Here is a 72,089-nt window from a genome sequence, read left to right as displayed (position 1 = left end):
GATGAGGACTAGTAAGTTCAATATCTATCTAGACTTAAGAGTTACACTAGCTCACAACTACTTAATAGATTGTGCCTTTAATTGACAGTTTCGCGCAAGCTAGTTTCACTCAAGAATATGATTGATAGTTGGTGCCCTTCAGACTACCTCATCAGGTGAAGCTTATAAGTCATATTCCCATGTCTCTTTCATGAGCTTCTTAGAAAATTCTCACAACTCACAGACCACGATCAATGATCAACTCATATAGGTGTGTTCATACTAAAATACCCTATAGGACAGTATCTCGCTGTTAAGCCTCTAAATACATTACGATAAAAGTTATCATGCCTTACAGACCAGAGAGTACTACATCTTCTCCATAGTGGGTAACATAATATATACTCTCCTAGCTACCCTCATAGCTTGTTTTCCCAAACTCCTGATTCACGAGATCTCTGATCACAAAGGGTTGGGTTGCCAACGTTATAGTCCTTAAGGGACCATGGCATCTAAGAGCGGAACAAAAATTAGATAACTTAGAATCTACTTCTAAAACTAAAACTATAGATTCTAATTTTCATCTAGTCAAAATATATGTGATAAATAGTCTATCTCGATGTGCAACTAAGGTTTTGCTGGTGTGCCGCTATCTTTACCACAAGAGTTGTACAACATAGGTTCTAATCCTATCATTAGATTATCAACCTAGACTATTAATATTACAAACACAACCAAATACATAAAGTAATTGTGGAAGACAAGGGTGATAAATATGTAAGCTCACATTCAACAATGTCAGTATTTTTACCAAAGTATCGAGAAGCTCCTCGCTTGACTCATAGTCCTCATTGGATTTCCTCGCAAAAAAAACTCTTGTAGGGGCCAAGTTGCCGGTCAGGTACCCCTATGGATAGCCTCCTAGCCTTCCTCATACACAAGTGGGTCCTTGAAATGTCCTCTCCTAAAATGTTGCCCATTGCCTTCAGTACCAAACTTCCAGTCGAAATGTTGTAGTCCTTGTTCACACCATTATATGTGATGGTCACACCACAACACACAATTTGTATGGTCCCGTAAGACTACAAGCCCCTCCGATGTATATCAATAGTGTATGTAAGTACCTAATAGCGAGAAGTGTGCAAACCTTGCTAAACACTAGGTGTAAGCCTAGAGTAAGTGCATTTAACAGTGGGTTAACCATCCTAAACAGATCGCAAAGCACATACAGTAATCACCAAGGGTATCTCTAATCATTATACAAGTGGAGAGCTCTAAAATGGATAGTGACACCCTAGTATAGTTTCTCAACTTTGTCCACTCCCTTGGACTGGTTGGGGTTCTATATAGCCACACCCGTCATGAATATGGTCGCTGGATAGGGTTTCCACGCTCTGCTAGACCTAGTGATCTAACTGTCGATGTTGGCGATGCAACCATGAGGTTAGTCCAACGATCATCGACTCTCACTGAGACACTGACCCTAGGAGTCGACCTCTAGCCATTAGCGCCCTCCACCATCAGGCTCGCTAAGTGCCGATTCGGTTTGTGGACTACGACTACCCCACCTATTAGGCCTGATGTAAGGAAAATGGACCCCGAGCCATTTGGCTAATTGAGTTTTGGTGTTTGATGATCAACACAATCCGTGAACTAATAAGTTTTCTAGTGTTTGTGTTTATAGTTCACAGGATGCAAGATCTACTTGGACTAAGGAATTAGGGAAAACAACACCTCAAAAGAAGACATTAAAAAGATCCAAGAAAAGTCTAAGTGTGTTGCCTGCGGACTGTCTGTGCGTGGAGCACCGGACTGTCCGGTGCCCACACGCCGGACTGTCGGGTGCACCAGGGAACTGCAGCCCAACGGCTAGTTCCAGGTGGCACCCGGAGAGAAGACCACCGGACTGTCCGGTGTGAAAAGCCTGCGGCGCCAACGGTCACCTGCTCTGACAGGGCAACAACTAGGCGCACCAGACAGGCTACAGTGCGCTGTCCGGCGCACCACCGGACTGTCCGGTGTGCCGCAGAGAACAACTGAAAGTTCCCTTTGACCCGGGAACAGGATCTGGATGTCGCCTAGAGGGGGGGTGAATAGGCGAATAAAAACTTATCACTTTAAAACTTAAATTCTTACTCTACTCGAAGACTTAGTACGCAGTGGAGTGAGAAGACCCTTCAAGTAAGTTGCAGCGAAATCGGAGATCCTGTCTCAAAATGTCCTGCACTTAAAATAAAGCTTATACCACGGATAAGTGTTGAAGTGCAGATATAAAAGCGAGTAAGACAGAGAGTCAGGATACAATACAGAACAGAGCACACAGACGCAAGGATTTATTCCGAGGTTCGGCCAAGCCTGAAATGCTTGCCTAGTCCTCGTTGGAGTTAGCCACACCTGGGCTTGGAGTCTATTTCAACTCCTTCCTCCGTTTGCTCAGATCTGTCAGTATGACAGATAGAGCCTTTCACTATTGAGTTGGGTTACAACGAAACCGCGGCTGCTTACAAACTTCTTCACAGCACCTCGGCAGAGTAACGATACGCTCAAGACCTTGCTCAAGCTCTTAGCAGCTCTTCTCCACTCTCTAAAGGCTTATAGCTGTGCCTTCTACACAAACTAGAGAGATACACACAAGAGGGAGAGTGAGAATTGATCCGAGTGATGTCTACACTTGTTGGCTGCCCTTGTTCATTGCTTGAGGCGCCTAGGGGTCCCTTTTATAGGCACAAGGGGCCTAGGAGCCATTGAGAGCAATCTAGGAAGGCAATCCTTGCCTTCTGTCGGGTGGCGCACCGGACAGTCCGGTGCCCGATTTCCTTCCAAAATTGGTGCAGTCGACCGTTGAAGATCCAGAGCCGTTGGCGCACCGGACACAGTCCGGTGCACACCGGACAGTCCGGTGCACCCTTCTAGCCGTTGGCTCGGCCACGTGTCCCGCGCGGATCGCGCGGCCGACCGTTGGCCCGGCCAACCGTTGGCTCACCGGACAGTCCGGTGTACACCAGACAGTCTGGTGAATTATAGCCGTACGCCACCGACTTCTCCCGAGAGCGGCCTGTTCACTGGTGTTCAGCCTGGCGCACCGGACACTGTCCGGTGCACCACCGGACAGTCCGGTGTGCCAAGCCGAGCTGAGCCTTGGCTGTACACAGCCAAGCCTTTTGCACCTCTTCCCCTTTCTTCTTCCTTCTGTTTCTGACACTTAGACAAGTATATTAGTACACAAAACCAATGTACTAAGTCTAGAAACATACCTTCTCTTAATTGTTACATCTATAGCATTTGACATGCTTGAGCTTTGATGTTGGACTCATAAATCATCAAATCAGCTTGACTTGATCTAGATTGACATTACTTAGCTCCAACATCCTGCAAAGGTCACATAGAACATCTCCAAACACATGAACAACCCAAACTAAAGATCAAGGTGAACTTAGCTCTTTTGGGCTGCTTCCAGTTCTGGTTTTGACACTTGTTCTCCTTCTAGTGACTTTGTTCTCCTTCTTAGAGCTTGATCTTGAGCCTTATGACTTACACCACATAACTGTAGCTGTTACCTTATTGGTTGTAAGTCACGTCCTTATGTAGTGATCCTTGGTGTGTCATAGCTCTTCTTAACTCGATCACCCTTGACTTTGCAAGTCTTCTTCTTCACCCTTGGCTTTGGGTTCCTCAGCCTCCTTGACCTTCTCCCGTGCACTTGGTACCTCGAAGCTCTACTTGCCTCCATCCTTGGCTTGATCAGTTGTCTCCGAGCTACGCACCCGAGTCTCACTTTATGCATTGTCCATCGTACTTGTGATGTCCATTATGTATCCATAATCCAGTTCTTGGACCATCACATTTGTTCACTTGTGCTGAACCCTGTTAGCTTTACCTTAAGCACCTATTCAACACTTAGTACACTTGTTAGTCCTTTAATTGAGTTGTCATCCAAACACCAAAACTCACAAGAGAGCTTTCAATCTCCCCCTTTTTGGTGATTGATGGCAACACAATTAAAGCTTACATAAGAATAAGATTTGAAGCACAAATTTTGAATTCTAAGTTTATAGAATGCTCCCCCTAAATATGTGCTTACTTCAAAAAAATAATTTTGGCCTTAGACGCCAATTTGCACATACTTAGGTAATTCAAAACATTTCTACACCTTAGCACTTTTTGGGATGCATTGTGTCAAGAATCAAACCATGATGCTATAACACACAAATGCATATAATCAGAGTTAAACACCATTCAATTTAGTGGATATATCACAGGAATATCAACCTACCACTATTCACCATTAAGATACCAATTTAAACTAAGATACCAATTTAAAGCAATCTTAAAGCACCTTTAATCTTAAAGCACCATTAACCGTATGATTATCCACTAGTCCATATGATGCAACACATATAATACTGCAAGAAGAAGCATATGAATAACACACTAGCAAAGCTCAACCTAACACATCACCCCTTAGGATAAGCTTTCCTCTCAGGTTGAGATAAGCTTTAATGCACACATCACCCCTTAGGATAAGCTTTCCTCTCAGGTTGAGATAAGCTTTAATGCACAAATTCTCCCCCTTTGACATCAAACACCAAAACCATATTCAAGCAAGAACATAGAATGATGTCAAGGGTCAGCAGGATATTGAGTAGGTGAACACACACTAACAATACTCCCCCTTACTCATTCAACAAATGCACCACAAGTATTTGGAGGAAAGTTAAGGTACATATACGCAAAAGATCAATACTTTCTTTGTACCTTTGCCCGGATGTGGTGTACTTCCTCTCTTGAAAGTATTAGTCTCTTGGGAGCTTCCCCACACTTGTGCCTGATCCTTTATCCTAACCTTTTCTTGTTGCTAAGAAACCAAGCTTAGAGCAAGTTATAGTGTTGAGGCACAAGATGAAGCTTCTATTCTAGTGATTATCAAAAGATGTCAATTTAAGCAAACTATCACGGCTATCAATTGAAAGATACCAATTGCAAGATCATTTATTATCATAGCCTCATGATATTTAAGGATCTAGTATCACCAAATTTTATAGAGCATGAGCAATCTAAAAATATGCAAGTGCTCATGACTTAAGATACCAATTCCTTGACTTACAGAGGTACCCCAGTCCTGATTGCTCCATTTCTTGCTCATCTTCTCTTTTCCACCTTGAGACTATACAAGATCGCTCAAGATACAATTAGTCTCAAAAAACGCAAGTTATGTGTGCTCCCCCTCAAGTTGTGCATCAAGTATTTGAATGACTTGCACTTTGCACATTCTAGCTTCCTCAGAACTAGAGGGAATCACAACATATCTTGGTCAAGGCATACTCTATCACTTTCATCACACAAAGATACCAATTTGAATATCAAATGAAAGGTTGACTTAATACAACTATGCATGCCTCAAGAAGTATAACATTTTACGAGCAACCTAGACATGCTTCATACTTGACAATCATTGCACCATAAATACCAATTGAAAAACAACACGATCATGCATATAAAGTGCAATGTCTAAGCACATCATAATTAAGAAGGTTCCTTAGATACACCAAAAGAACCAACATTATAAAGTAAGGAGCACCTAAGCCAAGATACTACCAATTCAGAGGCAAGACCATAGCTGTGATCACAATTAATGGAACTTCAAGATATTCAATGAAATTGCATAGTTCCATTCTCCATACCTTTGCCTTCTCTTGAATTGCTTATGAGAGCACCAGTTGTCACTAATTGAGGGCTTCTTATACTTATGCACCTTACAGCTCCAGAGGTGCATTAGAGGCACAACATGGATTTGGTATTCACACAATACTAGACTAGAGTAATTATGTGAACATAGACAAAACAAAATGTCATACTTGCACATAGGTTAGTCATTAAACCATATAGCATAACTCATAAAGAGATACAGGTTTATTCACGAACACAAAAAGAATTAATCATGGTAAATATATCAAATGATAGGCTACCCAATGAGCGATTCAAAAGATATGACTTAGAGAGCACCTAGTCATGTTTAAGCTAACATGAATGTGATCTTTAAAAACATGAATCAATTATTAACAAGAATCCAACGCAAGCAGTTTTCAAAGCTTAACTACTCTAAGGACAGATAGCACGACATTCAACTTTAAGAGCAATATTGATAATGCACTTAAGAAACACAGGTACCGTCCTTTGGAGAGTCAGATGCACAATCAAGGTCCTTTGCTTGATTCACCAATGATAATTAAGGACCTCTACAACTTATTTCACTTGAGATGAACATGGAATTAGTGTCTCACAATAATTCAACCTTGGGTCAATGAATAAACACCAAAACAATTAACAGCTTAAGCATAGAGTTTGAGTTAACCGTATTAAGCTCTCTCATGGTCTCCAGTCCATCTCAAGGCACCTGCATGGTCTAGTTAGCACAGTTTGGTACCCACCTCGGGATGGGTCCATGACATTCAACTAAAAGTGCTTTTGGTACCCAAATAGCATTTGTGCTAGTGTTAGGTGATCTCATGATTGATCTAGCACAAGAGTATGATTTGGGTTTCCTAAGCGAATAAGATTGAGACAAATTTACTTGCTTAGGAACCTCACCTTTATTACATACCTTAGATAGATGACCCTGCTCACCACACTTGTAGCAGAAGCGTCGCTGAACCTGACATGACGCTTGCTGTTTGTCATTTTCCTTGGTGAGAGTCATCTTGGAGACTGCACATGCTTGATTCGTCAATAGAGGACAAGAAGTGATCGTGTGGTTCTTGTCATTGCATCCAAAGCATCTCCTTATCCCTTCACCCTTGTTGGTGTATGGACACGACGCAATGAGGTGTCCTGACTTGTTGCACTTAAAGCACCTCCTTTTCCCTTTTCTCTTTTTGTTCTTTGATGACATAGAGAAATGGTCAGTGCAAACAACATGATTAATTGAATCTTTACCTTTTTCCAAGCTCATGTTGATTTCTTCGTCTTTAGGAACATTCTTCTTATGGAGCTTAACACTTGCTACAGTTTTTCCTTTCTCAAGCTTCTTCACCACGCGCCCGTGGATATCTTGAGAGAGTTGAGCAATGCGTCTTCTCCTTAGTTGTCTTTGCTTCTTGTTCCTACACAATTTCTTTTGTGACCCTGCAACTTTTTGCTCATTTAAACACTCGCTTCCTTTTGAGTGACAGGGGTTAGCACATGGTGATAGATTATCCAAATGTGCACATTTACAAGAATGAGGTTCACTTGAGTTAAAACTAGTAATTACTATTTCATGAGCAATATCAAGCATGATATGGTCATCAATTAATTTATTATGAGAAAATGATAACATATCATATTCTTCACCTAGAGCAAGTTTTTCTAAGTTTATCATTTCGACTTGACTCCTAAGCATGGCATTTTCCATTTTAAGTTGAGCAACACAAGATAATGCATCATCATTATTTGTTTGCTCAAATAAAATTGAATCATACCGTTGGACCAAATCATCATGAGAGCACTTTAGCTCCTCATGTTCTTTGGTCATCTTCTCCAGGCTGTTGTTTATTTTGATGAGTGTCTCCTCTAGCCTGAGAAGTGTCTCGCCTTATTCCTTATTCCTTCTCAACAACTTAACCAAGAGCGCTTTGTCCTTTTTGTTGAGATGGATGTAGAAATGCCGAATCTCCTCTTCTTCCACATCATCGGTCTCATTTTCCCTATCATTAATGTTAGTGGAAGCAAAACAGGAAAATGTACCTTATGATGATGTAGATTCCTCATCCTCATATTCCTCCTCATCATCGCTCTTGTCTCCACCATCATTGTTAGCAATAAGACATTTATTACTAGTGGGAGACAAACCTATTGATGAGGTGGATTCATCGTTTGGTGGCCAATGCTTTTTCTTCTCCCTTTGAAAGGTTAGCATCACAAGCAATATAGGGAGTAGGAGCAGTACAATTTGCCACAAAATATTTTAATTTAATTCTATTCCATAGATCATGAGCATCAACAAATAGATCACTCACACTACTCATGATGGCAAAATAGGCACCTCTAGAAAGAGAATCAACTAAGATGTTGCAAGCATGGTGATTTAGAGATAGACATCTTAGTTCATCATTAGAAGGATTTTTACTAACATTAGAGGGAAAAAATACTTCTATTAAAGACTTGTCTCAGATTAGGATCAACACTCATGAAAGCATTATAAATGGAGACAGACCAAGATTTGTAATTAGAGCCATCGCCTAAAAGAAGTTCTACAATTACCTCTTGTGATGACATCGTCATCTCCGGACGGCTAAGCCCACACTGGAGAGGCCTAGCTCCGATACCAATTGAAAGTTCCCTTTGACCCGGGAATAGGATCTGGATGTCGCCTAGAGGGGGGTGAATAGGCGAATAAAAACTTATCACTTTAAAACTTAAATTCTTACTCTACTCGAAGACTTAGTACGCAGTGGAGTGAGAAGACCCTTCAAGTAAGTTGCAGCGAAATCGGAGATCCTGTCTCAAAATGTCCTGCACTTCAAATAAAGCTTATACCACGAATAAGTGTTGAAGTGCAGATATGAAAGCGAGTAAGACAGAGAGTCAGGATACAATACAGAACAGAGCACACAGACGCAAGGATTTATTCCGAGGTTCGGCCAAGCCTGAAATGCTTGCCTAGTCCTCATTGGAGTTAGCCACACCTGGGCTTGGAGTCTATTTCAACTCCTTCCTCTGTTTGCTCAGATCTATCAGTATGACAGATAGAGCCTTTCACTATTGAGTTGGGTTACAACGAAACCGCGGCTGCTTACAAACTTCTTCACAGCACCTCGGCAGAGTAACGATACGCTCAAGACCTTGCTCAAGCTCTTAGCAGCTCTTCTCCACTCTCTAAAGGCTTATAGCTGTGCCTTCTACACAAACTAGAGAGATACACACAAGAGGGAGAGTGAGAATTGATCCGAGTGATGTCTACACTTGTTGGCTGCCCTTGTTCATTGCTTGAGGCGCCTAGGGGTCCCTTTTATAGGCACATGGGGCCTAGGAGCCGTTGAGAGCAATCCAGGAAGGCAATCCTTGCCTTCTGTCGGGTGGCGCACCGGACAGTCCGGTGCACCACCGGACACTGTCCGGTGCCCGATTTCCTTCCAAAATTGGTGCAGTCGACTGTTGAAGATCCAGAGCCGTTGGCGCACCGGACACTGTCCGGTGCACAACGGACAGTCCGGTGCACCCTTCTAGCCATTGGCTTGGCCACGTGTCCCGCGCGGATCGCGCGGCCGACCGTTGGCTCACCGGACAGTCCGGTGAATTATAGCCGTACGCCGCCGACTTCTCCCGAGAGCGGCCTGTTCACCGGTGTTCAGCCTAGCGCACCAGACACTGTCTGGTGCTCCACCGGGCACTGTCCTGTGCACCACCGGACAGTCCGGTGTGCCAAGCCGAGCTGAGCCTTGGCTATACACAGCCAAGCCTTTTGCACCTCTTCCCCTTTCTTCTTCCTTCTGTTTCTGACACTTAGACAAGTATATTAGTATACAAAACCAATGTACTAAGTCTAGAAACATACCTTCTCTTAATTGTTACATCTATAGCATTTGACATGCTTGAGCTTTGATGTTGGACTCATAAATCATCAAATCAGCTTGACTTGATCTAGATTGACATTACTTAGCTCCAACATCCTGCAAAGGTCACATAGAACATCTCCAAACACATGAACAACCCAAACTAAATCGTACTTGTGATGTCCATTATGTATCCATAATCCAGTTCTTGGACCATCACATTTGTTCACTTGTGCTGAACCCTGTTAGCTTTACCTTAAGCACCTGTTCAACACTTAGTACACTTGTTAGTCCTTTAATTGAGTTGTCATCCAAACACCAAAACTCACAAGAGAGCTTTCAACAATAGCTTTTCTCCAACGGCTATTTTAGAGTTGGGGCCTATATATACTTCACCAACTAGCCATTTGAACATGTGGGAGCCCAAGCAACATACCAAGGCATATTGTAGACATTTCCAAGTGCTCAAACACCCAAGTACTTAATAGAATCACTCGGTGATTAGCGTAGGTGCTTTGCGAAGTGCTTAGGTTAGTTAGACCGCTTTAGCGCTTGCTCTAGGTGAATCCTAGTTAGTTGAGTGAGTTTAGACAAACCACACAACCCCTCGGCTCTTGCATGAGCCGTTGTAATTGTACCGAGTGGGGCGAGAGTCTTGCGAGACCGTGACAACCGCGTTTGTGTCACGGCCGCCACCGTGTACTGAAGGGAACGAGGCCTGCGGCGTTTCGGCCAGAAGCTCGATAGTGGAGACGGTGGGGAGCGTCCGAGAGGAGCCGGAAGCGGAGCACCACTTGCGCGTGGAGAAGGTCCGCGGCTCTCTACGGAGTTACTCGACCGTGGTGCTTGGCCCTCGTGTGGACTTCCCTTTGCGTAGGGGCACCAACGAGGATTAGTCGGGACCTTACGTGGTTTCGAATACCTCGGTAAAAATACTGGTGTCATCCACGAGAGTTTGCTTCTCTACTTTGTTCTTTAAGTTTTCGCATTTATATTAAGCATTTAAGTTTCAATCTTGTATACATACTTACTTAGTGTAGATTGAAACTTAGCCATTGCGATAGAGATAGCAACACTTAGACAAAACCTAGTTTGCACTTTCTAGTTTGATTATTTGCATAGGTTTTGCTCTAGGGATTTAATTGTGGCCTAGTTTAGTAAAATTTTTAGAAGTCCTAATTCACCCCCCTCTTAGGCGTCACCCGTTTCCTACAAGTGGTATCAAAGCCTGGTTTGGCTCATTTGAAACGCTTTAGCTTCATCGCTAAAAAGAGCTGACGCCTTTTAGAGGAAGGGATTGATACCCATAGGCCACCACACTTCGACGACACTAACTTCCCATACTATAGTGCTAGAATGGCTTGTTACCTAGAGGTCGTTGATTTAGGTGTTTGGAGAGTCACTCGTGACGGGATGAAACCCCCCAAGAATCCCGAGAAACTCACCACGAGTGAGGAAAAAGAAATTCATTTAAATGCTAGAGCCAAAAATTGCTTGTATGAATCTCTTAGCATGGATATTTTTAATCAAGTATGTATCTTGAAAACTGCTAATGAGATTTGGCTAAAATTGCATGAGCTCCATGACGGCACATCAAATGTCTGTGAGCAAAAGCATTGCGTAGTCTTAAATGAGTATAATTCTTTTGCTATGAGAGATGATGAGCTTGTTAGAGACATGTATTCTCGTTTAAATATAATCATCAATGAGCTCAACTCTATTGGCATAAATAAACTAGGTGATGCGGACATTGTAAGGAAGATTATCTCCCTGCTACCACAACGAAGATATGGGAGCATCATCACCATCCTTCACAACATGGAGGACTTAAGTACCATGACCCCGACCATTGTGATTGGGAAAATCGCGGCTTTTGAGATGTCGCGAAAAATGTGTCGGGGAGAGGAGCCAACTTCCTCAAGGCCATATGCTTTTGCATGTGATGAAAGGAAGGGCAAAAAGAAGGCTCCTACTCCAAGTTCCTCAAGTAAAGAAGAGGAAGAAGAAGAAAGTGATGATGATGAAGATAATCAACCATAGACATCATCCTCCGAGGACGAAGAAACAATCCAACACGTCGAAAAGGTAATGAGGATGATCCGCAAGATTAATCTAATGGGTGTACCTCTGCAGGTAGAGGATCTTCTCTTTAACATTGACAGGAAAAAGCAAAGAAAGAGAGGATGCTTCACATGCGGGGAAAAGGGCCACTTCAGGGATAGCTGTCCAACTATGGCCGAACCCAAAAAGGAGAGGAGCAAAGGCAAGGCGCTAACAAGTGTTAGAACTTGGGATGATTCTCCAAGTGAAGATGAACCTCCAAGGACGCGCGACCACTGGTCCTTATCGCGCTCATCACGGTCATCACACAAATGCCTTATGGCAAGAGGTAACAAAAGCATTCCATCCTCTAGTGATGAAAGTAGTAGTGATGATGAAGGTGAGGGAAAGCCCTCTGTAGATGAGCTTGCAGAAGCCGTAGAATTTTTCCAGGATATTTGCACTAAGCAAAAAGCTCAACTTAAAACTTTGAAAAATAAGTTGATTAGCTCCCAAAATGATTATAAAGGTTTGCTAGAAAAATTTGAAACTTTTGCAAACTTAAATAGTGAGCTGTCAACTAAAATTGAGCTATTAGAATCTAGTGCTCCATCCACTGCTACCGATGATGGTCTCATTAAAAAGAATGAAAAACTTAAAGCTAAGTTAGCTAGCTCCTAAGAAGCTATTGAAAATTTGCTAGAGAAAATGGAGATTCTTAGCATACACAATAATGAGCTAACTACTAAGCTAGAAAACATTGGTAACACCCCAACGACATCTTTAATTGAAATTCCTGAAATTACTAAGAAAGATGCCTCTACTTCTTGCTTTGATTTAATTGATGATTCTAACCCCTGCAACCAAGTTCTTGTTGAGAATATTGTTGTAGAAACATGTTCGGATGAGGTTGCAAAGGAAAATGAACAATTAAAGCAAGAAGTGGCTCGCCTTGGCAAGGCTCTGTATGACAAGAAAGGCAAAGCCAAACAAATCCGACCTCCACAGGATAACACCACTGCGGGAGTGAACAAGCCTATGGAGGGAGAAACTGTGATTTGTAGGCTATGCCATATGGAAGGCCATAAGTCTTTCCAATGCAAGGCGATGACCGGGGATAAACAGAGGTAAAAGCTCAAGCAAAAGCCATCAAGCAAAATCTCCAACACCTACATCAAAAAGGTGGACAAAAGGCTGCTACACCATATTTGATCAAAAAGAAAAATAATGGAAAGGTGATAGCAATCAAGGCCAACAAGCAAGCCGACAAAGGAAAGGGGGCCAAACGCATCTGGGTGCCAAAGGAAATAATTTCAACCATGAAAAGCACCAAGAAGGTTTGGACCCCGAAAGGGAAGTGAGTGAACCGAAGGTCTTTGGGAAATTTGGAGACTTGGCAAAGTTGGGATGTATATCATGGGATACATCATATTGGATCAAAGTTAATTGCCAAGTGAGTTAGTGAAAATTTTGGACCCAAATTTCGCACCCATGACTAAGGTAACTAGATTTATTGTATTTCTTATTTTTAGATATGCGTATCTATTTACCTTGTATCTAGTTTACCTTTCTTGCCTAGTATTATATTTGGTATTTACTTTTGTTTAAAATTATGCATACTAGGTAAATCACAGGGTAGGATTGCTTGCTTTCAATTCATATACTTAAGCAAACCTACATGGCTTAAAACGTTTATTTAAGCACGACACATAGCTTTTCTATCACTCCATAGTAAATGATACATTAATTGAAAACTTTGAATTCTACAAGTTGTATCATTTAACTTATATGTGCCAAAGTTCAGATTATAGATAATTTACCCCTCTTGATATCAAATCAAAGTGCATGTCTCCTACAAGTATTCAAAACTTGTATGTACACCTTCAGGGGGAGGTTACTCTATAATCTAATACTTTGAGACTAACACCTTTTCAAGTCTATTTCATGTGATAGTCTCATTGTAAGGAAAATGAGGTCCCCGAAGAAAGACAACAATCTTCCACTGCAAAATCTCCAAGATCTCACATGTCTCTCAAGCTCGCCATTGAATTTCAATCGGTATCTTTTGAGACTACATCTAGTATCATTTACATGTCTTCTCCAATATTTGATTAGACTATATTTCATATCATATACTTCCTTATTGCCAAAAAATGCATAAGTGGCTAACTCATATTCTGTTACCTATGCATAAGGGAAGTTAGTCTATTCAAATCATGTTTTGCACCTCTAATTTTCACATGATTTTTCCTAAAAGTAGAAGATCTCTGTCAGGGGGAGTATTTCTTCGCCTCTAAAAAGGGGAGAAATTTTCTTTCTAAAAGAGAACACTCTTTTAGGGGGAGTAATCTTTTGAGGACTAGCTTTTATTTACTTCCTATATGCTTTTAATGTCTTCCTTTTCGGTGGTTGATGCCAAAGGGGGAGAAGTTTAGGGACCAAAGCAATGAAAACTATATCAAACACCAAACACCACCAATTTAAAATTTTAAATCTACAAATGGTTTTTCAAGTGGTTTTGGTTATTTGGTCCAAATATAGGAAGTAAGTGAATTATGAAGTTAGGGGGAGGCTTAAGTCTATAATATCACATTGTGGGGACAAACATGCATCCTAGCAAGTAGATTGCATATTTTCATTCAAATACTTGTATTATTTGCTTGCTTTGGTTATGTTGTCATCAATCACCAAAAAGGGGGAGATTGTAAGGAAAATGGACCTCGGGCCATTTGGCTAATTGAGTTTTGGTGTTTGATGATCAACACAATCCGTGAACTAATAAGTTTTCTAGTGTTTGTGTTTGTAGTTCACAGGATGCAAGATCTACTTGGACTAAGGAATTAGGGAAAGCAACACCTCAAAAGAAGACATTAAAAAGATCTAAGAAAAGTCCAAGTGTGCTGCCTGCGGACTATCTGTGTGTGGAGCACCGGACTGTCCGGTGCACCAGGGAACTGCAGCCCAACGGCTAGTTCCAGGTGGCACCCGGAGAGAAGACCACCGGACTGTCCGGTGTGAAAAGCCTGCGGCGCCAACGGTCACCTGCTCTGACAGGGCAATGGCTAAGCGCACCGGACAGGCTACAGTGCGCTGTCCGGTGCACCACCGGACTGTCCGGTGTGCCGCAAAGAACAACATCTTTTCTCCAACGGCTATTTTGGAGTTGGGGCCTATATATACTTCACCCAACCGGCCATTTGAACGTGTGGGAGCCCAAGCAACATACCAAGGCATATTATAGACATATCCAAGTGCTCAAACACCCAAGTGCTTAATAGAATCACTCGGTGATTAGCGTAGGTGCTTTGCGAAGTGCTTAGGTTAGTTAGACCGCTTTAGCGCTTGCTCTAAGTGAATCCTAGTTAGTTGAGTGAGTTTAGACAAACCACACAACCCCTCGACTCTTGCGTGAGCCGTTGTAATTGTACCGAGTGGGGCGAGAGTCTTGCGAGACCGTGACAACCGCGTTTGTGTCACGGCCGCCACCGTGTACTGAAGGGAACGAGGCCTGCGGCGTTTCGGCCAGAAGCTCGATAGTGGAGACGGTGGGGAGCGTCCGAGAGGAGCCGGAAGCGGAGCACCACTTGCGCGTGGAGAAGGCCCGCGGCTCTCTACGGAGTTACTCGACCGTGGTGCTTGGCCCTCGTGTGGGCTTCCCTTTGCGTAGGGGCACCAACGAGGATTAGTCGGGACCTTGCGTGGTTTCGGATACCTCGGTAAAAATACCGGCGTCATCCACGAGAGTTTGCTTCTCTACTTTGCTCTTTAAGTTTCCGCATTTATATTAAGCATTTAAGTTTCAATCTTGTATACATACTTACTTAGTGTAGATTGAAACTTAGCCATGCGGTAGAGATAGCAACACTTAGACAAAACCTAGTTTGCACTTTCTAGTTTGATTATTTGCAAAGGTTTTGCTCTAGGGATTTAATTGTGGCCTAGTTTAGTAAAAGTTTTAGAAGTCCTAATTCATCACCCCCTCTTAGGCGTCACCCGTTTCCTACACCTGACTTTTGGCGGTTCGACCGACGAACCTCACAATCTCATTGTGAGACACTGCAAACAATGTGAGTGTGTAGTTGATCCAATGATGTATAATCGTCAAACCCTTGAACATATTAGGTCCCTCTGGTAATCCCACCACCACCCATAAGGGTGGTCCCATTGTGAGGTAGGACAATGGCTGCCCAAGCTTCTCCCTCGTGTTGCTTTCTTCATTGGTTGCTTTGGGCTTTTCCTTTTTGTGTGTCTCACACTCCTGTGGGCTTTTGCTCTTTTGGGTCTTAGACTTCTAGCTTCATTGTTGTATTTAAATATGCTTCTAAAGTCTTCTTTTTAGTTGTTGATCATCCACTTATTTCTTCAGTTGGAGTCCACTTTGTGCATTATATTGAACTATATCAAATATACCAGTAAGCAATAGTAGTCCAAATATCAAATATTCATTGTCAAATACCAAAATTCAAACAAAATAGATCATAAGATCCTTACAAGTCTAAATCCCATTTGAAGAATTTACACTAGATATGCCAAAAATTCAAACTAAATAGATCATAAGATCCATTTTACCTTCAAGTCTCAATCCCATTTGAAGAACCAGAAGATACGTAGTACTAAATCCCATCTAGGCCAAAGATAGTGTGCTGAAACTTAACTACCACTATATCAAGCCAATAGCGTGTTAAAACTTAAGGACCACTATTTTTGTTATCGGATCGCTATTTGATATGTGCATGGTTCAAATGATACTGTAGATATTCCAGTAATAATAAAAGTGTTAAGATAGATGGACCATGATTAAAAGAACGGAGTGATTATGGTATCCTTTTTCACTGGAAGCCTATGTTAACTTACCTCTCTTCTTTAGATCTTATCTATTTGTAGGCTTCGTTATGAGATGTAATAATTAACTTAAAACTTCCAAATATTTTCAAGGAAACATGATATTGTGTTATGTGCTCTAGATTTTTATCTATTTTTAATATTCTGCTATTAAAACCCAATGTCCGCTATAGCGCTCACTTTCCATTACAAAGCCGCTATCAGCTATTTAGCGGTAACCATATTAGAACAAGGAAAACCTAGCCTCTGTTTCTTTCTTTCATAAATATACAGAACGTACGGGTTGGACGTGAAATCGTCGCCTGCTCCACGGCAAACATCAAAATGACACGCACCACAGGGCGCAGGCCATCCGCTGCAGACCATGCACACCACAAGCAACCACTCTTTGCACACTACAAATACCCGCAGGAAAGGAAAAGGAAACAAAGAAAAGAAGAGCCAGAGCTTCTTTGCATGGGATATCACGGCAAACTCTTGTGGTATGCCGCCAAGGCGCCAATCCGTGACAGATTGCGTTCTGCACTAAGAGCATCCCAAACATTTACTTAGTGGGCCTAAGAAGAATTCAAGAAAGCCTGACGGTTGCGGTGGGCTCGGTTCCTCGGTTTTCGAAGGCAGGTGTCTGAGGAATGCCCTGACGGCACCTGTCACCCCGTCTTCAGATTCCATGGCTTTCGCCACCTCTACAGCCTTGTCTTTCACCTGAAATTACAAACCAAATCATTTGTTTGGGGGGGGGGGGGGGGTGGGGGGGGGGGATAGTGAAATTGAATAGAAGGGAGAACACAGTAACATCAAGAAAATAAATTATGCTCTCTGGCCACAAATTGCACAACTTACCACTGGTTTCGTCATGAACTTTATAGCATCCACCAACTTCTGCAAACCAAACTGATCAACTGGAATAGGCGGAGGCCCTAGCCCTCTTGCATGCACCCGGTCGCCCCAGAAAGGTTGGTCACCAAAGAAAGGTACAATAGTCGTAGGACACTGCAAATCGTAGACTACAACTAAATTGAGTACAAGAAACCTCCGAGAATAACAGCAAGGAAGGTATTTTAGACTTATGCCTGATCCCATCAAAATGCAAACGTGTCAAAAGTGCCATAAATAGGCTGAAAGGAAAATAAGCAAACAGTGGTTTAATTCTTTGGTGGGCATTGGATGGTAGAAGCATAGGAGCGGCTGTATATATGAGGGTGCTTCACCTAATTTCAGCATCATCATGCAGGACATTAGAGATGAGCAACGACGTGGTGTATGGCAGGGGCCAAAGGCCCATGATTCTTGTTTTCATTGCTGGTCGTAGGCTCATACCTAGCTGTTTTTTGGTAGGTCTTCATCCAGTCAACATCACCTTATTGGGACTGTGGTTTGTATGTCTTCTTAGACTCCCTTTCCTCTTGCAACTCTCCAGTGCCTTTGAGAAGAGTACAACTATTTTACATTGAAATAAGGCATGGAGAGAGCACTTACCGCTGCTTTGAGACCTGCGGCTGTTGTTCCAGCGCCACCATGATGCACCTATGGAGGCAGAAAAAATGAAAGTGTAAGCACAACTGTCTTAACAAGCAGCATAAATTCACCCATAAGTATTTCATGTAAACTTGTAGCCACTCTCTCTCCACGCAGGTGCGCACGCACGCACACATTGTAAAGGTCAGATAATATGCTAAAAGAGAGACGTTTCAAGGAATGGCTTACCACTGCTTTGCATTGCAGAAAAAGCCAGTCATGAGGGCAGTTGTCTAGTAGATATACAAAATCTTTTGGTTCTGCCACTGCCAAAAAATTCTGGAGTCGTCAGAACAGAATCAGAATATATGACCCAGAAACAAAAGGCAGAACAAACTAAGGAGAGGAACTTACAGGTTCCAAGGCCACCCCAGCCTTTGTTAATGATACCTCTCTGTCCAGTAATTTCCAGCGCTTTGACAATAATTTCAGTCATCTTTTGTGGGTCTTGAACTGGCTAGTAGATCATAAGAAAAAAACAAGTCAGTATCTCAAAATGTTGTTGAGGGGAAAACTGTGATGGCTTTGCCTTCATAGCACTGTACAATCTCATAAGACACTGGCAGAGGGCACATAACCCTATCACTATTTTGAATCATCTGAGTGCATAGTTAACTTTGTAGCATACACCATATGCACTGCTTATAGAAGACATAATCAAAAGACACATAATTATACACTAGTTAGTTGCACGTGCATCGCTACAATTTCTATATATCATATAGGTAGACATTGCCTAAATATGATAGTTATTCAAATATGATCCAAATCTATAGATTAGGTGAGTACGAATGGCGAGGTATGTGGTGTAGGGTTAGACAAGATGGAGTTTTTTCTCTCGCTTTTTTCCACGCTCGCGAGATCAGAGACAGTGAGGGAAGAGGTACTGGACTATAGATGGCCAAATGGGTTATCTAGCGGGCCGGCCCGAGACATGACCTATTTAATAGTGCCACGACCTGGCCCGATACGATTCAAAGTGGACCCGTGCTGTGCCTAGACCACCTTCTCGGCCTACAGTGCCGGCCTAACCCGACACAATTATATTTTTTTATTTTCAAATTATTAGTATATATATTTACAATATATATTTTTGTACAACACAAACCAACACGCTGCAGTGGTTAGAGGCGAGCATGTTCCTTGTGACCACGATTCAAATCCTTGCGGACGCGCTCCATTTTTTTATTATTTCACTGGGCCCGTCGGGAGACACGCGACGCTCGCTGGGTGCGTGGGGAGGGGCACGACGAAACTTCCACTTTAAAGGTGTAATGATAAAAACATTTATATACAGTGGCGGTTAATATGCAATTAAATTTTCCATAGTGATAGGATCAGAACACAGTTTGGAAAGAAACAAAGTACTACAATGATACAATATGAAGGTTTCATGCAACTTCAATTATTTGATGACGAACAAATTACATAATCATGGCATCCTAGCTAGGGGTGGTAATGTGCTCTAAATTTTACACTATAAAATTTAAGGATCAAATCAGATTAGGATCGGGGGTTCTATTCCTATTTATTTTGAACTAAAATTTATTAAGGGCCCTAACTTATTGTAAATAAATATTTGGATCATAATCCAATTTACCACACCTAATCATAGCTGGTGAAGGTGGCAGTAAGATAAACTAAAGCATTTGCAAGAATTGGTCTATTTGGTCGACATGAAACTGCCTCAGACTGCACGCTAGTCTAGTAGTTATCAAAAATGGCTGTGTTTGAACTCAGCAACTTTGGGACAATTCTTTTAGGACAATTGTTCTAGATAAATTGAGCATATTTTTCTCGAATACGTAGGAGAATTGAACTTAAACTTTGAAGTAAACACTTTCTGTTGCAAAAGGATTCAATGATCTTTGTAACAAAATCATATTGCTACATTTACATACGAATATGCCACACAAATTCTACAAGATACAACACTAATGATAAACTAGACTGTTTTCGGTTACCATAACTAGTGAACATAGCATTTAATAAGCTGCTTTATATGCAGTAAAACAGCTAAGAGTACTTAAGGTATAATGACTGTAAGTGGCATTAGGATAACTTATAAAAGATCTCATATGCAAGTAAGCTTATTTGTTAGACAGTGTGTGTGTGTGAGTGTGTGGGCCGGCACCACTGTTGGGCTGCCGGCCCATTAGGGTTAGGGTTTCATGTGTCTCTATATATTGTAGTCCACCTCTATGCAATATAATAGTTCACTATTCTACATGGTATCAGATTAGGGTTTCTCCTCTCAGCCGTTCTCTCCTGCAACCGAGGGCTGCTCTCTCCCATCACAGCCGCCTCCTGCAATAGCTGCCCCCGGGAGGCTCAACCTTCCCTCCCGGGGGCGGCCTCCCTCCCTCCACCGATCGCCGCCCTTCCCCAGCCCGTGAGCAGCTCAAGCGCGATGCAGCCCAGACGTCCGACGCCGACGTAGCCGCGCCGCCACGCGCGACCTCGGGGGCGCGCATGCCGCCGACGCCAGTGCCAGCAGCACGGCGTGTCCGGCCCTGCCCCAACCTCCTCTGCTCGGCGGCACCGTCGCCCCTTCCCTGCCCGGCCGCACCTCCAGGTCTTCGCGCCGCTGCGACCGTTCCCTGCCGACGGGCGCCGTCGGCCCCCACCTCTCCCTGCCGCGGCCTCATCTTCCCCGGCCGCCTACCTCCTGCGTCTCCATCCCCATCCCCTTCGGCTGGCGCGGCACGGCCCACCCGGGGTGGCGCACACCGCGGGCGCGGCCCCGGCGGCGCGCTTGGCCGCTGGGGGGCGGCCATGACAGCCCCACTGGCCCGACGCGGGCGGGCGCGGGCGCAGCGCACACGGCACGCGGCCTTGGCGAGCGTGGCTCCGGCGAGGCCCGCGGCCTCGGCCCCGCGGCGTGCGCGGCCCCCAGCCCCGGCACCGGTGGCTCCAGTCCCAGCGCGCCTTCCTGTGGCGCGGCGTCCTCCGACCCCGACGGTTCGGGCGCGGGCCCGGCTGTCCGGCCTCGGCGTGGCAGCCCCTGGCCCCAACAGCGTGAGGCATGGCCATGGCGGTTCGGATGTGCGGCCCTATGGGCGGGACTCCCCCGGTGCACGCAGGCGCGACACCGACAGGAGCGCCGGGTCAGGCCGCGACCGGCCGTCCCACGCTGAGACCAGTCGTGCCCGCTGCCTCCCCTGCTCGGCCGCTGCCTCCACTCCCCTGACGGCGGCCGGTCGCGCCCCTTCCTCCCTCTCCGGCTGCCGCTCCCACCGTCCTCCCTCGGCGGCCACTCCCGTCTACTCCCGGCCGCGCCCGATGGCCCCTCTCCGGCGTCTGCCGCCGCCCCTGTGCGCAGCGCCAGGGACCCAGGCCTTCCTGCGCGGCCTGCGCGCCGCCACGCCCTTCGAGGCCTTCCTGCGCGCCCTGCTCGCCATTGCCCTCCGCCGCGCTGGGCCTCTGCCCACCACCGTCAGCTCCCTCTCCGCTGCGTCCTCCGCCAGCACCCTCGCACGTGACGCCTCTCATCGCACGGCCTCCTCCTAACTGCTCGCGCTGGTGGCCAGCAGCGCCTCACCCTTCAAGCTTCTCCCGGCGCCAGCGCCGTCATCATCCCTTGCCAGGTCCGGCGCAGGCCCCTGCCTGGCTGGAACCGCCCCGTCGCCCTCTCCTTCCTCGCCTTCGTTGGATCCGTCGCTGCCGCGGCCTTCCCGGCCGGATCCATGTTGCCGCGTCCTTCTCGGCTCGATCCGCCGTCCCTTTGGCTGGATCGTGTCTCCCCGTCCGGATCCGTCGCTGCCGTGGCCTTCCCGGCCGGATCCGACATTCCCCTTCTTTTCTGCCGCGGGCGCGGACACCTTGACCAGCGCAGCCGCGTGCGCTGCTGTCGGCCTCCCTGGCGGGGCTCCTTGACGTCTGGTCGATCGAAGAAGCAGGAAGGTCGGCCTGCCGGTGCCCTTCTGCTGTGTCGCCCTGCCGATCGTTGACGCTCGAACGTCGACCCCTCCCGAAGATCAGGCTTTTGCTGCGCGTCTTCCGACCGCGACCACCTCGACTTCGGCTACCTCGGCATCTAGGGGCTATCGTCTTCTTGGCGCACACACCGGTCTCTACTCCAGCCGTAACATTCGCACCATCACGACGCTGCGACTGCGGGGGGATTTCAACCCGTCGGCTCCTACCTTCGGCCTCTACTCCAGTCTCATCGTGTGTGGTGCCCCCGTTGCGACTGCGGGGGGATGTTAGACAGTGTGTGTGTGAGTGTGTGGGCCGGCACCACTGTTGGGCTGCCGGCCCATTAGGGTTAGGGTTTCATGTGTCTCTATATATTGTAGTCCACCTCTATGCAATATAATAGTTCACTATTCTACATTATTTAGTCACAAAGTTTGAAGTACAAACTACATACACAAGTGAAAGTCAACAAAAATTGCCAGCATACCTAGAATACTTAAATATAACATATTAAAATACAAGTTTGAACTTTGAAGTACAAACTACATACACAAGTGAAAGTTACAAAAATTGCCAGCATAACTAGAATACTTTTTATTATCGAACGGCGAACGCGCAGGATAACTAGAATACTTTAATATAACATATTAAAATATACGGTCGATTAGATCAAATGACAAAAAGATTTATATGAAAACATAAAGCAAGGTCAAACTGATCTTACAAGGCTACCAAAACCAACATATATGGGCTTGTCACCAGCTTGAAGCCATTTCACAAGTGGTTCAGGAGGCACGTAATTGGAAGCAAGATCAAGGAAGCAAAATCCAACAACATCGATCTTTGGACCCCAATCTGCACTCGAATACATAAACATTATAATGAATCAATGGCCAATTGAAGACTAAAAAAACAATATACTTAAGAGGAGGAGGAGGGGGGGGGTCTGCACACCTCAGCCCTTGTTCGGTTTGAGGTGGATTCGAGGGGATTAAGATTTAATCCCCTCCAATCCCCACTTAACCAAACAAGCCCTCATGGTGCTTTGGCAGTAAGCTACTATTAGTCTATTACACTAGTGCTGTAGTGCATCATTTCTCCATCAAATTTAACTATGTACAAAAGGTCCTCATAAATACAAAAAAAGCAGTTTCCATATTATACTTCAAATGGTAATTCCAAGAAATTTTATATTCCTGCAAACTACAAGCAATTATGATGTTACTAGCCTACTAGTTAGGCAGTTGTAACTGATGTCAACTTTCATATAATAAGTCAGAATGCTCTAATAGCTAAGTTACTTAAAAGCTCAGATACATTCCCTATCTAGCAATATATACAGTATACGGTTAACTTTTTCACTTATATGCACAATTTGTCGATGCAAGTTTCTTTTGCTTTCGACCCACTAGCACATGTTTTTACTGTTTCCAGAAACCCTAACTCTCATATCACAATGTTCTTGATTCATTGTTGCTATGGTCTTTCAGGAGGGGACATAGGCCTAAAGAGTGGCAGAAAGATGAACGCTCACGAGCATACTAGCATTTGGAAGATGACAGCCTAAGCCAAGGAGTTGGTACTGTAACATGGAGGTGTGGGAGAAGGGACTTCTAATTCCTTTCTTAAACAACACTGCCATGTCTCTTGTAGTCTTATTAAATGAGCCAACAGCCAAGCCTAATATGCAAGCCTAACAATAGAAGTTTGGAAACAGCAAAAGATATCCTAATACAGAAACATACTTCCTGACTCGTTTAGTCTAAATCAAGATGGAAGTCTGTCAAGGACCTCCCGACCTAGGGTAGCTGGCCCCTGACTACGGAGTTTGTAGCCACAGTCCGTCGTCGCTGGTGAGGTTTTTCCCCTCAGCCGTCGGCTTGTTTAGAGAGAGAGAGAGAGAGAGAGATTAGGAAATAATAATGTTGCTTGCTTTATTCCCTGCTGCTATGTGGCTTATAAATAGCCCTATGGCTAACCAACTTCTTCTATAAACTACCAACTAACTCCTACTTTCTTGGACTTATATGTTGCCAACTAACTCTCCACAATTCTCTCATCTTAATCTTATTCTCTAACCTTATCTTTATTTCTAAATCTAGCCACTGGTTGTGGCCTCCTCCTGTGCGCGTTCAGCGCGCTCTGCAGCGCGGCGCGCGTCACGGCGGCGCCTATATGTGCGCCCGCACATGGCATCTCTCCCCCCCTCGAGACCCAGTTCGTCCTCGAGCTGAAAGTCTGGGTACTTGCCGCGGAATTCGTCGAGGTCTTCCCAGGAAGCAGACTCGACCGGTTCGCCCCTCCAGTGGACGAGAACTTGACGCACGCCTCGCGCCAAGCGTGCCTGAGTAACCTGCAGCGGCTCTGGGACCACGACGCCGTTGTGGATGATTGGCAAGGCAGGCGGGGACGCTGGTGGAACGCCGACAAACTTCTTGAGGACACCCACGTGGAACACATCATGGAGGCGCGCCCCCGGCGGCAAGGCCAGGCGAACAGCGACGTCGTTGATGAGCTCGACGACGCGGTAGGGCCCCACAAAGCGAGGCTTGAGCTTGCCCGCGGTGGTCCTGGCCATTGAAGAAGCTGCCCGCTGCCGAAGACGAAGGAGGGCCCAATCCCCCGGCTGGTAGGAGACTTGACGGTGATGCCGATCGTAGTAAAGCTTCTAGGTCTCCTGGGCCTGCTCTAGGCGGTACCGGATGACGGCTGCCACCCTCGTCTCCCCCGGCTCATAAGAGCGGATGGAAGGTGGCTCTCGGCCATACACCACCCGAAATGGTGTCCCAAAGCGAAGTCTGGTACGCGGTGTTGTAGGTGTACTCAGCCCATGGCAACCAGCGCAACCATTGGCGGGGGCGATCTCCAGTGAAGCAACGCAGGTACATCACTATGACTCGGTTGGCGGCTTCCGTCTGGCCGTCCGACTGGGGATGAAAAGCGGATGTCATGTGAAGCTTAGTACCCATAAGCCTCATGAGCTCCTGCCAGAACGTCGAAGTGAACACGGGGTCACGGTCGGAGACGATGGACTGCGGAACGCCGTGGAGGCGCACAATGTCGGTGAAGAATGCCTGGGCCACCGTCTCTGTCGTGTACGGGTGCGCGAGTGGAATGAAGTGGCAGTACTTGCTGAAGCGGTCAACCACGAACAGGATCACCGTCTTCCCGTTCACGCGGGGTAGCGCCTCCACAAAGTCCAGCGCGATGTCGGCCCAGACCGCCGAGGGCACGGGTAGAGGCAAGAGCAACCCTGCTGAATGGAGATGCTCGGACTTGTACCGCTGACAAGTGGAGCACGCCCGCACAAATTCCTGCACCAAACGCCGCATGTTGGGGAAATGGAAATCACGGCGGAGCCGGTGCAGCGTACGGTGGACGCCCTCATGCCCGTCGCCGTGGACGGCCTCCAAAATTTCTTGCAGTAGTGGAGAGGCAGGGGGAATGTAGAGGCGCCTCTCGTAGGCCACCATGTCGTCGACGACCGACTAGGGCGCGGTGCGGGTGCCTCAACGCACCTCGTCGTGGATGGCCACCAGTGCCGGATCGGTAGCCTGGGCGTGACGCAGGCGGCCGATGAAGTCAAAGCGCGGCGCAGAAATGGCCAACATGGCACCCTCCTCAGTGTCGCAGCGGGAGAGGGCGTCGGCCACCGTGTTCGTGGAGCCTGACCGGTACTCGACGGAGAAGTCGAACCCCAGCAACTTGCCGACCCAATGGTGCTGCGGAATCGTGGCGAGGTGCTGGTCGAGCAAGTACTTGAGACTATAGTGGTCCGTCTTGACGGTGAAACGCCGCCCCCAAAGGTATGGCCGCCAGTGGCGAACGGCCTGGACCAGGCCGATGAGCTCCCACTCATAAGCTGCGAGGGAGCGGAGACGTGGAGCCACCGACCGATTGAAGAAAGCGATGGGGTGGCCCTCCTGGACGAGCACCGCGCCAAAGCCGTACGTCGAAGCGTCGCACTCTACGACGAACTGCTTGGTGAAGTCAAGGAGAGCGATGAGGGGGCTGCGATGATGCCGTAGGTGTGGACGAATTTCCTATAGTAGCCTGCGAGCCCAAGGAAGCCACGCACCGCCCTGGCCAAGCGCGGTTGCGGCCAATCACGGATGGCCTGCACCTTGGTCGGATCCATGGCCATGCTCGACGCCGAGATGGTGTGGCCGAGGTAGGCGACGGTGTCCACGCCAAAAGCGCACTTGGAACGCTTAACGAAGAGACGGTGCTGTCGGAGCACCGAGAGGACGACGCGGAGGTGGCGCAGGTGGTCCGCCCAGGATGAGCTGTAGATCAGAATGTCGTCAAAGAAGAAAAGCACAAACCGGCGGAGGTAAGCGCGCAGCACGTCGTTCATGAGAGCTTGGAAGGTGCCCGACGCGTTGTAGAGTCCGAATGGCATGACCAAAAATTCGAAGAAGGCCTCATGCGTCCGGAACGCTGTCTTGTCGATGTCGGTCGGCCTCATGCGGACTTGGTGGTATCCGGATCGGAGGTCGAGCTTGGTGAAGAAGCTGGCGCCATGGAGCTCGTCGACGACCGGGATGGGGAACGCATCCTTGATGGTTATGGCGTTCAGCGCGCGGTAGTCGACGCATAATCGCCACGAGCCGTCCGGTTTCTTGACCAAGAGCACCGGGGACGAAAACGCGGAGCTGCTGCACCGAATGAGCCCCTGGTCCAGCATAGTTGTGCAATGACGCTCCAGTTCGTCCTTGTGCAGGGCGGGGTAGCGATACGGGCGTACTGCCACTGGCGGCGCCCCCGGCACCAGGGTGATGCTGTGGTCCCGACTGCGTGGGGGAGGTAGGCCGCGAGGCTCGCTGAAAACGTTGTCGAAGTCCGCCAAGAGCTCGTCGAGGAGCGTACTGGTGGCAGTGGTTGTGCTGACAGCAGCCGGTCGGCAGGCCGCGAGCCCCTGCCAGCAGAACGCCCTGCCCTGGAAGGTGAAGGAGATCGCGTGGTTGCTGAAATCCCACATGATCGGTCCCAGCGCTGCCAGCCACCGGGTGCCCAGGACCACGTCGTAGCCCGCCAAAGGCATGACGTATAGGTCAGCAGGGAAGCAGTGGCCGCCGATGTCCAGTGGTGCGTTGCGGATGACGCCCACACATGCGACGCGCTCCCCATTCGCGACCATGGCCGTGAGGCGTGGCCGGTGTTCGAGGGGCAGGCCCGTGCGTGCAGCCGCGGCTTCCGATATGAAGTTGTGGGTGCTGCCCGAATCCAGCATGGCGACGAGGGAGGTGGCGCCCAGCATGACCTGCAGCTGCATCGTGTCGGTGAGCGCCACGCCCGCAAGAGCTTGGAGGGAGAATACCGGGGTCTCCTCAGTCCCGGCATCCTCGACAGCCTCATCTTCCTCCTCCTCAAGGCCCTCTAGTAAGAACAGCCGCTTACAGATGCGATTGTGGCCCCTTGTGAATTTGTCGTCACAATTGTAGCAGAGGCCAAGGCGGCGGCGCTCTTCTTGTTCTGCCTGCGAGAGGCGCTTGATGGTGCGGCCTTCGACGGTAATGGTCCCCGGCGTGGCCGGTTTGGCTCCTGGCGGCGCGGGTAGGGCCAGCCGGGCGGCAGGGGCCGGCAGAAGAGGACGCCCAGGAGCGCGCGCGACCGGGGCGACGAATTGCTCGCGCAACTCGAATTGGCGCGCCAGACTCGTGGCGGCGGCCAGCGTCTGAGGATTCTGGATCCTGACGTCGATGCTGAGTGGCGGCTGGAGTCCACCGACGAAGAGTTGTACCCGCTGCGCCTCCTGGAGTGGTCCTGCACGAGGAAGCAGGGCCTAGAACCGGTCCTGGTACTCGGCAACCGTACCGGTGCGCCTGCACTCCGCCAGTTCGGCCAATGGCGCGGAACGCAGGTGCGGCCCGTACCGAAGGTGCAGCAGCTCCGTGAAGTGGCGCCAGGATGGCGTGCCCTCGTCCGCCTGGACCAGAAGGTACCACATCTGCGCGCCCTCCTCAAGGTTGTAGGAGGTCATCCATACCTTCTCCATGATGCGCTGCTGATGAAAATATGATTCGCACCGACTGGTGAAAATCAGTGGATCAGATTTCCCATCATAGCGGGGGAAATCCATCTTTTGAAAGTGCGGCGGTCGATCATTGTGGTGCTGCCCATCATTGGTTCCATGGCCGCCCGACGAGGAGGTCTTTCCCTTCTGGAGCTCGGCGACAGAGGATTGGAGGGCGGCGACCGTCGATGTCAGGGTCTCGATTATCTTGGCCAAATCAGAGGTGGTTGGCTCGGCCATGGTAGAGGTGGTGTCGGCGTAAGGCAACGAGGTTGGTGGGCTTGGCTGGGATTGCGGCTGGGTGGAAGAAGAAGTCGAGGAACGACTGGATCGCGATACCAGGTTGTCAAGGACCTCCCGACCTAGGGTAGCTGACCCCTGACTACGGAGTTCGTAGCCACGGTCTGTCGTCGCCGGTGAGGTTTTTCCCCTCAGTCGTCGGCTTGTTTAGAGAGAGAGAGAGATTAGGAAATAATAATCTTGCTTGCTTTATTCCCTGATGCCATGTGGCTTATAAATAGCCCTATGGCTAACCAACTTCTCCTATAAACTCTCAACTAACTCCTACTTTCTTGGACTTATCTGCTGCCAACTAACTCTCCACAATTCTCTCATCTCAATCTTATTCTCTAGCCTTATCTTTATTTCTAAATCTAGCCACTGGTTGTGGCCTCCTCCTGTGCGCGTTCAGCGCGCTCTGCAGCGCGGCGCGCGTCACGGCGGCGCCTATATGTGCGCCCGCACATGACAAAGTCCCTTGGTGATAGAACTACTATCAGTTTGAGTCACTACTAGACATAAAGATGCAGTCCCTTGGCATCTGGCTGTCACCAGTTTAAGGTGCCATGGGGTCCCGCCATTGAGCTTACCACCAACTACAACATCACCATGACACGAAATCTATTGTATTTAGAAAGTGCTGGTGATAGTTCAATCCAAGGAAAAATGTATTTGTAACAGTGGCTGACCCACATCACGGTGCATACATGGATAACTTGACGATTTGGACAAATGACAAATGGATCCTTGCAGGATATTCGAGATAGATGATCCCAGCCTATGGTGTATGGCAGTGCCGAAGGCCTTAGCGACATGTGATCAAAATAATCTTGTTGCTTGTGTTCAGTCACCATTCTCTTTTAGTTCCTAGTGTGCTTTATGTAAGTAGAGCAGCCTAGGTCGGTGCTGATCTAATAGATTAATAACTTTTACCAGAAAAAATGAATGGAAAGAGATCAAAGATCGAGATTCAGACCCACATGCTTTGGAATTAATATGGGAAAAGAATGACAAGGTAAATTGCCAACTTTCAGCTCTAGCCAATAGATACAGCAAACCTTTTGGTTTCGGGACTAGATGAGGACTCCAAATGTATCCATGAGGGATGTCATTGCCAGAACCCTGAGAACCACTTAGATATGTTACTGGACGCAGCTTCAACTTTTTCTTTCTGAACTCATTTATCATATCCCTTATTCCAAGCCAAATCATCGAGTCCACAATTTGATATGAAAGCTACAAAAGGACAAATAATTATAATGCAACACATATTGAATCAGATATTATCATCACGAACATCTGATCAAGTATGCACACTAACAGTTTGAAGACGAGAGGAGTAGGTGGGTGGCTGCTGGTGCCAAGGGATTATCCTACCTGGCAGCCCCCTCTCCTTGCTAATTGAGGGATGGAGGCATCTTTGTCTCTCCTGGTTGGTGGCTGTGTTCCTATGGACCAGTTTATGTATGCTCGTTTCTGGCCTCCATAAGGAGTCCTTAGTTTTTTCTTTTGTATTTCTTTTCTTTTGTATTTTTGGTCTTCTCATGACCATGTATCCTCTCTTCTTAAGTTATAAAATGGTGCAGTCCTCCTGCGCATTCGAGAAAAAAAGTATGCACACTAGCTGATAAAAGCTGACATTCCAACAACCCAAAATGATTTGCCAGTAGTGCAAACCTCCAGGTCGAAAACATCAACTAATTTCAACTTGATGTAGCATATATTTTCAAGAAAATGCCTTTGTCTAGTGAGGTTGGGCTTGCTTCTGGTTGCAGAAGATGAAGAGCAAAGCTAATAACTTTTTGCACTTCAACAACTCACGAGATGCACAAAGCATCTTGACATGACAACATGAAATTCAGGCAGTTGGTCCTGGCAGTCTCCAAACATCCACAATAATTCACATAAACAAGTTCTGCATATGTACAATGTACTTATGCATGAAAATCAAAAGAGCACATGGTGAGAACTGCAATGTTACTGTGACAACATCATGGATATAGAGAAACTAACTCATTCTGGATATCACTGTTAGACAGATGCTTTTTCTGGGCCCTTTTAGGTTCACGGGTATATTGGGCCCAGCCTTGAGCTCATGCACTCTTTGTAGCTTGGTTGCCTTTCTTGTTAGGCAAGGATATCTGATAGTGGTCGTACTTCTATAACCTCCGTAGGTCATCCTTGCCCATATGTGTTAGACTCCTGTTTAGGGTTAGGTTAGGGTTCTCTTGTATTTACCTGATTACCCCCGTTGTAATGGACTTGGCCCACCTAACTCCTCTATATAATATATACCAATCCTGGATTAGGGTTAGGGGTTTCACTCATTCCAACTTGGTACCCCAGCTAGGTTTAGGTCTCTCCAGTTTTCTCTCTCTTCCTCCCACGCCTCAGCCGCCGACTGATCCAGCCGCCAACAGCTCCCTGCTCCCTTGCGGCACCGACAACGCGACGCGCTCCCATACGCGCTCCCCGCGTCGGCCTGCGGCCTCTCAGGCCTCAACACCTCCCCGAGCTACGGCATCGTCTCCACGGTCACCGACTACGACGCACTCGTCCCGCCCAACTCACGCAGGGACATCAACGCCAGCTGCGACCACGGCCACTCCGGCGTCCCTGGCTGCACCGCCTGCTCCACTGCGCTCAGCAAGGCCACCACCGACCCTCCTCCCTGCGGCACTGAGTGCCTCCTTCCTCTCATGGACGCCGCTTTCTGGGCGGCCCTTGTCGACGCCCCCTCCCGTGTCTAGTCATGGCGGCCCTGTCTTTGTAAAACCCCGTCCACTCTCGGACTGGTGATACTTCTTGCAGCCCTCTAGGATCATAAACCATCCCCACAGACCAACACGAATCTTTTGTGCGTACTTTGTCCTCACTTATGCGCACCCGAGAAGACTTCCCGGTCGGTCACCTATCCCAAGATGCTCTAGGCCAAGCACGCTTAAACTAGATGTTCTTTCAAGATAGGCTTCCGAAAAAAAGATGCACCTTAATGGTATAAGTACTCTATTAATTCTATTAAGCCTTAGGCCAGAATATCACCATCCACCGGGACCAGGATATCACAATCCACCCCTCTTAGAAGATCGACGTCCTCATCGATCAACCCCAAGCCAGGAACCTCACCTCTTGGCCATGGTTGTGTCTAGTGTCGTCATATGTCATGTTATATGACCACTCTGGACCCACATGCGCCATGCGCCATATACCCGAACCACCCTCCCCACCCTCTTGCACGGCTGATGCTCTCCCCATGCGGGCGGTGCCCTCCCCTGCTGTGCATGCCACGCCCGCTGCCTCCGCGCCACCCAGCAGTGCTCTCCCAACGGCAGTCGATCCTTACTGCGCCCACCATCGTCGCAGCCCCACCTACCCTCGTGGCCGCGGAGATCCTCCCAGCGCCGCCGGTTCCTATCATGCGATCGACTTGGCTCCATCCTCCATAGGCGGCGCACCTCTCCCCTACGTGCGGTCTACCGACGTCACCTCGCCCGCAGTCCCCGTGACTCTCGGTTCCCCCTGCGTCGCCACCACGTCGGCTATCTGTCCTAGCCCATCCCTGGCCTAGGCTCTCCATAGTGTACATCCTCCCACCACTAAGGGCCCCGCTCTTGCCTTGGCCGTCGACGCCACCTCCGTAACGATCAAGACCTTGTTGTCTCCCCCACCTCCTAGTGGCTCTATAGGGGCACCTCCCCTGGCTCTCTTCTCGCACCACGTGCCTTCGCCACCCCCTCCCTCTTCCACTGATTGGATTGTCGACTCCGGAGCCTCCTTTCACACCACTCCTACTACCAACTCATTATCTCAATCCTATCTTCCCCACCCCTCCCATCCTTCCTCTATCATTGTGGGTAACAGTTCCATCCTCCCGCCCTCCCGGTCACCTCAACAGTTGATTCGGTTCTTCCAGGACCATTCTATGTAAACGACGTCCTTGTTGCCCCTCATATGATTTGGTCCCATCTATTGATTCGTCGTTTCACTATTGACAATCATTGTTCTATGGAATTCGATCCCTGGGGTTCGTCGTTTCACTACTGACAACCATTGTTCTATGGAATTCGATCCCTAGGGGCTCACCATACGACACCTTACGACTCGTGTTGTGCTCGCTCAGTGCGACAACTCTGGGCCTCTGTACTCTATTCACTTTCCTGTCCCACCTTCCTCTGGTGTTGCCCCACCCTATGCCCTAGCCGTCCCTCCTTCATCGAATGTATTCAATGAGTTTCAATCCACTCTCAACATCTGTACAGGATAGAATTGAGACAGGTGTTAGACTCATGCTTAGGGTTAGGTTAGGGTTCTCTTGTATTTACCTAATTACCCCATTGTAATGGGCTTGGCCCACCTAACTCCTCTATATAATATACACCCAACCCTGGATTAGGGTTAGGGGTTTCACTTGTCCAACTATGTGTCTGTAATCTACAACCCACAATATATCTACTAATCTCAGATATTACATGCCAAGACATTTCAGTTATCCATTCATTCCTCTACATTTCCTAAAGTGGTCAATGTCAATGGGATTTGCACGATGATAAACCATTGAAGCGATTGTTGTTATGTTTATTCTCCCCACAAACTCTCCAATAATATAGGAAGGGCCAGACCATTTGGGAGCTGAGAGAATGTCAAGTAATAATTCTCTCTTTTTCATAAAGCATACAAGTAAAACAATGCAGACTTACTCTATATCCAGCAGGCTGCTTCACACGAGAAAAGGGATGAGGAAATTTACTAGTTGGCCTGAATAAATAGTACCATGTTATATCCCCAGATGATAGTATCCCATAGCAAACTTGTGATCTTTAAAGAAAAAGCAGGATGATAGTGACTCACGTCCATGGCATGGTAAACAGTATATGAATTGGTACTTTTAGCGCTTCTGCCACATGTGTATGTCCTGAAGAACATTTGAGATTGGAAAGATAAACATGATTATAATTCAAACCAGTGAGCAAATATAGGTCTTTTTCACAAGAAAAATATGCAGTAAGGCTTGTGGCGAAAAATGCAACATTGATCATATTGGAATCTGTTTGGACTATCCAGATATACGTCAAGTTCAAAAAAATTTGCTTGGAGTACTTTGGAGCAACTTATTGCCTCAAAGACACATAGGATTTCCCGAACAATGCAGGAGAGCTGCGTGTTATTTCATTAAGAAGAAACGAAAGTACAAACAAACCTGAGAGGCAAAAGAAGCCCCTCAGGAAACAACCTGACACAAAGATTACATTTTAAACACACAAAAACACAACCTCCTGTCTAACAGGACAAAAATTAGGACTCAACAGGGGCCTGTTGGAGGAGGCCCTGAAGTCCACAATGTTAGACTACCCGTCTAGGATTCTAGGGTTTGGGGTGTTCCCCATGTAATTACCGTCTTACCCCTCACCGTAATGGGCCTGGCCCAGTTACTAAATCTATTAATACTACTCCCCATCCCTGGTTAGGGACATGGGTTCAGTTTCCAACATGGTATCAGCCTAGGTTTAGGGTTTTTCCTTTTTTTCCTCCTGCAGCCGCCACAGCCGTTGGGAGAGCTCTCCTCCCCTGCAGCCGCCACCCCTACAGCCGCCGGCCCCCAGCCAGCCGCCGGCCCCCAGCCCCCAGCCGCCGACCTCCCTCCAGCCGCCGGCCCATCTCCCTCCCCACCGCGCCCTCCCATCCTCTGGCGGCGGCGGCCAGGCTTGCGACCCTCCCTGGCGGCGCGGAATCCGGCCCTGTCGCGGCCACCCGGCTCACGGCGCGGACCCGCCCCTCCCTCCCGGCTCCAGCCGCCAGGATACGGCTCCCGGCCGAGCGCTCGTCCTCGCCAGTGCGCTCGCCGTGCGCTCGTCCTCGCCAGGAGCTGCCCGACGCCCATCGCGCAGCGCACTGCCCGCTACCCTGCGCCAGCAGCCGCGCACGGACCGACCGTGAGCGGTCCCCGACCCGACTCCGGCCATCACCGCCCCCTGAAGGCCCGCAGCTCTGCCCCCCGCCCCGGCTGCAGCTCCTTCCTGCCGCCACTGCCATGGACGACGCCACCCCTGCCGCCACTGGCCCCATCGTCTCCGCTGCGATCAGCAGCGAGCTCCTTCATGGCGGGCCCCCCTACATCGCCGGCCTCGGGCCGCTCCCCGTCGTTTCACCGCTGACCCTGCGCCGCGGCTCCCCGCCGGGCTTTCCTGCCCTCGCTTCACCCACCTGGAGCCACGCCGTTGCGCCCTCCGCACTCCCCACCACCGACTCCCCGCTCGTCGATACCCTCGCTACGATCCAGGCCGCTGTGACGGCCTCGCGGGAGCGCGAGCGCGCCGCCTCCCTCGCCCTGGAGAGAGAGCGTGCCCTAGGCGCCGCTCTGACCACCCAGATGGCCACCACGCAGCGCCTTCTCGGTCGCCCGCCGGCCGCCCCTGCGGAACCCCCGGAGGATCACCTCGCCTCTGACCTCGACGCCGACCTCATCGCTGCTCTCCACGCTCAAGCCGCTGGACTGCACAACATCCGGGCCCTCGTGTCCGTGGTGTTGGATCCGGCGTCTTCCCACTACCCCCGTTGGCGAGGACAGGTTCTTCTCACGCTGCGGCGGTTCGTCCTCGACGATCACATCCTCCTCGACCACGACGCTCCCCCGCCTCGCTCCTGGTGCCTCATGGACAGCGTTGTCCTCTCGTGGCTCCACGGCACCATCACCGTTGAGCTCCAGGACATCATCCGCGACCAGGCGGACACTGCGCGCCAGGCGTGGCTCGCTCTCGAGGACCAGTTCCTCGGGAATCGGGATGCGCGGGCGCTCCACCTCGACGCCCAGTTCCACCTGTTCTCTCAGGGGGACCTCTCCGTGGGAGAATACTGCCGCCAGATGAAGGGTCTGGCTGACTCTCTCCGCGATCTCGGCGAGCCAGTTGCCGATCGTACCCTGGTGCTGAACCTCCTGCGTGGCCTCAGCCCCCGCTACAGCCACCTGAAGGCTCTCATCAAGAGGAGCGTGCCCTTCCCCACCTTCCACGCCGTGCGGAACGAGCTTCTCCTCGAGGAGCTCATCATGGCGAATGAGGCGCCCACTCCTGCCTCGGCTCTCTACAGCGCTCCCACCAGCGGTCAGCCGCCCTCAGGGGGCCAGGCCACCCGTCCTCCGTCGACCGGGGCTCCTACCCGCCCTCCACCCGCCGTCCCGGCGGCCCCTCGTCCGACTTCCACGACCGACGGGGGTCGTCGCTCCCGCAAGGGCGGCCGTGGGGGTGGCGGATCCTCTCGTGGTGGTCCCTCCGGCCGGGGTGGCGGCCACGCGTGGCCGTCCTTCTACAACCCCTGGACCGGGACCATCGCCATGTGGCCGGGCCAGGCACCGAGTGCCTCCCGTCCCCCGGCGCCGGCCCTCCTGACTGCACCTCACTACGGCATGCCCCCGACGCCTCCTTACGGTGTGCCCGTCGTGCCCCAGGCTCCGCCCGCACTCCTGCCCCCGGGAACCCACACCTCGACGCCTTGGTCCCCACCGGCTGGCGGTTGGGAGAACGCCTCCCTCGCTGCTGCCTTCAGCACCATGGCGATGACACCACCCCCCTCCGACTGGGTGATCGACTCCGGTGCCTCGTACCATACCACTCCCACGACAGGCATGCTCTCTCGCTCTCATCCCCCCCTCCCCTCTCACCCATCCTCGATCGTCGTTGGAAACGGTTCCACTCTACCAGTCACCTCAGTAGGTGCCTCGGTTCTCCCTGGGCCGTTTTACCTCAACGATGTTCTCGTAGCTCCCCACATCAATCACAATCTCCTTTCTGTTCGTCGATTCACCACTGACAACTCCTGTTCCATTGAGTTTGACCCCTCTGGTTTTTCTGTGAAGGATCTGGCCACCAGGACCCTTCTCGCCCGCTGTGACAGCTCAGGGCCGCTCTACACGCTCCAGCCCTCCACCGCCGGCGTGTCTCCACCTCCTGTCCTGGTCTCCACCACCTCCTCCACCACTTGGCATCGTCGTCCCGGACACCCTGGACCCGACGTCATGACCAAGATTACCAGTAGTCTAGATCCTTCATGTAGTAGGGGACATTTTGCGGGTCTCTGTCATGCTTGTCAGTTAGGCCGACATACTCGTCTCCCATTTACTACTTCTTCTCGGGCTGAGCAGGCTTTTGACCTGGTTCACTGTGATCTTTGGACCTCCCCTGTACTCAGTCTTTCTGGTTATAAATACTATTTGGTGATTTTGGATGATTTTTCCCATTTTCTCAGGACCTTCCCGCTTCGGTTGAAGTCGGACACATTCGCCACCCTCACACACTTCTTCACCTGGGTATCCACTCAGTTTCGTCGCCCGGTCCGTGCTCTGCAGTGTGACAATGGCCGCGAGTTCGATAACAACGCCTCTCGCTCTTTCTTCCTCACTCATGGCGTCCAGTTGCGTCTCTCGTGCCCCTACACCTCTGCACAGAACGGTCGAGCCGAACGCATGATCCGCACCACCACTAATATGCTCCGCTGCCTCCTCTTCCAGGCGTCTCTCCCTGCCAGCTACTGGGCAGAGGCCCTGCACACTGCCACCCACCTCCTCAACCGTCTTCCCTCGAAGGCGGTGCGCCACCCTACCCCTCACTTCGCCCTATACGGCACAGCCCCTTCCTATGACCACCTTCGCGTGTTCGGCTGTGCCTGCTACCCTAACACTTCCGCTACCGCTCCTCATAAGCTTTCTCCTCGCTCCACCCGCTGCCTTTTCCTTGGCTACTCCCCTGACCACAAGGGGTACCGGTGTCTGGACCTCACCTCCCACCGCATCATCATCTCTCGTCATGTCATCTTCGACGAAGATGTGTTTCCCCTTGCTGGCTCCACCCCACCCGCCGATCTTGACTCCCTCCTCGAGTCCGATCCGATTCCTCCCCCACCTCCGGCTCCCCGTCTTGCGCCGTTACCTGCTCCTCGTGCGGCCACTACGACCTCTTCCGCGCCTCACGCGGCCCCGTCGACCCCGCCTGCGCCACGCGCGGCCCCGCCGATCCTGCCTGCGCCACGCGCGGCCCCGTCGACCCCGCCTGCGCCACGTGCGGCCCCGTCGACCCCGCCTGTGCCACGCGCGGCCCCGTCGACCCCGCCTGCGCCACGCGCGGCCCCGTCGACCCCGCCTGCGCCACGCGCGGCCCCGTCGACCCCGCCTGCGCCACGCGCGGCCCCGTCGACCCCGTATGCGCCACGCGCGGCCCCGTCGACTCCGGCTCGCTTCGCCAACCCCGCACTCGTCTACCATCGCCGCGGCCACGCCACTACCTCGGCGCCCCTCGACTCGGGCCCGTCGACGAGCGCGGCCCGGTTCCCCGACCCCACCGTCGTCTATCACCGCCGCGAGCCGGCCCCACCAGCCACTCCCGACGTTCCGGCGGTTCGCTCTAAGTCGTCCGTTTACCACCCGGTCGCCATCCACCGCGACCCCGGGCACGTCCACCCGATGGTGACTCGGCGCGCTGCTGGCGTTCTCCGCCCCGTCGACCGGCTAATCCTGGCAACTGCTACGTCTGGCACTCCACCCGACGCTTCCCCGGTGCCCTCCTCCGTTCGCACTGCCCTCGCCGACCCACATTGGCGTCGTGCTATGGAGGAGGAGTACGCGGCCCTCTTGGCCAACCACACCTGGGACCTGGTGCCGCGTCCACCAGGCACCAATGTGGTCACCGGCAAGTGGCTATTTCGCCACAAGCTGACCTCGGACGGCTCCCTCGACCGCTACAAGGCCCGTTGGGTCCTTCGGGGCTTCACCCAGCGCCCCGGAGTGGACTACGACGAGACCTTCAGCCCTGTCGTCAAGTTCGCCACTGTTCGCGCCGTCCTCTCCCTCGCCCTCTCCCGCGACTGGGCGATCCATCAGCTCGATGTGAAGAATGCCTTCCTCCATGGCACTCTGACGGAGACTGTCTACTGCAGCCAGCCCACCGGCTTCGTCGACGCTGACCATCCGGATTTGGTTTGCCGGCTGAATAGGTCCCTGTACGGCCTCAAGCAGGCGCCACGGGCTTGGTACAGTCGCTTCGCCTCCTACCTGGCCTCCATCGGCTTCGTCGAGGCCAAGTCGGACACGTCCCTGTTCATCTACCGGCGCGGCGACGACACCGTCTACCTCCTGCTCTACGTCGACGACATTGTGCTCACGGCATCCACCGCCGACCTTCTACACCGCACGATCGTCGCCCTTCAGCGGGAGTTCGCGATGAAGGACCTGGGGCCCCTACACCACTTCCTCGGCATCACCGCCGAACGTCGGCCTCAGGGTCTCTTCCTCCACCAGCGCCAGTACGCCATCGACATCCTGGAGCGGGCTGGCATGTCTGACTGCAAGCCCTGCTCCACGCCTGTCGACACTCAGGCGAAGCTCTCTGAGGACGACGGGCCTCCGGTCGCCGACGCGACGTCCTACCGGAGCCTCACCGGCGCGCTCCAGTACCTCACGTTCTCCAGGCCCGACATCGCTTACGCCGTCCAGCAGGTGTGCCTGCATATGCACACTCCGCGGGAGCCCCATCTCACTGCGCTCAAGCGGATTCTGCGCTACCTCCGCGGCTCCCTCGACTACGGCCTCCTACTCCGCCCATCCCCGACGTCGGAGCTCGTGGTCTACACCGACGCTGACTGGGCTGGCTGTCCCGACACGCGCCGGTCCACCTCCGGCTACGCCGTGTTCCTGGGCGCCAACCTCGTCTCTTGGGCCGCCAAGAGGCAGCCCGTCGTCTCTCGCTCCAGCGCTGAGGCCGAGTACCGTGCCGTGGCCAACGGTGTGGCAGAGGCCTCCTGGCTGCGCCAGCTCCTCCACGAGCTCCACAGTCCTCTTCAGCGCGCCACACTCGTCTACTGCGACAACGTCAGTGCGGTCTACCTCTCCACCAACCCCGTGCAGCATCAGCGCACGAAGCACGTAGAGATCGACCTACACTTCGTCCGCGAGCGTGTCGCTGCCGGCGACGTTCGGGTTCTCAGCGTCCCCACCACGCTGCAGTTCGCCGACATCTTCACCAAGGGACTACCGTCGAGTGTATTCTTAGACTTTCGATCCAGTCTCAACATCTGTACAGGATAGAGTTGTGACTGCGGGGGGGTGTTAGACTACCCGTCTAGGATTCTAGGGTTTGGGGTGTTCCCCATGTAATTACCGTCTTACCCCTCACTTTAATGGGCCTGGCCCAGTTACTAAATCTATTAATACTACTCCCCATCCCTGGTTAGGGACATGGGTTCAGTTTCCAACACACAAGCCCCAGCCAAACACCACATCTGCCCCTCTATACAAATAGATTGTGTTAGAATACCCGTTTAGGGTTTGGGATTGTTCCCTATGTAATTACTGTCTCGCCCCTCTGTAATGGGCCTGGCCCAGTACTCAAGTCTATTAATACACCACCCAACCCCTGTTAGGGTGAGGGTTTACTATTCCAATATGGTATCAGAGGAAAATTAGGTTTCTGCTCCCAGCCGCCAGCTCCTCCCCTGCTGGTCGCCGCCCCTTCCCCTCCACCTCAGGCGCCGCCGCCCCTGCAGCCGCCGCCCCTTGCAGGTCGCGCCCCAGCCGCCATCCCACCTTCATCTCTCTCTCCTGCTTCCCAAACCGAGCGCCGCCAGGAGCTCCCGCGACCCCGTCCCGTGCCTAGACCGCGAGGCCCGCCGCCACGCTGAAGCAGCGTGCCCAGGCGCCCGACCCAAGCAGCCAAGACCGCGCCCCTGCCCAGCCGCTCGCCGGGCCGGCCGCCGTGCACCCGCGAGCGGTGCCCTGCCCCGCGGCCGAGCCGCTCGCCCAAGCCGCGCCCAGCCCGGAATCTGCGCTCCTTCCGCCGCCGGCCGCGCTTCTTCCTCCAGCCGCCAGGGCGCGACCCGGCCAAGCCGACCGGCGCCAGGGCATCCTCAAAGCCCTGCCACGCCCAGTGCCCGCGACCTCGGCCGTGCTGCAGCCGCAGCCGCCCCTACCCCGCGGCCACCCCGCCGTCCCACGGTCGATTCCCTCGCCGCGCTGCGCCATCTCCCGGCCCGGCCCTCACCCCTCCTGCTGGCGTCCCCGCTGCTCGGCAGCCTTCTCCTCCTTGCTTCACCTGACCAGGAGCACCCGCCCGGAGGACCCGCGCCCCTGCTGTTCCGTGTCACGCAGCGCCCCTGCTGTCCCGTGTCGTGGACGCCCGACGCCGAGCACTCAGCCGCCCCTGCTGTTCCGCGCCCGGATGTCCAGTCCGCGCCTCCCTGCGCTGGCCTGCACCGGTCTCCATGAGCTTTACCTCGCCCGCCGCTCTCGTGACTGTGCGTGTCCTCCTCCACGACGGCCAGCTCATCCGGGGCATGTTTGTGTCCTTCGATCCAGTCTGGAACCCTATTCTTCGGGACTGCGTCGAGGTCCACCCTCAAGCGGGCCGTCACGTGCCTGGACCGCTTGTCTTCCCACGTGCTGCGATCGCCTCCCTAGCGGTTGAGCCCGTGTCATCTCCCTCCCTTCCTAGTGCCTCTGTCAGGGCACCTTCTTTGGCCCTCTCCGCTCACACCGTACCTTCGCCACTTCCACCTCCCCGAACTACCACCGATTGGGTGGTTGACTCCGGGGCCTCCTTCCACACTACCCCCACCACTACTTCGTTACTCCACTCCCATCCACCCCACCCCTCACATCCTACCTCCATCGTCGTCGGCAACGGTTCCACCCTCCCGGTCACCTCAGTAGGTACATCGGCTCTTCCAGGACCATTCTGCCTTAACGACGTCCTTGTTGCTCCCGGACTAACTCATCCCCTCCTCTCGGTTCGTCGCTTCACTAGTGACAACCAGTGCTCTATGGAGTTCGACCCCTGGGGCCTCACCATACGCCACCTTCCCACACATGTTGTGCTCGCTCGCTGTGACAGCTCCGGCCCCCTCTATTCTCTTCACTTGCCCTCCACTCCCCACACCAGAGTAGCCTCATCTCCTGTACTTACTACTACCACCACATCTCATGCTCTTGCTACTACCACCACCTCCTCCGCCATTTGGCACCGTCGCCTCGGGCACCCTGGACCTGACGTCGTGTCCCAGCTTTCCGGCCACTCCGACATATCATATACTCGGGGCTCTTCTGAGCACCTCTGTCATGCCTGTCAGCTCGGCCGTCACTCCTGTCTTCCTTTTTCTACTTCCACGTCCAAGGTTGTTCAGGCCTTTGATCTTGTCCACTGTGATCTCTGGACATCTCCTGTCCTTAGCCTCTCCGGCTACAAATACTACCTGGTCATTCTGGATGACTACTCCCATTTCCTTTGGACTTTCCCCCTTCGGCTGAAGTCCGACACGTTTCCCACCCTCACTCACTTTTTCGCCTGGGTATCCACCCAGTTCCGGCGCCCGGTCCGTGCCTTGCAGTGCGACAATGGCCGCGAGTTCGACAACAACGCCTCCCGCTCTTTCTTCCTCACTCACGGCGTCTAGTTGCGTCTCTCGTGTCCCTACACCTCTGCTCAGAACGGCCGGGCCGAGCGCATGATTCGCACCACCACCAACATGATCCGCTGCCTTCTCTTTCAGGCGTCTCTCCCTGCCACCTACTGGGCAGAGGCCCTTCATACCGCCACGCATCTCCTCAACCGTCTTCCCTCGAAGGCGGTGAGCCACCCTACACCTCACTTCGCCCTGTACGACACATCCCCTTCCTACGACCACCAGCGCGTGTTCGGCTGTGCCTGCTACCCTAACACTTCCGCTACCGCCCCCAACAAGCTTTCTCCTCGCTCCACTCGCTGCCTCTTCCTCGGCTACTCCCCTGACCACAAGGGGTATCGGTGCCTGGACCTCACCTCCCACCGCATCATCATCTCTCGTCACGTCGTCTTCGACGAAGATGTGTTTCCCCTTGCAGGCTCCACCCCACCCACCGATCTAGACTCACTCCTCGAGTTTGATCCGGTTCCCCCCACCCCCGGCGCCCCGCCTCGCGCCCATTCCCGCGCCACGCGCGGCCCCGTCGATCACGCCTGCGCCACGCGCGGCCCCGTCGACCCCTCCTGCGCCACACGCGGCCCCGTCGATCACGCCTGCGCCACGCGCGGCCCCGACGACCCCGCCTGCGCCATGCGCGGCCTCGACGACCCCGCCTGCGCCACGCGCGGCCCCGTCGACCCCGACTCGCTTCGCCGACCCCGCGCTCGTCTACCACCGTCGCAGCCACGCCACCACCTCGGCGCCTGCCGACTCGGGCCCCTCGACGAGCACGGCCCGCTTTGCCGACCCCGCCATCGTCTATCACCGCCGCGAGCCGGCCATACCCACTGCTCCCGACGTTCCGACGGCCCGCTCCGAGTCGTCAGTGTACCACCCGGTTGCCATCCACCGCGACCCCGGGCACGTCCACCCGATGGTGACTCGGCGCGCCGCTGGCGTTCTTCGCCCCGTCGACCGGCTGATCCTAGCAGCGGATACGACCTGCACTCCTCCGGACGCATCCCCTGTGCCCTCCTCCGTTCGCGCTGCCCTCGCCGACCCACATTGGCGTCGTGCTATGGAGGAGGAGTACGCGGCCCTCTTGGCCAACCACACCTGGGACCTGGTGCCGCGTCCACCAGGCACCAACGTGGTCACCGGCAAGTGGCTATTTCGCCACAAGCTGACCTCGGACGGCTCCCTCGACCGCTACAAGGCCCGTTGGGTCCTTCGGGGCTTCACCCAGCGCTCCGGAGTGGACTACGACAAGACCTTCAGCCCCGTCGTCAAGTTCGCCACTGTTCGCGCCGTCCTCTCCCTCGCCCTCTCCCGCGACTGGGCGATCCACCAGCTCGACGTCAAGAATGCCTTCCTCCATGGCACTCTGACGGAGACTGTCTACTGCAGCCAGCCCACCGGTTTCGTCGACGCTGATCATCCGGATTTGGTCTGCCGGCTGAACCGGTCCCTGTACGGCCTCAAGCAGGCGCCACAGGCTTGGTATAGTCGCTTCGCCTCCTACCTGGCCTCCATCGGCTTCGTCGAGGCCAAGTCGGACACGTCCTTGTTCATCTACTGGCACGGCGACGACACCGTCTACCTCCTGCTCTACGTCGACGACATTGTGCTCACGGCATCCACCGCCGACCTCCTTCACCGCACGATCGTCGCCCTTCAGCGGGAATTCACCATGAAGGACCTGGGGCCCCTTCACCACTTCCTCGGCATCACCGCCGAGCGCCGGCCTCAGGGTCTCTTCCTCCACCAGCGCCAATACGCCATCGACATCCTGGAGCGGGCTGGCATGTCTGACTGCAAGCCTTGCTCCAGGCCTGTCGACACCCAGGCGAAGCTCTCTGAGGACGACGGGCCTCCGGTCGCCGACGCGACGTCTTACCGGAGCCTGACCGACGCGCTCCAGTACCTCACCTTCTCCAGGCCCGACATCGCTTACGCCGTCCAGCAGATGTGTCTGCATATGCACACTCCGCGGGAGCCCCATCTCACCGCGCTCAAGCGGATTCTGCGCTACCTCCACGGCTCCCTCGACTACGGCCTCCTACTCCGACCATCCCCGACGTCGGAGCTTGTGGTCTACACCGATGCTGACTGGGCTGGCTGTCCCGACACGCGCCGGTCCACCTCTAGTTACGCCGTGTTCCTGGGCACCAACCTCGTCTCTTGGGCCGCCAAACGGCAGCCCGTCGTCTCTCGCTCCAGCGCTGAGGCCGAGTACCGCGCCGTGGCCAACGGCGTGGCAGAGGCCTCCTGGCTACGACAACTCCTCCATGAGCTCCACAGTCCCCTTCAGCGCGCCACCCTCGTCTACTGCGACAACGTCAGCGCGGTCTACCTCTCCACCAATCCCGTGCAGCATCAGCGCACGAAGCACGTGGAGATTGACCTGCACTTCGTCCGCGAGCATGTCGCTGCCGGTGACGTTCGGGTTCTCAGCGTCCCCACCACGCTGCAATTCGCTGACATCTTCACCAAAGGGTTACCGTCGAGTGTATTTTTAGACTTTCGCTCCAGTCTCAACATCTGTACAGGATAGAGTTGTGACTGCCGGGGGGGGGTGTTAGAATACCCGTTTAGGGTTTGGGATTGTTCCCTATGTAATTACTGTCTCACCCCTCTGTAATGGGCCTGGCCCAGTACTCAAGTCTATTAATACACCACCCAACCCCTGTTAGGGTGAGGGTTTACTATTCCAATAGATTGGATGACAGTTTGTTGCTAAATTATGTCTAGAGGAAAGACCAGTCATCAGTATGATAAAGATGAAAGAAAATAATCAATCTATGGTCAAATCATCTTAAGTCAAAATGTAAAACTGCCTGCCACATAAAGAATCTGTCACAGGAACATTTTCTTCCTTTGATTGGGGGTCATTGTTGTAAATAGCGGGCTATGACATTTAGCGACATCCTCCTCTAAAAGTTATAGGAGGCTATTTAATTTAGTGTTTTTTAAAGAAAACATGAAAATTCTTAACTAATTATGCACGATAACATTTACCTAAGGAAGATTTCATAAACACAAAAACTCAAATACATGTAAAGGCATATCTTCATGTAAATTACTCAACATTCATTAAATCAGTAACTTACAGCTACGGTCAACATTAATATTCATTCCACACTCAATATTCAATGGTTCAATTATTTTTAATTTTTTATTAAGCAAAGCATGATGGATATGCATAGATTATACTCCTCTAGAGTAAGGAGTGAATATTTGCCTCGGTCATGATTAGTGGTACTGACATATTTCACAACTAAGCCAAATAGATGGTGTTTAGCGGCGGAGCTAAAGTGTCATTAACAGTGTTCTTATGGCGTCGCCTAGGCGTCGCCTAGGCGTCGCCTAGGCGTCCAGGCGCCCGGGCAAAACTGGTCGCCTTGCTCGCCATTCCCGCCTAGGCGTCGCCTAGGCGCCGCCTAGGCGCTAAGGCGCCTGTCTGATCCACTTGCTCGCCTAGGCGCCTTAAGAACACTGGTCATTAACGGCAATAGTGGAACAATTGATAATATTGTAGCGTAGACCCTTGGAAAAGTTACATGGGCTATTTACAGCAATGTTGTGGATTGTCTCTAGAGATACAATTACAATGGGAAAAGGACAATGCAAGCTGCAAAGAACCTTTTTTTCAAAATGAACAGGATATACTGACCATACGCAGGAGGGTTCGCAATAATTGCATCAACTTTAAAAGGAATGCCGGTGTCAGGATCAGGTTCCTTGCATGCAGGCAGCAAAGAAAAAATAATTTCTTTCATCTGTTTTCTTTGAATAGGAATTTCTGATGGTCCCGAAGGTAGGAATCCTTTATTCTTCACCATGACTGCTCAAATTATGAACATATCAAACACATTTATCTTCAGATAATGTAAAAAAACTTGAAAATACTTTTTTAAAAACATACATTCAGCAAGAATTTTGGGATCTCCACCAAGCGGGAAAAACTCTAGGCCAGCTGTTAGTACAAACTCCTTAAAGTTGGCATGAGTAGCCAATCTCACACGGTGCCCATAGTCCTACAAAAAGGATCAGAAATGACAAATATGCTGGCATTTCAGCTACAAGAAGCACAACCTAACCTGAATTTACAAGAGAACTGGATTGATAGGCTAGGACTAACCTGTAAGCGTTTCCCTATAGCAACAAATGGCTGCACATCTCCTCGTGTACCCACAATAAGTATAACTATTTGCATAGGGGGCCTGTATGGTATCTCTGTTCCATCTAATGTGTCTTCAACAGCAACTTCAGTATAAATATCCTCAGTTCCACTTCCACCAACTATAGTTGGTTCCAGACTTGGCACATCAACAACCACGGTTCCATCATCTTTTACTGTAGCAATCCGATCTAGCATTTTGAGCTGTGCAATAAAGTGGAACAATGGTAAAGTAGCAAAAAGATGAAGAACAAATAGTCAAGCTATCATACTGGCCCCAATTAGGAAACCTTGTAACCTTTTTCAGAGTATATTGCAATATAGTGTAACATTTTGCTCATCAATTCCAAATCGGCAATGCATGACTTTAAAATATACTGGTAATTCAAAGAAAGTCATACTTTGAACACTATTATACATTAGTTAGTGCAATTTTCAATGATTCAATTCCCAGTTCATAAACAGATGTGTATTTCAGATGCCTGCATGGCAAAACAAAAGGAACTAAGCTACTGAAAAGAAATAGGTACATGAAGAGTGTAAGATATATGCACCTTCTTTTTTATTGGAATCCTTTCATCAAGTAACTGTTTAGCAGGATCATCAGCTGGATTATTTTGCCGACGACGCTCAGTTCTGGACCTTTCCGAACTTGATGGTCCAGCAGTTTCATTGGCAATTTCATCATTCTTAATCACCACCGGCAACGGCATGGTGCTTGATCTATGGAAGCCTCTGTCATCTACTTAGAAACGAAAAGATGGTGTCATGTCAAAAAATGGATAGCAACTTTTATCACTAACAAAAAAAAGGAAATCTAGACTGAACTGTACCAACAAAAACTACAATCAGTACAATAGCACCAGTTAGTTAGATGCCAACCTTAAAATAAGTTTGCCTGTCATTTAAAGTTTTCTGCAGCAAGCGATCCTTTATTGTTGACATTAATTAAACTATATTTACACTAGATTCACAAAGGCTGAGTGCAAGGCTGATGTTCAATGTTATTAGACTATTTGTAGGTGTTCGCTGTTGTTCAACCCTAATGCGGGTTAGGGTTTCCAACATGGTATCTGTTGGAGTGGATGCATTAACCAATTCAACCAAAAGCTTAACTTGTTGGGAGAAAGTAGGCAATCCATTTATACACTTCAACACTGTTGTGACTGAGAATAGCGGGCCCAAGCACTCGTGAACAAAGGTGACAGATGGCACGACAAAACGGATGGCTGGAAGCTCAAATGTCTTGTCAAGTGTGTCATATCCAGCTACAGGACAGGGTATTTATAGGGCGTCCAGGGGCCGACGTCATAAATATGTTCGTGCCCCTAGATACCTGCTACATTTCTGGAATATGTTGTACAACGGGGTAATTACAGAACGGTGACCCGTTATTCTAATCACACCCAGCTTTGTACCCTCAGTAGGGGCCGACAGGTGGGGCCGCCACTGCCTAGTTGAGAGTGGGCCCTCCTCTCGGTTGGGTCGAGGACTTTGTCTTTGCAACCGCGTTCCTGCGGCAGAAATATCGAAGACGCATGACCCCTTGTCAGGAATCGAAGTGGGGCCTTCGCTCGCTGGCCCTGTCCCGCCTGCAGGTGTCTTCACCGAGGGTCTTCGTCGACCGGCACGACCCGTAGGGACCGGGCAACCCCCTTGTTGGGTCTAAGCCTCCGACCTCAGGCGCCAACATCTCTACCGTGTAAGCGTGGGGGCAGACTTCGCTCCTTAGAAGTTGAGCCCCCCACGCTGCCTTCGCTCACCCTGGTTGTCTGTCCTGCATCGGAGACATCATATATCGGTAAGTATGAAGAGTGATCGAGGGTTGGTTCCGTCTTCGCCCCAACAAACACCCCCACTCACATGGGGCCAGAGAGAAAGGTGCAAATGTGGAAATAAACCCACTCACGTGCAGCCAGAGAGAAAGGCGCAAACATGGAAATAAAGGTACGGAGGCACAAATGAAGCCTCTGCCAAGATTAGAACTCGAGACCTCTGACTTTGATACCATGTTAGAGTGAACGCACTAACCAATTATATCCAAAGGTTTAAGATGTTGGGAGAAGGTATACCACCACCACCGACTCATAAGTGTAGCTCTATTGTCCCTCTTCATGTGGTGGAAGAATTATGGCAAGTTTTGGACTCAACCGGTTGTTCAAACACGAGGACAGACCAACAGAGGATTCTGGGGATGATCTCATGACTTTGTCTGTTCATGGCTTCATGTCATTCAAGGTACGGAAGCCTCCCAAACCATGAAATTGCTTGCGTATGTGCTTAACGAACAAGTGATTATGTTGGTTGATTCGGGTAGCTCATCCTCATTTATCAGTGAACAAATGGTAGCTGTCAGTCCTCGTTCTCATTCGATTCCCTTGGCATAGTCTGTTTCAGTAAGGGTTGCTAATGGTCAGGTCATTACCTGCACACATGAATTGCCTCACTGCAAAGTCACTCTCCAAGGCCACAGTTTCACTCTTAATCTGGAAAATTTACCCCTCCAATGCTATGATGTTATTATGGGCATTGATTGGTTGGCTTCTCACAGCACTATGGAGATCCATTGGCAAGATAAGTGGTTAGCTTTCAATGATAACAATAGGAAGATTGTGTTACAAGGACACCAGTCTCACACTTTGGCCTCTCAATTTTGGACTACATTTCAATTCCTCATTTATATCATCTGGCTTCCTTGGATGAATTGTGGTGCATCTTAGAACTTAAATAATGTGCACCTTCAAACTCTAACAGGGTAGTTCCGGAGGATATCAACTGATAATGGAATTTGCTTCTCTTTTTCATAAACCCACCAGTTTACCTCCACCTAGGTCTTATTGCCATTCTATCCCTTTACTTCTAGGTGCTACTCCATTCCGATTGCGACCATATCGTTATAACCCTGCTCAAAAAGATGAAATTGAGCGTCAAGTCACTGGACTCTTACAAAGTGGTATGATTCAACCCAGCAGCAGTCCATTTGCCTCCCCGATTATTCTTGCTCGTAAGAAAACTAGGTAATTGGTGATTGTGTATGGATTACCGAAGGTTAAATGCTCTCACAGTCAAGAACAAGTATCCGTTGCCAATTATTGATGAAATATTATATGAACTCCAAGGAGCAACATGGTTTACTAGTTTGGATCTACGTTCCGGTTATCACCAAATCCAAATGGAACCAAAGAACATCCCGAAAACGGCTTTTAAACTCATAATGGCCACTGTGAGCATAAAGTGATGCCCTATGGAGTAATCGGTGAACCGACCACATTTCAGCTCATAATGAACTCAGTCCTCGCTCCACTGCATTGTAAGTGCAGTAGTTTTCATCGATGACATACTCGTGTATAGCACCACTTGGGAAGATCACTTACAACACATCAGAGCAGTTTTCTCTCTTCTAGACTCTCATCAGTTCAAAGTCAAGCAATCAAAATGCTCTTTTGCTCAATCAAGTCTGCACTTCTTGGGGCATGTGATTAGCAAAGAGGTGTCCCTACTGACCCAACTAAAGTAATCGTCATCAGGTCTTGGCCGGCCCCTAAATCAGTGAAGAATGTTCGAAGTTTTTTGGGTCCTGCAGGGTACTACCGTAAGTTTGTGAAAAAAATGGCATCTTCAGCCTCCCACTTTGTCAGAGGGAAAATCCTCCGACCGGGTGGCGGAGTGCACCCGCCCTGATCCTAAGATGAGAAGGGGACCTAGGGATTGCCTGATTAGCTGGAAGAACACGAAAACACCAGGGTTAGAGTGGTTCAGGCCGCTGGAGCGTAATACCCTACATCCATTGTAAGTCGTATTGCTTGGGAGTCTCCGTGTGTTGTCCGCTCCTGTGAGAAGCCTCAACCGGAACTGTCCTCTACCGTGTGTGTGCCTTCCCTTTTACAGCCCAAGGGAGACACATACATGGTGATCGAGCCCCGACAAGTGGGCCCGATAATCTACTGCTAGATATGGAGCAAGTGGAGCGTCAGTCCATGGAAAACGGATATCTTCACTTGGTCACCATGTAGGTCTCCTGGTTTGTCGTGCCCTTGCCCCGTCTAGTCGGAGCAGAGCGCGGGAGTAGGTTGCGGCGTAGGCTGATACTCTATGCATGTAGGGGTGCTCAGGTGGTGGTGTCCTGTCTTCTCTGCCTGTCACCCTTCGCCTCGGTACCACACGGGCCATAGTGGGAGTCATGATGTCAGCAGCCCAAGCGGCGTAGAGAGTCAATGGTCTTGCCTCGGTAACGCGTGAGTTACTATGCAGCCTGCGTACTGCGGACGCACTACCTGCCACTGGGGCGGGCAGGTTTATGTCTTGTCCGCAGTTAATGCAGAGACGCACTACACTCAGAGACTGACGCCAGGCTTTCCTCAGTAGCTTACGCCACGCGTTGCAGGACACGTGGCAGCACCAGGCCTCACCTTGTGTGGGGAGTAGTGACTGGGACCGCCCTTCCTCGTGACAGCTCCGGACTGCCCTTAGCTGGGGATCCGGATGGTGCACGGGGAGGTCCTGTTTCCTTCAGCGTTGACCAGCACGTGGCAGCACCGGACCCCCTTAGGCCAGAGGTACGGGTAGCTCACCATGAGGGTCAGGTCGTTCTCGAGGGTCCAGCCCCCGGGCACAGGTTCCGAGAGCCCTCGTCTTCAAGGCACGTGGCGAACCCGGACCCCCTCTGCTGGGGTTCCAAAGCGCCGATTAAAGGTGTTGGCCTTCTTCCGAGCCCAGTGGGCTTACTAGGCAGGCCCAGCCACTAGGCTAGGACGGGCCACCATTAGCATGGTGGCTAAGGGTAGAGTCGGGGTCGCCTTGACCCAGCAGTAGTGGGTACCCCAATGTTAAGGTACCGACAGTGGCCCCCGAGCCCACCTCGGGTTAGATGGCAAACCCGTAGGTGGGGCCATAACTACACTTTGCTTCTTGAAGGCGTCATGCCTGTGGCCCCTCGCCTGGTAACCTGAATTGAAAAAGGTGCCCCTGCATATGGCCCCGTTAAGGTGCTTAATGGCGTGCCTACGGGGTCCTCATCCTGCTTGCCTTCAATCTTCTAGATTATGCTTCTTGACCTTGCCGAGTAGGATTTCAGGAACTCGTCCCTTGGTCAGGGTAAGGTTTAGGCCTCTAGGCGCCAAGCCTTAGGTACTAGGACAGTTGTTCTAGGGTGGTGGAGCATGCAGGCTTAGGGTATAGGACCAGGCTAAGCGACTACACGGCTCCGGACCACCCCCGAGAACGTGGTTCTTTCCCCTAGACCTAGCCCCTTGTGACCCAATCCTTATCCATTACAAGGGAAGGTTCTGAAACCGAGTGGCAAGATAGAAACATACTCCAGGTTTCATGAAGGTAATCAGAAATTGGATCCACACAGGGTTTTAGGTGAGTGACGCCCGGACCTCTCTTCCTGTTGTAAAGACAAGTTTCAACCCCAGCTGGCCCCCTGGGATGTTGGTAACCTTGGAAGCTTGAGGTTACGATGAGACCAGGGTTCGATCCCTGTTGTGGCCAAGGATCGATGCTTAGCAGAGCGCACCTTGGGATCCTTACCCTGTTGTATTCAATCCTTCAAATAGTAGTGCTTGTTCTTGCTGATCCTAGTTTGGGATCGTCCCTTGAGTTTGAACGAGGTTCAGTCCACTAAGAAGTCAGTCCGAGGTACTAGGTCAGCTGTTCTGGGGTGGTGGAAGGTTGTAGGCTTAGGGTACAGAACCAGGCTAAGCGGCTACCCAGCTAAGGACCACCCTCGAGAACGTGGACCATTCCCTAGACCAAGCCCTTAGCGACCGGATCCTCATTCATTATCAAGTGATGTTCTAAACCAGGTGCAAGAATAGGCACCATTATTCAAGTTTCATGATTACAATAGATGTTTAGATCCACGAAAGGGGTAGAGGGAAACAACATGCGTAAACAGGAAAAGAAACCGATGGATGAGAACTAATCATTTCTTCGCAATCGGATACATGTGATGCCTGCGACTCTCACCGGGCTGGGCCATAGATGGCACCAGAAACCGGGCTTACGAGGGTGGACCTTACCGGACTAGACTATAGATAAATGTAATCCTATTACAAAGAAAGAGTACATTCTCATGCTACCTTTCGGGTGTAAGGTCTAGGGCCGACCTAAACCGCCTGAGCTCCGTTGCGCGTCTGACTTGAAGGGTAAGCAGCGCCTGGCGGAGGTGGCTGGCGGCTACCCCGGATGCCATGGAGCTCGTGGCAGACGAGTTGGGTCTTGGAGCCACCGGTGCACGTGGGGAGCTCCCATGGGCCCTCCACGGCCGGCTAACCACCTCATGCATGATGAGGTTGTCGAAGGCGCACCCATTGTTGACTTGCTTGGTGGTCTCCGCCAGCACGCCGAGGGAGTTAGTACTAGACCCCCCCTCCGAGCGTGTGCGATGGTGGATACTGAGCACGCCATGAGTTTGTGCGGTGGCCAACGACGGTCACCACACGTGTCGTCGGACCAGGACATAGGCCAGCGCAGCAGACCGCACTAGCCTTGCTCCTAGCCCATGGGGGCCTACCAATGGATTCCAAGGAGGCCATGTTAACAAATGTTATCGTGGCTTCCTGGAACCCATTGGCAGGTAGAAGTTATCATCCCCCGCGGGTGGAGGAGATGACTCCATCTACTATGGAGCATAGCGGTCGATCGCCGGTGGCGGCCTCGCCCGTGCTTGGCTGTCGGACGGCAATGTCAACCTCGAATACCATGGTGCCCTGCCGGGGGTCACCGCCTGCGACCCCGAGCATGACAGGGCCTAGGGGAGGGCCAACGGTGGTAACCTCAAGCATCATGCTCGAGGTTTCCACCGCCTTCTGCCTAATGGCGTTGGCACAACTGTTGAGGATCGACGGCGAGCATCTTGAGGCGTCGCTTTTCCGCCTTTCGCCAAATGTTGGCGCACCGACCTCGGCCAAGCTCGTCGGCGAGTGAGTGGGATGTCATCAGCAAGGAGCTAGGCTAAGCGCACCGCCCCTACCTGGCGTGCCAAATGTCAGACTAAGATGAAGACCGACGGTGCAGGAATTGGCACTAGCGGGATGAACAAGAGACACCCATAGTGTTAGAGTTGTTCGTCTGTAGGGGTTGGACCCTGCATTCGCTGAGTTGTATTGCTTGGGAGTCTTCATGTGTTGTCTGTTCCTGTGAGAAACCTCAACAGGAACTGTCCTCTACTCTGTGTGTGCCTTCCCTTTTATAGCCCAAGAGAGACACATACATGGCGACTGAGCCCCGATAAGTGGGCCCCGTATCTATTGCTAGATATGGAGCAAGTGGAGCGTTGGTTCGTGGAGAAAGGTTATCTTCACCTGGTCGCCATGTAGATCTCCTGGCTTGTCGTGCCCTTGCCCCGTCTAGTTGGAGCAGAGTGCAGGAGTAGGTTGCGGCGTAGGCTGATATACTACGCATGTAGGGGTGCTCAGGCGGCGGCATCCTGTCTTCTCCGCCTGTCACCCTTCGCCGCGGTACCGCATGGGCTACAGTGGGAGTCAAGATGACAGCAGCCCACGCGGCGCAGAGAGTCAATGGTCTTGAATTAGCCCTAACCATATTAAAGACAGCAGGAAGACCAAGACTCTCAAGATGCTTTGCACCAGCCCTACTACAACACTCCACTTCGTCCATAAACAGACATTGAATTGTGCTCAAGGAAGGTCTTGTTCATCAAAAACAGGCCTGTTGCGATGGAGCCATAAGCATCAGGCCCCCAGAATGATGATACTATGAATACCCTTTCTTATTCTTTTATGCACTTCTCTATGCACCTTGCCCCACCACACAGCAAAGGAGATCTCATCTATATCAGTGTTTGGCTATTCTTTTAGTTGTTATTCATAGTCCTCAAATGTATACTGTAAGCCCAAGATCTTACCTCATTACTGGTGAATTTGTTATTCATACCCTTTCTTATTCTTTTGGCTGATGCACTAAACTCTTGGGCTTACAGTATAAATTTGCTACAAGCAAGGGCAAGCCAATAGGGTGGCTTATGCACTCTCCAGATTGCCTTCTGAATAACTATTGGCTTGTCGGTGCTCCAGCCCTCGTGGTTAATGGAAGTTTCATGTTGGAACTTGCTAACTCACAGTCAGTCAAGCTCAAGCAGTGGGAGAATGGGAAACAGTTTGATGCCGATAAACTCAGTGTATTAGGGCAACAGTGTTTTTCTCCATGTCCCGCAATGGTACAGTACGGGGGTATTTATAGGTAACCGAGGGTCGGCCCTGCCTCGTCAAAGACAATTATACCCTTAGTTACCTATGTTACCCCCGGAAAATTCCCCCTTGGGGGTTATGGCGGGTCATTACAGCGTAATCAATTACAAACATGGGCTGACCCACTGCCAGCCCTGCCTGCGTGGCGGCCTACGGTCGGGATCCTGTAGCATGGGCCGACTATACATGGCCCCCTATTACAATTAGTGGCAGGTTACAACGCATGGTCTTCGCAGTCCTAATTGTTCAGTCTCCAGAGTCCTTGATGGTCTTCGCCCTCGCCTGTCCGGGAGAAGGTAGCACCTGAGTCTTCGCGTTCTCCCCGTGCACCTCGTAATGTAGCTCAATCTTCAGGCCTTCGAGGTCTCCAGTCTTGAATCCTCTGGCGCTGGCCTCTCGAGCGAGGGGGTGTTACGCCTTCGCCCCAACATTTCAGCATCCTACACCCAATATCTGGATACTCTGCCTTTGATTCAGGCCCTAGTTGTTGCTTCTCCCTCTAGTTCCTGCAGAAGGGACTCATCAAATATAAAGAGTGAATTCTCTTGCCAGACACATCAGTTTCTCCCTAGAAAGTATTAGATGCTCTCCATACTACTTTGGTGGGTGGGCATTCAAGATTTCTTGTCACTTAAAAGAAAATCAAGAAAATGTTTATTTGGTCGGGCATGAAGATGATTCACAACTGGTGTCGGCAGTGTTCTGTCTGTCAACAAGCGAAGTCGGAATGAGTCAAATACCCAGGCCTCCTCCAACCTCTATCAGTCCCAGATGGAGCCTGGCAAGTGGTTTCCATGGATTTTATCGATGATTTACCACAATCTGACCACTCAAATTGTATCATGGTGATTGTTGATAAGTTTTCCAAATACAGTCGTTTTATTCCCTTCCACCATGCTTTTACAGCTCTGAAGGTGGCTCAGGCCTTTATGGAACATGTTTTCAAACTCCACGGCTTCCCCAAGGCTATCATCTCGGATCGAGATAGAATATTCACTAGTACTCTATGGAAAGAACTGTTCAAATCAGCTAGGGTTGAACTAAGGATGACAACAGCCTACCATCACTAATCGGATGGTCAAACGGAGCGAGTTAATCAGTGTTTAGAAACTTACCTTCGTTGTTTCGTCCAAGCATGCCCTACCAAGTGAAAACATTGGTTGTCTCTCGCTGAATTTTGGTATAATACTAGTTACCATTCTTCATTGACTCTCACTCCATTTGAAGTATTATATGGGTAACCTCCTAATCAGTTGGGTCTACATCTTAAGGACTCTTGTGATATTCCCTCTCTAGATGAATGGTTGAATGAATTGATGGTACAATTGGTCCAACAACAACTTGTGCGAGCACAACAGATACAGAAATATCAAACAGATAAGAAACGTTCGGACAGGGTCTTTCAACCTGGAGATCTGGTTTATCTCAAACTACAACCCTACATTCAGTCCTCCTTGGCAAAACGAGCTAACCATAAATTGGCCTTCAAGTATTTTGGTCTATTTCCTATTGTGGCTAGAGTGGCTGAAGTGGTGTATAAATCAAGTTTGCCTGCTGGTTCCTCCATACATCCGGTGTTCCATGTGTCTCTTCTGAAAAAAGATATTGGACCACAAGAACAAGTCAGTTTGCAATTACCTGTTATCCCTGACTCCTAGTATCCTGAGCAGGTGCCGCAACGTCGTACGGTTTCTCGTCCATCTAGAGAGAGCTCTGAGTTGCTGACACTGTTTTCAAGTCGTCCGGTAAATTGCGATTAGTCGCGATTAATCGTCCAGGTCGGTTTGGACCAATCACGATTAATCGCCCAAGTAGGTCAGCCAAAACAACCAGCAAGTCGTCCGACTTGAAAAAATGGTTGCTGATCAAATGGCCTCCGGAGTTGGCAACATGGGAGGATGAGAAACTGATCAAGAGCAAATTTCCTGCCGCAACAGCTTGGGGACAAGCCGAGTTTCAAGGGTGGGGGAATGTCACGAAGCTGCAAAATTCAAACATAGTGAACAGCCCGAGGCGAGAGAGTAGGCCCAATCAACTTTATCTTGGGCTAGAATGGACCCAATAGCTGGTAGCTGTCAGCTTGCTTTTTGTTTTCTGTAGTTGTAAGCAGGATAAGGAGTGAAGGAGGGTGGGCAGTTGGCGTAGGCTTGGGCAGAAAGTTGAAGGCCAACTCGTCCGAAGTAGTTCCAGATTATCTTTGTTCATGTACTACTACTCTAAACTTGGTGGTAAACTGGTAATCGTTCTTCGTGAGAGGAAGGTACCGGGAGCTGTGTCCACCATCGTCCAATTGAGTTGTGTCTCTGTGTATTCTCGCGTTGTTCTTCAGTGGGTGTTCCGGTGAGCAGTGGGGTTTTTGCATGCACCATGTGCAAACACCGAAGGGCTCTTTTGAACGAAGGAATTTCAGAGGAATCATATAGAAATTTCACAAGAATCAGTTCATTTTCACAGGCACAGGAAACAGGAAAAAAAATCCAGCGTTCCAAAGGGCCCAATATTAGCATCCAATAGAAGGCTGGACATCCAATTGACACCCCTTAGAAATAGGAATGCCTGCCTAGCACACAACTTCATCGAATCAGCATTCAGCGCCATAGACAGCACCAAAATTAGGCAAACCTCAGCTCCTGAGCACCAATTTCACTCCATCCTGATACACGCACACAGCAAAACCTCGCCCCATGTCATAGAGCGTTGTTGTTGAATCCTGCTCGCCTTCGACTACTAATAACGACTCGCGGCCGGAGGACTGTGCTGTGCTCGGAAAACAGGACCAACCGTTACACCAGAACCCCAATCAGATCATCGAATTGAAGATGAGCTGCCCAAAAGCGAGCAGGGATCTAAGCAGGCGGTTGCTGGTCCGTGGCTCCACGGAGACATCTCCCCTGGGGCGGCGGGGACAGAACCCCCGACCCCAGCCGACGCAAGTAGGCAGTAGCAGCGAAACCCAAACCCCACGAGGCAGGAGAACGGAGGCGGCGGGAGATCACCTGCAGAGAACGACGGCACGGCGAGGGGGCTATTCCCTGAGCGGTCCCCGTTGGGAGCAGATGCCGCCAGCGCTTCTCCTCCTCTCCCTCCCGCAACGCCGCTGCCCCCCTCCTCGTCCGCCATTTATACACGACAGGCCGCCCGACCGACCGTCGGCCCGCGGACAGACGCCGCGTCGGCTGCTTCTGGACAAGCGCTGCGGGGGAGCCTCTGGATCCACGCCTCCGTGAATATGCTTGCTCGTTCCGGCGGGCCTCACGTTTTTGGTGGGGAGAGCCGGAGAGGGAGAACGAATTGGAATTCACTGGCCATGCACCACGGCGGAAAGCGAAGAGACGAGCGAGCAAAGCAAAGTGGGCGATGCGATGCGCCGATGCCTCGACCTCGCTGGCGCTGGCCGCTGACTGCCTACTCCTTCGCTGTGATTTTCTTTTCCGTTTTTATTTATTTATTATATAAAAAATGTTTTCCTTTGTTATTTTTATAAAAATCACTCGTTCCGTGCATAAATGTTAGTAAAACATTCTTAAATTTGACTAGATTTATACAATATATTACCAATATTTATATATTCAAGTAAGTTTAGTACAAAAATATCTTCAAAGATCTATCTCATGATATTAATTATGTATTATAAATATTAATATTTTCTTATATAATTATGATCTAAGTTAAAATTGATTGACTCCTCGAAATACGAGAATGACCAATATTTAGGGAGTAATCTCATAGCCCAATCATATACTCAATCGTGCTAACAACTATCACGTTGGTCTTTATCTAACACAGCGTTCAAGTACACAGTTTTCATCGATAGTCTATACCTACCTCAGTGCTACATTAGATTTTCTTTTACATGCATTTATTTAAAATAAAACACGGTGTTTTATTAAAATAAAAATCATTCAAGCACAGCAAAAAAATAATTCAACAAATAAATAAAATATAAAAACTTTTAAAAAAACATAGCAAAAAATCGGTATAGTACTAATTTTCATCGTCGTTTCCCCTTTCACCTCTTATGTGTCTCTTTCATCATCTAACTTTAACTGTTTGGTCAACTTTTAAGCCTTTTTATGTTATTATCCATGTATGGTGGTGGAGCAATCCAGCAACTTGGTGAATTGCTCGAATAATTTTGTTTGAGTCATCCTCTAGCTAGCCTTGTAGCTACTTCCCTTTGTGTTGAGCCCGTGTCGTATCGTGAATAATAGGACTTGTTGGACCAACATTGTCTGGTGATGTAGAGCTATAATTGTGGTATAAGTTAAGACATAATCTTTTGATCTCATCGCTAGATTCGTTCTCACCGTGTTAAGCGCACTACTTGGACTGATGGGGAAGAGCACAACACATGTGCTCGAGCTTAAATCAGTTTCATCGGGCTTGTTGCGGAAGATCTCATTTGTTGCTTTAAGGAGCATAGCGTCATTTGCTACTCTTGGTTGGGTAGGATACAAGTGGTTATAGATGCCATTGAAAAAGGTGGGCTTGCGGTTGCTTATCGACCATCGTTCTTTCAACTGTTTGAGAGTACGATAGTGTGGGGGCGGATATCCCTCAGGTCCACTCGGGGGCGAAAACTTCGCCCGGGGCCACATGACAGTTGCCCCTCTATGACATCCCGTCGTGGGCCGAGCAAATGGAAAACAGTGGAAGCGAGTCGACCCAGGAGCGCGATGGGCCCACGCCTAGACTAATCGCGGTTTGGGCGTGATCGTGTTGAGGCCGTTCGTTTTCCCGCGCCCGACATCCTCAAACGCCGGAGATAGCTCGGAGCGGAGGCGTCGGGTTTTCCTCGGGACAGTAAAGGTTGTTTGCTATTAACTAGGAGATAAGCAGGAAAAGTATGATCAGCCTGTACGCGGGAAGCACCCTACCATCGTGTATATAAGGCTAAGGGGGATCCCCTCCATTTTCATCTTATTAGCATCTCATAGCTCGGTAGACACCACCTATAACACCACTCACATACAAAGCCATCCCAGGAAGTAGTGTATTACGCTCTTCAAAGCAGCCTGAACCTGCTGAAATCCGCTTGTCTCTCTCTCTCTCTCGTGCCCAAGCGCGAACCATCGAGTTACGATCCACGACACCGTCTGTCGGTGTTTCGGACCCGGGGGGCCCTCAGCCAGACCGACTAGTGAATTTTAGTGCCGCGTGCCCCTGTCCAGATGGGTTGATGCAAGATGGAACACAAGCGATGGGATGAGGCTTATATTATCCTGCACTAGGGGGCGCTTGCAGTAGGGGTTACAAGCGTTGCGGGAGAGCGAGAGCGAGAGAGAGAGAGAGGAGAGGGTTCGGCCTTGAGGTGAGCCGTCTGAGGCTGCCCCTACCGCGTCTCTCCTACTCTGCCTGCCTCCGCTCGTCTGTGTCATGCGTCCGTGTGTTCGTACATTGCACGTTCGCCTTTTCGTCCCCCCCCCCTTCCCGGGGCCCTAGACATCCTTTTTATAGATGCAAGGAGATGCCCAGCTGTACAATGGGGGTGTAGCTATGAGCTAACGTGGCTGGTAGGGAAGTGCCCTGAGCCTTGTACAGGTAATAATGTGGCCGTCGGGGAAGTGCCTTGAGCCCTGTAGATGCGCCGACGTGGCCGTCGGAGGGGTGCCTTGAGCCCTGTAGGTGTACCAACGTGGCTGTCGGAGAAATGCCTTGAGCCCTATAGACGCATATCTAGCGGTGTGGCATGGATCCTACTGACGTTTCCCTGCTTCCGTAGGGGGTTTGAGAGCACCCGACGTCATGGGCGTACGCGGGGAGCCATCATTACCTGTTACCGGGGTAACTCAGATGGGACACCAGTCTTGTTCCTTTGTAGCCCGAGGCGGCTAGCTAGGGGTAGGGTAATGATGGATCCCCAGTAGCGCAGCTGATACGAGGCCGAGGTCGGGCGAGGCGGCGACTCCTCCAAGGCCGAGGCTGAGGTCGGGCGAGGCGACGACTCCTCCGAGGCCGAGGTTGAGGCTGGGCGAGGCGGAGTCTTTCTCCCGAGGCCGAGGCTGAGACCGAGGCCTGGGGTCGGGCGAGGCGGAGTCCTTCTCCCGAGGCCGAGGCTGAGACCGAGGCCTGGGGTCGGGCGAGGTGGAGTCCTTCTCCCGAGGCCGAGGCTGAGACCGAGGCCTGGGGTCGGGCGAGGCGGAGCTCGCTGCTGCGCCCGAGGCCGAACTTCGGGGAAGGCCGCGACTGTTGTTAGTCTTTCCCTGGTGGCTGGCACAGTTGCCGGAGTGTAGTGAACGACGTTGTTTTCCTGTCAGAACGGTCAGTAAAGGGGGGCGAAGTGACTGCGGTCACTTCGACCTTGCCGACTGAGGCACACGTGTCAAGATAAGGTGTCAGGCGATCCCCGCATTAAATGCGCATGCGATACGGTCGGTTGGTAAGGCGATTCAGATGAGGTCGCTGCACGACAAAGTCTGCCCGAGCTAGGCTTTGGGCGAGCCGAGGGTGCGTCTGCTGACTGAGGGGGCCCTCGAGCGAGGCGTGAATTCGTCCGGGACTACTACCCTTGCCCGAGGCTGGGCTTGGATGAGGTCGCGTCTCTTGATAGACGAAGCCTGCGCTTTATCGGTCGTTTATGGTTTGTTCTGAAGATGTTTTCCAGTCGGATTAAGGTGCATTGGGGTACCCCTAATTACGGTCCCCGACAGTAGCCCCCGAGCCTCGAAGGGAGTGTAGGTACTCGCTTGGAGGTTCTACCGGATTTTTCGCAAGGGGACCAGCCCTTCTCGGTTATGCTTTGTTCCGGTGGGTGCGCGCGAGCGCACCCACCAGGTGTAGCCCCTGAGGCCTCGGAGGAGTGGTTTGACTCCTCTGAGGTCTTAATCCTTCTTGTGATGCCTCGGTCAGCCTTGTCGTTCCCTCATGCGGCCCAGCCGCAGCCCGGGTGTACGGTCAGGCTCCGAGTTTTCAAGTTGGTTTGTTGACGTGGTCAACGGTTTGGCTGTAGCCTGGTGCGAGAGCAGCCCCCGAGCCTCTACACGGAGCGAGAGGACGATCAAGGACCGTCTCGACTTTTATTGTACGCCCCTTCGTCGCCTTTTTGCAAGGAGGAAGGGGGGGAAAGCGCCATGTTACCCCCGGGGGGCACCGAACATGGTGTTTCTGGTGAGCTGCTAACGGGTGATCCGAGTGGACGCCCAAGCCCCGTTCGATAAGGGTTGGCTAGTGGCCCAGAGGCGCGCTCCAAAAGTACCTGCAGGTGATTTGCCGGACCCGGACCCATTCGATAGGGTCCGAGGGCTCGATGCCTCCCTCCGATGGGATTCCGTTACAAATCGTTCCTGCTGGTCTCGGAAATGTCCTAGGGTACCTCGGGAGCGTAGCCCGAGCCTCGGCCATGTAACGGACGTACCTAGGGTCATCCCTGACTCTGCGTGCTCTGGGGCGGCTGTCGAACCCTTCCGAGGGGCCAGCCTTCGAACCCCTGATCAGTAAAGGGCTCGGAGCCCGAGTGCTCTAGGGCAGTTGCCGAACCCCGGAGGGCGCAACCTTCGAACCCCTGATCAGTAGGAGGGCTCGGGGCCCATTTCCTTCGCCGAGAACGATCCTTTTCACAATATCCCCTTTCCCGGTCCCTGTGGCAAGAGAGAGAGGAAAAGGAAAAGGATATAAATTTAAATAAGGTGATGCACCTTTTTTGACGCGGTCATCATGACGGAGACGAAACGGCGCCCGCTTCGCTTGCCGGAGGTGTCGCTTGCCCTGCCAAGGAGTTAATGCGACGGGACGGGCGATTAGCGAGTCGTTCGAGGAACGGAACACGGGTGCGTCGTTTTTCATGCTGCGGGGGAGGGCTATCCTGCCGTTTTGAGAGAGGATGCGAACCTGTAGGCGATTGGACTGCTGCTTCTGCACGCTTGTTGCTGCAGTTACTGCTGGCCCGCCTCTGATCATATCGACCGTCGTGCCTCTCTCCGCGGCTGAGTGACCCATGATCGCCGCACTTAATGGGTACTGTTGGGTCACGCGCAGGGCTGCCTTGAGTCGCTGCGCTGGTTCCACAGTCGAGAAGATGCAGCATTGGCGCAAGCGGCGGTGCGGTTTCCTTGCACGTAGTAACCGTTGCACCGGTTACATGACATGTAGGACCGGGCCTCCGTGCTGGACCACTGGATGCAACGAAGCTGAAAGGGTGCACAACTGTGGTGCGGTTGCATGCTTCCCGCGTGGCGGTCCGCCCTTTCGACCGCTGGTTTCGGCGAGGATGGTGGAATGCTTATAACCGCAGGGCGGTTACATGCTTCGCGTGCGGCGGTTTGCCTCCTTTGCGTTCCGGGTCAGCTCGCATGACGTGTGGGACCCAGCCCCCGTGTCATGGGGTGGGAACCCTGGAGCACGTCGGTGGAGACTTTGCCCGTGACGCTTGGGGGTGCGAGTGAGGAGATCTGCCTTTAAAAAGGGACCAACCCCGGGGGGGTAGCCATGCCTTCACACTCCTCGCATCCATCGCGCCCTTCCACCTTCCGACCCCCCAGATGGGGCACACTCGTGTTGCCTTCTTCTTGCTGCTGTTGGAGGAGCGTGACCCCATGGGGTTGGCGCTCTCCAGTCATCGCTCGGCTTCAAGGATTTTCATCATGCAGCCCGGCTGCAGTCCCCCATCGGCGGTCACCCGTAGGGATGATCACCAGCCTTGTGGTGGGGAGAAGCAAGCCAGGCTGCGGCCTCTGCCTCGCCCTCAGCTTCAAGGATGTTTATCATCCGGGCTGAGGAGGAGGGCGCGCCGGGTTGGGTCCTGCCTCCCGCGTGGGCCGGTGACCCGCTTCTTCCTCCAGCATTCGGGGGAGAAGGGCATCCTCTAGCCCTGCTGAGGAGGCATCCTCCAGCCATGCGGGGGAAGGCGAACTGTTGTTGCCTGGTCAGGGTGCAGCTGTCCGTCCTCCATCCGGGCGACGGTCGTGCCGTGCGCAGGTGGCTGCTGTCACCGGTGCTGGAGTGGGGGCTGCCGCTGGTGAGGCTTCCCACCGCAGCGGTTGCCTCCGCCGGCGAGACCGTCAGTGCCAGTTGCGCTCTGGACCTCCGGCTCTTTGGCTTTAATGGCTGGTTCTTGTCCCCTGTGAGGGGACGTGAACGAGGGCCTTTCAGCGGTAGCGTTTGCCCTGAGGCCATCGCTGCTGCTGTCTAGCCACCCGAGGCGGAGGTCGTTGTCGTGCTGCCGGTGCAGTGGTCGCCGATGAGCCGCTCGGAGCTCGTTATCCCGCAGGCTTTCTGGTGTGGAGGTTGTTCATTCCTGTGGGAATGGACCTGGAGTCCCGTTTGTAATGGTATCCTCTTGAGGGTGAGATGTAATAGCTTTAAGTACTAAGACATCTGTCGTAGGTCGGGACAACTGCCGAGGGCATTGCCGACGTCTAAGTCTAGGTACCATTGTTACCCCGAGTACGTGTGTTTGTTCTTTGTGGCTGTTGAAGCCTGAACATTTGGGTATAAAGTCGTGTTTCTTTCCTCTTGTTTCGAGCATTAAGACTTGTTCGTCGGTAGCAGAATCACTTATCCGACCGTGAGCCGCCTTTCCTGGAAGGTGACGAGTGAGGTATCCGTATCCCGGAGGCGTAGGAGTCCCTCGGCTCGGTCGGCCTTGCCGTTCAAGGTCTAAGTCGCTCGTTTTTGGGACTCCGCCACTGACATAGTCGAGATGCACGAAAGTTGTTTTGGTGGAAAAACTTTTCCGAGGAAAGTTTCGGCGTAGAGGGTGCTCCCCCTTTCCGGACCCCGAGGCGACCGCTCAGGCCGGGACCCTTGTGGAGGGTCTGGCCGTGGCCGTCGGGTCTGCTTGGTCCGCCCAAGCTAGGGTGTCCGGGCCGAAGGGGTGTTTTCCCCGCTTTAAGACTTTGCTTTTGTCTCCATTCTTCTCCTTGCGTCCGAAGAATGTTGTCCTGCTGTCTGCAGGGTTCGAGATGGCTCTTGACGAGTCCGTCAAGAACTGCAAGGCGCTTGCTGAGGTGGCTAAGCGGAAGGAGGCCGAGCACGTGGCCATGTCCGAGGCCATCTCGGACTTCTGCCAGACCTTTGGCCTCGACGGCGTCCCCTCGGGTAGCTCCCCCTAGAGTCATATGTGGGCCTTGGGCGGCCATGTGCGCAACAGACTCCGCGGGGCGCCGACGAAGAGGAGGCTGCCTTAGCCGAGGTCCAGAGGCTTGACGCAGCTGTCGAGGGCCCAAGCGCGGTGCTGGCTTCCTCCTTCGAGGTGGAGGTCCTTCCGCCCGTGTCGCCGCCTGAGGCCGGGCCGGATTCTGCCGAGGGAGGAAACGACGTCGTGGGTGCCGCCCCCTCCTGCCGATGTCTGAGCCTGCAGGAACAGTTTGTTTTAAGTATGTGTATGTTTTTTGCGGCCGCTGAGGTCTAAACATTATTGTCAGATTATTGTAAAACCCAAGTTTGTAAATCATATAAAAGGAATTAATCCTCTTATGTGATATGTCTCTATTTCTTAAAACATGTGAACAACCATCTTTAAAATGATTGATTAGCCAACCACCTAGAAAATAAATCATGCATCATGCTTGAGTTAATTGTTTGTGCATTTAATAATAATGATAATATTAATAGGGTTACTTTAAGAATGGGAATTAGGGATTAAAACCTAATTCAAATCTTAGAAAATTGGAAATAGTATAAAGGAAGGAAAAAAATACTAAACGATGAAAAAAAAATAAATTTATAAACAATGGATTCATCCCATACTAGAATATTCAAAAATTTCATATTTGATCTGTGAACAAACTTGCCACAAAAATTCGAATTTGAAATTTGGAATTCAAAAATAAAAAGGGAAAACAGAACAGAAAATGTAAAAGAAAAAGAAAAGGAAATGGGACTGTTGGGCTGGAATCAGCGTGTCTTGGCCCACTTTCCAACCTCCATCGCGCGGCCCAGCTCAATTCTCTTCGCTGGTGTCACTTACGCATGGGGCCCATCCGTCAGCGTCTCATGCAGCATCTGTAGATCTTCTTCCCCAGCTGCGCTACGGACTCGCACGGAAGCGCGCAGAAATCGCGCTTGACTCGGTCGAACGTCGCGCAGACCCTAGCCAACAGAAAACCTCTCGCGCGCACGCAGCTGTTCCGGCCTCGATCTCCGCCAGGGTCCTCCTCGCTAACAAACCCTCCGCGGAATCCTCTTAGCCTATGTGCTCGGTTGCTGAAAAATCACAACAAACTCCACCGAATCCTCGGCCAGGATCTTCGCCCATGGATCTTGCTGATTGCTCCGGCTCGGACTACGGGCGCCGACTGGGTATAAAACACAATCAGACCGCCCCCTGGTACCAAGGCCATAACCGCACCTCGAATTAGCTCGAGCTTGCGGATTCACCTGCGCCTGGAATTTTCCGTGGAGGAAAGAACGCGGGCACAACCACGGGGCGTGTGGCTACTCGACGTCGTTCGACTCTGGGAGCACAACCTTGAAACCTTCGGTCCGTCTTGAGGCTATTCATGGCTGTCGGCATCGTTTTGGTACATTGCGGTGCCGTGGATTGCTCACCGGGGTTGGGCGAATGCGGCGGACCTCCTCCTGAACATGGTCGAGCACCTCCTCAAATCATAACACCGGTAATGCTTTCATGTCGTGCTCACCTCGTCCTCACCAGTGTGTGTACCGAACTTGGGTTGGATTAGGGGCCCCTGATGGCCATGCTTGGATGGAGCGCCGCCGTGGGGAGATTACTCTGCCACGCTGGTTATGCGGGAGGAAGGAGATGGCCTTCTGGCCCTTCAATCTGAGATGGGCGGTCACGATTAAACCTAATGGATACCGGTTCGGATGTGGGGTGCACACCGTTGATCTAGCATCGGATGGTTCTAGATTGATATTCAATACTTTAAATCTGGGCCGCTCGCCGTTGATCCCCTGATGGACAGCTCTGGTAGACTCTAGGTTACCCCTTCGACCAAATTGAATCCGCGCCGTGGGATCTTGATCGGATGGCCACGGTGGTGTGTACGGGTTGTGTTTAAAGTGGGATCTAATCTGTGCCATTGGTTGTGGATCCAATGGTCCTGGCTCAGCGATACCCCTTCGTTGTGGCAGGTTAACATATGAGTCCCTGAGCTTCGTAGAAATAAACCCGCAGTCCACCACGGGGGTAGCCTGTGTCTGGGGTAGTCTTGTAGTTTAGCCCCTGGCTTTTAGTTTATTTACGCGCGCAGTCCAGAATCATAGAAAAATGCAGAAATTCAATTAGAAAATGATTTTAGTGTTAAAATAATTCCAGAAACTTATTTAATTCATAGAAAATTCATTCTAGCTCCAAATTAATTCATTCTAGTTCCTATAATTTTATAATATTATCGTTTATCATCTAGTGTCACTATTTTGACATGAAAACAATAATAAAATTTATCTCCTAATTAATCTTATATCAAATACATAAAACCTTAGAAAAATCATAACTCCGTCGTTTTAACTCCGATTTGATCCGTTCAAGTTGCGTTAGTCTCGTACAAGCGCGTAGATTATTATTACGCAGTTTATTCTTATGTTTGGTGTGATGTTAATTTTTCCCTATACCATGTTTGTCTATATTGCTACGTTTAGCAGTGAGGATACGTGTCACCTGAAGATCATCCTGGTACCTGGAATCTCAAGTCTCAGGCAAGTTGTGCCCTTGATCACTTCTTTTTACCCAGCCATGTTCTAATTAATCATAATGATCTGCATAGGTTAATTTTGATGGGACCCAATAGGTTACCCTAGTTTGATTATCTTTATACCTTGTTACCACTGAACTTTTTGGGTAGTACTTGCTAGTGCTTTATGTGGTTTTGGGTATGAAGATACATTACTCATGATTATACTTTTGTTATCCGTTGTTATTTATCGTTCATGATAAGATCATTATGTTAATTGGAACATGGAGCGACCACCCGGGAAAACAGTGCTACCACAAGGGTATAATGGGACGCCCTTGGCCGATTAATTAGGAAAGCTAGTGGAGGACTACCTTACCCGAAAGGGGCAAGGGCAGTAGGGGAGTGGTCAGTGTAGGGAGACCCTCGGGAGGATTTTGCTGCGATGGCGGTCCTGCAAGGGAATTCCTGCATTGGAGCTTCCTATAAACTGTAGCGGGTTTTCTGAAGCTAGTGGAACTTTGTAAAGGCCTCGTAGTGTTACCCTGCCTCGCCTCCTCGGTAGAGGTGTACGGGAAGTCGCGATCCCTTGGCAGATGGGTAACATGACTTGTGGGTAAAGATGCGCCACCTCTGCAGAGTGTAAAACTGGTATACTAGCCGTGCTCACGGTCATGAGCAGCTCGGACCCTCACATGATTAATTTATGGAACTTAAATTCAATTTGTCATATGCATTGCATCGCAGGTGATGTTGTTACTTCTGTTCTACTATTTAATTGGGTTGGTATTTACTTATACTTAGTAATGGCTAATAAAATTTTGACCAACTTTAAAAGCAATGCTCAGCTTCAGCCATCCTCTTTGGTAAGCCTTACACTTCACATGAGCTCCCACCTTTGGCGAGTTCATACACATTATTCCCCACAACTTGTTGAGCGATGAACGTATGTGAGCTCACTCTTGCTGTCTCACACCCCCCCACAGGTCAAGAACAGGTACCGCAGGATGAGGCGCTTGGAGGATGCTGTGATGTGTTCGTGAGAGATCTAGGCCGTCGTCTCCCAGTCAACTTTGGGTTGCTGGACCGTTGTCTCCTTATAATGTAATTATTTATTTTGTTTAGAACTCCTGTTATATATAAAGATGTGACATTCGATCCTGTGCCACTATACATCATATGTGTGAGACTTGGTCCCAGCACACCTGGTGTTTATGTTCGCGCCCGGGTTTTGGACCCCTAAAATCCGGGTGTGACAGAAGTGGTATCAGAGGAATGTTGACTGTAGGACGAAACCTAGATAGAACTGGACAACCATTGTCTACTTACCTTTGCTACTCTGATCTTTTCTAAACTTTTCTTAATCTTTTCTCACCTATTTCCGCTTTACTCTGATTATTCTTACCTTTCCATTCTAAAGACAAATGTGGATTTCACACTTTGATGTCCCGTACCTAAAGTGACTTTTAGGACTAGGAGACCTAATCTTAGGAACAAAAACAAAACTATTTTTGTAGGTATCTATACGCTTGAGTGTTTGTTCTTATGATACTTGTCTGATTTGGATCTTTGATTGAGTGTGATGGGTTGTGGAGTAATGCCCATAATTACATTTGTATATACATATAAGAAAATGCTTATAAAAATAACTAGACAAACTAGATTATTCCCCATTGAAATATCTAGCCTAACAATATCCATCTCATCCTAAAAGATTCTATCCTACACTCATAGATCCATCTTATCTTAAAAAAGATACTCATCTTATCTTGAAAAGATTTATCTTATCCTAATATATCTATCTGACCTCAAAAAGATTCTACCTTATCCTTATGGATTTATCTTACCCCAATAAGCATATTTATCCCACGCTAGTGTAACAACCATGATCTAGCCTAAAATAAATAAGATCTTATCTAGTCAAACTAGTCACACCAATCTAACCTAGATCTGATCTAATCTAAAGTGACTTATCAAACATGTTAGATAATACTGATGAAATAGATTAGACTCTACTCCTATAGAACGGGTTTTAACTTAGTTCACCCTGCACTAAATTAAGAATGACAGATCGACTTGGCCATATGCAACTACCTTAACCATCCAATAGTTGCATAACCACACAATTTTAACCTAGCAAGAGATTCTAACCTACCTACACCATACAATCCATCCTACTCACATATGTCCTAGCCATATGTCCTTAACTCGGATGACAACTCCAAGAAGTAAAGGCCAAAGAAGACCAACCATGTCAAGGAAGGATAAGCACCAACTCAAGTCTTCAAAGGGCAAAACGGAATCACCAGATGAGTCAAGACCCACCATCCACAATGAAATCTTTCTTTGCCCTAATCCTTATTACCGAAACCTTCTCTACTTCTGCCTAACCATGTGTTCCTAATCATCTCCTTATTTAAATGACTTAAAAAAATATATATATAGAAAACATTTGCGCTTAAAACCATTTGAAAAAAAAACTCGAAGCTAAACTGCAACCAAACATTTGACTTTCTATATCCCTTTTCTTACAAATCTCGAGGACGAGATTCTTGTTAAGGGGGGTAGGATTTGTAAAACCCAAGTTTGTAAATCATATAAAAGGAATTAATCCTCTTATGTGATATGTCTCTATTTCTTAAAACATGTGAACAACCATCTTTAAAATGATTGATTAGCCAACCACCTAGAAAATAAATCATGCATCATGCTTGAGTTAATTGTTTGTGCATTTAATAATAATGATAATATTAATAGGGTTACTTTAAGAATGGGAATTAGGGATTAAAACCTAATTCAAATCTTAGAAAATTGGAAATAGTATAAAGGAAGGAAAAAAATACTAAACGATGAAAAAAAAATAAATTTATAAACAATGGATTCATCCCATACTAGAATATTCAAAAATTTCATATTTGATCTGTGAACAAACTTGCCACAAAAATTCGAATTTGAAATTTGGAATTCAAAAATAAAAAGGGAAAACAGAACAGAAAATGTAAAAGAAAAAGAAAAGGAAATGGGACTGTTGGGCTGGAATCAGCGTGTCTTGGCCCACTTTCCAACCTCCATCGCGCGGCCCAGCTCAATTCTCTTCGCTGGTGTCACTTACGCATGGGGCCCATCCGTCAGCGTCTCATGCAGCATCTGTAGATCTTCTTCCCCAGCTGCGCTACGGACTCGCACGGAAGCGCGCAGAAATCGCGCTTGACTCGGTCGAACGTCGCGCAGACCCTAGCCAACAGAAAACCTCTCGCGCGCACGCAGCTGTTCCGGCCTCGATCTCCGCCAGGGTCCTCCTCGCTAACAAACCCTCCGCGGAATCCTCTTAGCCTATGTGCTCGGTTGCTGAAAAATCACAACAAACTCCACCGAATCCTCGGCCAGGATCTTCGCCCATGGATCTTGCTGATTGCTCCGGCTCGGACTACGGGCGCCGACTGGGTATAAAACACAATCAGACCGCCCCCTGGTACCAAGGCCATAACCGCACCTCGAATTAGCTCGAGCTTGCGGATTCACCTGCGCCTGGAATTTTCCGTGGAGGAAAGAACGCGGGCACAACCACGGGGCGTGTGGCTACTCGACGTCGTTCGACTCTGGGAGCACAACCTTGAAACCTTCGGTCCGTCTTGAGGCTATTCATGGCTGTCGGCATCGTTTTGGTACATTGCGGTGCCGTGGATTGCTCACCGGGGTTGGGCGAATGCGGCGGACCTCCTCCTGAACATGGTCGAGCACCTCCTCAAATCATAACACCGGTAATGCTTTCATGTCGTGCTCACCTCGTCCTCACCAGTGTGTGTACCGAACTTGGGTTGGATTAGGGGCCCCTGATGGCCATGCTTGGATGGAGCGCCGCCGTGGGGAGATTACTCTGCCACGCTGGTTATGCGGGAGGAAGGAGATGGCCTTCTGGCCCTTCAATCTGAGATGGGCGGTCACGATTAAACCTAATGGATACCGGTTCGGATGTGGGGTGCACACCGTTGATCTAGCATCGGATGGTTCTAGATTGATATTCAATACTTTAAATCTGGGCCGCTCGCCGTTGATCCCCTGATGGACAGCTCTGGTAGACTCTAGGTTACCCCTTCGACCAAATTGAATCCGCGCCGTGGGATCTTGATCGGATGGCCACGGTGGTGTGTACGGGTTGTGTTTAAAGTGGGATCTAATCTGTGCCATTGGTTGTGGATCCAATGGTCCTGGCTCAGCGATACCCCTTCGTTGTGGCAGGTTAACATATGAGTCCCTGAGCTTCGTAGAAATAAACCCGCAGTCCACCACGGGGGTAGCCTGTGTCTGGGGTAGTCTTGTAGTTTAGCCCCTGGCTTTTAGTTTATTTACGCGCGCAGTCCAGAATCATAGAAAAATGCAGAAATTCAATTAGAAAATGATTTTAGTGTTAAAATAATTCCAGAAACTTATTTAATTCATAGAAAATTCATTCTAGCTCCAAATTAATTCATTCTAGTTCCTATAATTTTATAATATTATCGTTTATCATCTAGTGTCACTATTTTGACATGAAAACAATAATAAAATTTATCTCCTAATTAATCTTATATCAAATACATAAAACCTTAGAAAAATCATAACTCCGTCGTTTTAACTCCGATTTGATCCGTTCAAGTTGCGTTAGTCTCGTACAAGCGCGTAGATTATTATTACGCAGTTTATTCTTATGTTTGGTGTGATGTTAATTTTTCCCTATACCATGTTTGTCTATATTGCTACGTTTAGCAGTGAGGATACGTGTCACCTGAAGATCATCCTGGTACCTGGAATCTCAAGTCTCAGGCAAGTTGTGCCCTTGATCACTTCTTTTTACCCAGCCATGTTCTAATTAATCATAATGATCTGCATAGGTTAATTTTGATGGGACCCAATAGGTTACCCTAGTTTGATTATCTTTATACCTTGTTACCACTGAACTTTTTGGGTAGTACTTGCTAGTGCTTTATGTGGTTTTGGGTATGAAGATACATTACTCATGATTATACTTTTGTTATCCGTTGTTATTTATCGTTCATGATAAGATCATTATGTTAATTGGAACATGGAGCGACCACCCGGGAAAACAGTGCTACCACAAGGGTATAATGGGACGCCCTTGGCCGATTAATTAGGAAAGCTAGTGGAGGACTACCTTACCCGAAAGGGGCAAGGGCAGTAGGGGAGTGGTCAGTGTAGGGAGACCCTCGGGAGGATTTTGCTGCGATGGCGGTCCTGCAAGGGAATTCCTGCATTGGAGCTTCCTATAAACTGTAGCGGGTTTTCTGAAGCTAGTGGAACTTTGTAAAGGCCTCGTAGTGTTACCCTGCCTCGCCTCCTCGGTAGAGGTGTACGGGAAGTCGCGATCCCTTGGCAGATGGGTAACATGACTTGTGGGTAAAGATGCGCCACCTCTGCAGAGTGTAAAACTGGTATACTAGCCGTGCTCACGGTCATGAGCAGCTCGGACCCTCACATGATTAATTTATGGAACTTAAATTCAATTTGTCATATGCATTGCATCGCAGGTGATGTTGTTACTTCTGTTCTACTATTTAATTGGGTTGGTATTTACTTATACTTAGTAAT

General features: G+C 50.4%; 1 protein-coding gene across 7 annotated transcripts; it reads right to left on the bottom strand.

Annotated features, from left to right (window-relative positions):
- Positions 1-16,612: 16,612 nt before the first annotated feature.
- On the bottom strand, positions 16,613-57,349 carry LOC103646857 (sterol 3-beta-glucosyltransferase UGT80A2-like). 7 transcript variants are annotated; one of them, XR_004856016.1, is made up of 14 exons: positions 56,928-57,322; positions 46,273-46,460; positions 45,680-45,922; positions 45,464-45,575; positions 45,212-45,382; positions 32,971-33,034; positions 32,820-32,877; positions 29,181-29,358; positions 22,552-22,682; positions 18,264-18,366; positions 18,099-18,175; positions 17,712-17,918; positions 17,235-17,384; positions 16,613-17,096 (listed from the first exon to the last, which is right to left on the bottom strand). XR_004856016.1 is itself a non-coding variant. In XM_020547984.2 (14 exons), exons 1-14 carry the CDS (start codon positions 57,049-57,051, stop codon positions 16,917-16,919), a joined length of 1,827 nt encoding a protein of 608 aa, XP_020403573.1. In that variant the 5' UTR covers positions 57,052-57,349; the 3' UTR covers positions 16,613-16,916. The 7 variants fall into 7 exon arrangements, 3 of the variants coding, with proteins under 3 accessions (XP_020403573.1, XP_020403574.1, NP_001313326.1); XR_002266992.3 differs by having other exon boundaries at positions 17,235-17,398; positions 17,871-17,918; XM_020547984.2 differs by having other exon boundaries at positions 17,871-17,918; positions 56,928-57,349.
- Positions 57,350-72,089: the final 14,740 nt, after the last annotated feature.

The sequence above is a fragment of the Zea mays genome, chromosome 2 (assembly GCF_902167145.1).
Source record: "Zea mays cultivar B73 chromosome 2, Zm-B73-REFERENCE-NAM-5.0, whole genome shotgun sequence".
Lineage (NCBI taxonomy): Eukaryota > Viridiplantae > Streptophyta > Magnoliopsida > Poales > Poaceae > Zea > Zea mays.
This window is presented reverse-complemented; position numbering and strand designations above follow the sequence as displayed.

Coding starts and splice junctions, on each gene's coding strand:
- LOC103646857 (XM_020547984.2), bottom strand. CDS start 57,051: ATGGCGGACGAGGAGGGGGGCAGCGGCGTTGCGGGAGGGAGAGGAGGA. Junction 46,461..56,927: donor CGTGCCGTCGTTCTCTGCAG/GTGATCTCCCGC, acceptor GTTTCTAAGTAG/ATGACAGAGGCTTCCATAGA. Junction 33,035..45,211: donor TGCGAACCCTCCTGCGTATG/GTCAGTATATCC, acceptor AATGTTCTTCAG/GACATACACATGTGGCAGAA.